Source organism: Aquarana catesbeiana, linkage group LG06 (assembly GCF_042186555.1).
Source record: "Aquarana catesbeiana isolate 2022-GZ linkage group LG06, ASM4218655v1, whole genome shotgun sequence".
Taxonomy (NCBI): Eukaryota; Metazoa; Chordata; class Amphibia; order Anura; family Ranidae; genus Aquarana; species Aquarana catesbeiana.
The window spans coordinates 53,045,557-53,117,645 of record NC_133329.1 but is presented as its reverse complement, the minus strand read 5'-3'; the positions used below and the strand labels follow the sequence as shown (position 1 = coordinate 53,117,645).

At 45.0% G+C, this 72,089-nt stretch overlaps 1 protein-coding gene and 1 pseudogene across 1 annotated transcript; one reads left to right on the top strand and one right to left on the bottom strand.

The window, feature by feature from the left end:
- Positions 1-26,436: 26,436 nt before the first annotated feature.
- On the bottom strand, positions 26,437-59,065 carry LOC141148411 (uncharacterized). Its single transcript, XM_073635896.1, has 7 exons — positions 58,955-59,065; positions 48,986-49,146; positions 42,159-42,261; positions 41,202-41,312; positions 37,805-37,905; positions 29,789-29,926; positions 26,437-27,192 (listed from the first exon to the last, which is right to left on the bottom strand). The coding sequence occupies exons 1-7, from the start codon at positions 59,063-59,065 to the stop codon at positions 27,102-27,104; spliced, it is 816 nt and encodes a 271-aa protein (XP_073491997.1). The 3' UTR covers positions 26,437-27,101.
- On the top strand, positions 31,289-31,816 carry LOC141147562 (nuclear transport factor 2 pseudogene; annotated as a pseudogene).
- Positions 59,066-72,089: the final 13,024 nt, after the last annotated feature.

Sequence of the window (72,089 nt, the reverse complement as noted above, 5' to 3'; positions counted from 1 at the left end):
TAACCTGTAAGATCACCTCACTGTATATAAGAAACAAATGGTTAATCATATGACAAATTAGAAGTTGCAACAGCCAATAACTGATCCAAAGAGGGGTGCGTATGTACATTATCAGGCAGGGTCATATCAAGTTTATGACAGGCCAGTAACAAGTTAGTGGCCCACCCAGTAGTGTCAGCGGGCGGATCAAGGTCATCCTTTACTAAAGTTTCAATAAAGGAGGCAAGTGCTTGACTAGGGCTCTGAGCAGTAGAAATCAGTTCATCTGAATTTTCCCCAAGGGTGTCATACGTCAGTCTTTTCGGGGGGCATATTCTCTGTCTCAATCTGGAGTAGATATTTTCCAGCAGTTCTGAGTCAGGTTCTGATTTCCGGTCTGGTTCAAACTCTAGTTCATGTTCCCGGTTCAAACTCTGGTGCATGTTCTAGTTCAAGCTCTGGTTCAAGAACACTTTCTCTGTTTCGTTGACGAGGGGACTGGAGGTCTCTGGCACATCAATTACTTCAATAGGTTCCATCTTGATGGTCTCGTTTGCTCTTATCGGAGGGGAAATCCATCACTTCAAACTCTGATGGTAGAGGGTGTGTCCCTTGAGTGGCAAGATTGGTTATGGATTTCCCTTCTTGAAGACAATCAAGAGCTAGTTCCTCCTCATCACTCTCTTCTTCAGGTAGCTTGGGTTGGCAGGCTTCCCAGCCCTAGGCCTCAGCGTTCAGGACTTGTAAGTCTCTAGGTAAGGAGATGGAGGTACTCAAACAGCCTGGGATATAGGTAACAGATGATTGCGGTGCCAGGTCTTCAGGGGACCAGTCTTGCCCTCAGGTCGAATTTGGTACACAGGGATCCCAGATAATCGCTTACAGACAATGTAGGGTTGAGAGCGCCACCTATCAGCCAGTTTATGCTTTCCAGGCACTCCTAGATTGCATAGTGCAACACTCAATCCCCGGGTTGGAAGTCCTGAACCCTTACTTTGAGATCAAAGTTTTTCTTGTTCCTCTGTTCTGGTGGTGGAGGCTTCCTCGGCTATCTTCAGGTTCTTCTGAAGCCTGTCGACCCCCAGTAGGAGGCCTAGGAGGTATAGTCTAACCATGTTCCAAAAGCCAAGTTTATTGGTAAACAAGCCTCCCTTCTGAACATTAATCTGTGGGGGAAGAACCCAGTAGAGTCGTAGGAGGTGCCATTATAAGCATGAACTACTGCAGCTATATGGTCTCCCCAATGCTGTTTCTTTTCCGAGGGAAGGGTTCCCAACATATTCAGCAAGGTACGGTTGAAATGTTCAGGTTGCGGATCCCCTTGAGGGTGGTAAGGAGTGGTTGTGGATCTCTTTATACTCAAGAGTTCACACAATCTTCTGATCAACTTGCTCTCAAAATCCCGACCTTGGTCTGAGTGTAGGAGTTGAGGCAGGTCATAGTGAATAAAGAACTTTTCCCACCAGAGTTTTTGCTACAGTGCTGGCTTGCTGATCCCTAGTAGGGAAAGCTTGAGCATAGAGGGTGAAATGATCTGTCACAACCAGGACATTACTTCATCCACTCAAGTCAGGCTCCATACACAAAATATCAATGCACACCAACTCCATTGGCCCTTGACTCTGGGGATGGCCCATTGGGGCTGCCCTGCCTGTATGCACCTGAAGCAAGAGCGACAATAGATTTCCACCTCAGCTCTCATGGATGGCCAATAGAATTGGTCCCTGACTAACTTGAATGTTCTGGCCAGGCCTAAATGACCATGATCATCATGAAGGGTGGTCAATACCTTTAGCCGGTGTTTCTCAGGAGAGGAAAAATTGACGAACACCCTCTGGCTCTTCAGAAGGTGCTCTCCGGTATATAGCTCAATCCTCTAAATCGCATTCGTTCCCGCTCTCTATAGACTACTTTTGCTCCCTCAAGGGAACTATTCAACAGCATCCGTGGGTCTCCAATGGATAGGTAATTCTTCAGAAGCTCTCCCAATGGATCTTCGTTGGTCCCGCCTCACATCTTCTCTTGTCAGTTGAGGCAATTGACGTGTCAAATCACAATAATATTTGGGCACTCCAGCAGGAGTGACTCCCACAGCTTCAGCTTCTACTGCTCCTCTGTGCTTATGCTTGACTCCTTGCCAATACTCCTTCCAGAGTTAAATGGACCCACCTCTTCTGGCCAGCATATGTGGTATGGGGTCTTCAGTAAAGGGCATCATCATCCCGATTTCAAACTGAACCGAAACTCAGACAAAAGCGGCCAACCATCGATGTCCAGTGGCATCCAGCTTGGAGGTGGTTAATAGGCAAGTCAAAGGGTTATTATATGTCTTCACCACAAAGGTGGTCCCTTACAAATAGTCACGTAGCTTATCTACCACTGCCCATTTGAGGGCAATTTGTGTACAGGATAGTTCTTCTCGGGGGGGGTGAGGCTGCGACTCACATAAGCTACCGGATTAAGTCTTTCCTCCAACTCTTGATATAGCACTCCCCCAAGGCCATCTCTGCTGGCAACCACGTGCAACTCATAAGGCTTGGATGGGCCCGCGTAGGCCAGCACTGGTGCTTCCACGAGGCTCCCCTTCAGTCGTTCAAATGCCTTTTCACACTCCACTGTCCATTGTTCCTGGATGGATTCCCATGGTTTCCTGGGGCCTCCCTGTTGGGTTTTCTGCAGATCCCCTTCTGTCTGTGTCTGTAAGAGTTTGTTTAATGGTCTAACAATCTGTGAGGAACTCTTTACGAACCTCCTATAATAGGAGCAGAACCCCAGAAACTACCTCAATTCAGTGACGGTGCTCAGGCAGGTCCAAGAAGTAACAGCCTCCAACTTCTGAGGGTCAGTAGCTATCCCATCATCTGAAACTACTTGCCCAAGATACATGACCGAGGTCTGGTAGAATTGGCATTTTTCTAGCAACAGCTTCAGTCCCTCTGCGTGTATCCACTGGAAAAAACTCTCCAACCGAGCTTCATGCTCCAACGTTCTGCCAAACACCATGATGTCGGCAAGGTACACTAGTACTTCTACCAAGTTCATATCTCCCACAGTGTTCTCCATCAGTCTCTGGAAGTGGCGGGGGCCCCAGCCAATCCTTGTGGCATTCGGTCAATTTTGAAAAATCCTAGGGGGCTGAAGAAGGCCGTTTTTTTCTCTGTCATGTGGATGCATGGGTATCTGGTAATATTCACTCTTTAGATCCTGTACACTGAACCACTTGGCCCCAGATAGACATTCCAGGACCTCTTCTATGCAAGGGGCTGTGTGCTGGTCTGAAATAGTCCTTCAGTTAAAAGTTCGGTAGTCAACACTCATCCAGAGGGACCCATTCTTCTTTCTCACTACCACAATTGGGGGATGCATAAGGCTTCCTGGATTCCTTAATGACCCCAGACTTCTTTAGCTTGGCCAGCTGTTCTCTAAGGTCCTCCAGATCACACAAAGGGATTTGTCTGGCCCTTTTTACAGAAAGGCTTGTCTTCAGTTAGCTGAATTTGATGTTGGGCACTCCTGGCACAGCCCACATCAAAGTCATGTTTGGAGAACATCTTCTCCCATCGGGCCAATTGGGCTTTAATCTTCTCCTCCCGTCCTAAGAGTAGATTTGAGAATTGGACAGGGGTCTCTCTTCCATTTCCCTTCTGGACTAGGTCATCCCCGTCACTGGGGTGTCAGCACTCACTTTCCCTATCACCATCCGAGGTCTCAGACTAATCGGGTGGCTGGTAACGTTCCTCACACTGACAGGGATTCGTGCCCTGCTTCTCAATAAGGCCTTAGTGGGTATGATCTCCGGGACCAATTCTATCCCAACATCCTCTTCTGCTGAATCAGCTTGCATCACCACATAAGGACCCGGCTGATCCCATGATAGTTTGACAGTGGACTTCAAGCAGGCCCTCTCACCCGGCTGCAACACCTTTTCGTGGGCATCCAATCGCCACAGCCTTCCTACTCCTTCCACGGGACCCTTCTCCTGCAACACTCTCAAAAAAGGCATGTCGCAACTGAGGGTGAATCTTCTCTACTGGGGCACCCTCCAGGGTCAGTGGAATGAGTGGCCTCCTCACAAGATTGGTGGAGGCGGAGCACAAGATTGGAGGAGGTTGGGGGCAGACAACAGCCAGCTAGTTGAAAGTCTCTGGTTTTCCAGCCAGGGAAGTATCAAAGGTTATCACGATGGGTATGTACCCGTCGTGTGGGCTTTTCTGGGTCCCCATGCCCCAAATCTCTAACTTCTCAAGTGTGCACAAAGGGATATGCTTCAGGTACACATGATAAAAATCTGGGCTCCCGTATCCAGTAGGGCTTGAGTATAGATGCCCTCGACTTGTATTGAAACTATAGGGGAAGGCCCCACTAGGTTGGTAGGTTCTTTGGTAGACTTCCAGCGGGTGACTCTATAGTTTGGGCCCTGTAATGACACCCCGAGTATGAAAGGAGTTAAAGTCACCTAAGACATTCAATTTCCGAACACAAAGGCAGCTACTTCCGAACACTTCAATCAGCCGAACAAGGAACCCATACATATAATTCTCCCCCAAATATGAGACAAAGCTCTGTCTTGAGGTTCAAGCAGAAATGATTCTTTATTCAAAAACATGTTATACAGATCCCACTTCAACACACTTCCCCCCCTCCAACCTTGGAAAACAGGGCAGGTTAAACTGTCCAATGACAATGGGGGGCACACAGGTCAGGTGTGTTTAACGTCTCATCAGCAGGGAGAGCTGTTGGAGGAATCCCCCCTCCCTCCATAGAGTTACACATCCTGTGATCCAAGGCAGACAGACACAATAGAACATTGGAATACAGCCCCACCCCAAACTAGCACAGCAAATAGTACACAACACAATGAGACAGCACACATATATACATATATACAGCATTGAGTCTGACTAGCACAGATCATAGTGGGGTTCTCACTCACCTTGTGCCCCTATTAGTGACTCCCTTCACAATGGCATATCCAGGGTCCCCAGAGTCTGTGTGTCTTGATGGACATGGACTTGAATCTAAAGTAATGCTACCTCAAGGGTCCCCAGGCATACAGCTCACAAAGAGCACCATTCCCCCAAATGCCAGGGCCCATAATCGGTTAGCAAGAGGCTGGCATTCAGTCCCCTCCAAAATCCTCTGTCCCGGCTAGGTCTGTCACAGGCCCTAATCAGTCTCTTTGGAAGTAGCAGGTTTTGTCTAACTATTCGATCAGTAAGGTGCACATTGTTTTCCGGTCTCCGGCTCTCCTTCCTTGAGGGTTTAGTTTCTCTTGTTTTTCTTGGCAAGGGAAGGGGAGGGGCAACAGGTGGCTTGTGTCCCCTTTTCTTCTCAGATATCTTTGGCCTTGGAGCTTAGTCATCCCTCGGGACTCTCAACTAGCTCCTTCACTGAGGTCCCCTGAAGTTTACCACTAGTTTTGGGAAGAGTAATTTCTGTAAAGCTCTCAGAACATCTGTGAGTAATTGAGGGTTGATACCGGCCTTAGGACACTCTGCGTAAATTGGGCAGGCTTGTAGGGGCCCCATAGCATTACTTTGCCCAGGGGCTCATGATGCTAATAAGATGGCCCTGCCTTCCTATTCACTAGAGATGAGCTTTATGTTTGGGTCGAACATGAATTTGACTCGAACATTGGCTGTTCACCTGTTCGCCGAATAGTGAACAATTTAGGGTGTTCGCGGCAAATTCAAAAGCCGCGGAACACCCTTTAAAAGTCTATGGGAGAAATCAAAAGTTATAATTTTAAAGGCTTATATGCAGGGCCGCTGATAGAAATCATGGGGCCCCGTACAGCCTACTTGATGGGCCCCCCTTCAGCCCCACCCTGGCCCTGCCCCTTCCCCTGCCACTGCCCCTGGGCCCTCCCCAGACCCCGCCTTGAAACAAAGTGCACGTTTGTCTTAAAGGGGTATCTATCTTTCTCCAGCCAGTTATAAGTTTGATAATCCAAAAGAAATACTGTGATGATACAAGAGATGGTAAGAGACTGCAGACATGATACAAGAGATGGTCAGAGACTGCAGACACTGTACAGGAGATGGTCAGAGACTACAGACATGATACAAGAGATGGACAGAGACTGTTTTAAAGGGGTATCTATCTTTCTCCAGCCAGTTATAAGTTTGATTATCCAAAAGAAATACTGTGATTATACAAGAGATGGTAAGAGACTGCAGACATGATACAAGAGATGGTCAGAGACTGCAGACACTGTACAGGAGATGGTCAGAGACTACAGACATGATACAAGAGATGGACAGAGACTGCAGACACTGTACAGGAGATGGTCAGAGACTGTGGACATGATATAAGAGATCAATGCAGCCTCTCTGTGCCCATATGCAACTTCTCTGTGCCCATCTGCAGCCTCACTGTGCCATCAATGCAGCCTCACTGTGCCATCAATGCAGCCTCGTCAGTGCCATCAATGCAGCCTCACTGTGCCCATCTGCAGCCTCGTCAGTGCCATCAATGCAGCCTCATCAGTGCCATCAATGCAGCCTCACTGTGCCATCTGCAGCCTCATCCTTTCCATCAATGAAGCCTCATCTGTGCCTATCTGCAGCCTCACTGTGCCCATCTGCAGCCTCATCAGTGGCATCAATGCAGCCTCACTGTGCCCATCTGCAGCCTCACTGTGCCCATCTGCAACCTCACTCTGCCCAACTGCAGCCTCACTGTGCCCATCTGCAGCCTCACTGTGCCCATCTGCAGCCTCGTCAGCACCCTTATTACTCAGAATGGGTAGCTCCCGCTGTGTAATGGAGCTGGGGTCTGAACTGTTCGGTGGCCGTCCACTCACTGTAGCAAAGCCCTGCCTCCTAGACAGTGATAGACAGAACACTGATCCAATTTCCTGGCTTTGGATCTGTGTTCTGTCTATCACGGTTTAGGAGGCGGGGCTTTGTTACAGTGAGTGGTCGGCTGCCGAACAGTTCAGACTCCAGCTCCATAACACAGCGGGAGATTCTCCATGAATGTGTGGAGAGAGATAATTCACTCCGCCAGGGAAGGCTGGCTGCGACTTGAGCCAGCATTGACATGCGGTCGACCGCCCACCCGAAACATAAGAAATAGTCCACCCCACACACCCACAAGAACCTCTACAGAGGGACCTAGAAAGATAAAAAAAAGCCCACAAATAAGTCGGAGCAGAGGGGGAGGGTGGCCGGACTGGGCGCTGGTTGGAGAATTTTTTTTTATTCTGCATGCATTCTGCTGTCAGATTGCCCGGGCCCCCCTGCTGGCCCGGGCCCGGTACAACAGGGCCAGTTGTACTGGCTTATCAGCGGCCCTGCTTATATGCATGGTATTGTTATAAAAAGTGTTTGGGGACCTGGGTCCTGCTCCAGGGGACATGTATCAATGCAAAGAAAAGTTTTAAAAATGGCCGTTTTTTCAGGAGCAGTGATTTTAATAATGCTTAAAGTGAAACAATAAAAGGGAAATGTTCCTTTAAATTTCGTACCTGGGGGTGTCTATAGTATGTCTGTAAAGTGGCGCATGTTTTCCATGTTTACAACAGTCCGAGAGCAAAATGACATTTCTAAAGGAAAAAAAAGTCATTTAAAAGTACTTGCAGCTATAATGAATTGTCGGTCCCGGCAATACACATAAAAGTTGATTAATAAAAATGGCATGGGATTTCCCCACAGTCCATTACCAGGCCCTTTGGGTCTGGTATGAATATTAAGGGGAACCCCGAACCAAAATGTTAAAAAAAATGCGTGGGTGTCCCTTCAAAATCCATACCAGGCCCTTCAGGTCTGGTAAGGATATTAAGGGGAACCCCGTGCCAAAATTTAAAAAAAAATGGCATGGGGGTCCCCCTCAAAATCCATACCAGACCCTTCAGGTCTGGTATGGATTTGAAGGAGAACCCCGTGCCAAAATTAAAAAAAGTGCAGAACTCTTTTGGCCTTTATATGACATGTATCAAAGTGGTTGTTTCCACACTCTTTTATCAAAACTGTTAGTAGGAGTTTGAGACATAATGACTTTGCATATAATTCTCGCTTTTGGTTAGGAGTTCTGAAAAGGATTTTAGAAGCAGTGTTTATATGCTGCTATTGGGTCACAGTTGCATTCAACATGTCATGTCATTTATTACTGTAAAAATTTCACTGACAGGGAAGGGGTTAACACTAGGGGGTGATCAATGGGTTAATTGTGTTCCCTAGTGTGTGTTCTAACTGAAGGGGGGAGGGGACTGTGTAGGGAATATGACAGATCGCTGTTCATACTCTGTATGAACAGACGATCTATCAGAAAACCGGAAACTGTTTCCACACACAGATCCCAGTTCTCGGTGTGCCCAGAGCAATCGCGGGAGCCCGGCGGTGTTCGTGACTGGCATCGGCTCTTTGGGCGAGCAGGGGGCGCACGCGCCCCTAGTGGCCACAGGGCAAAGCAATATTACATAACCTAGTTTCGCCCAGCCATGCCATTCTGCCGCAGTACAGCTGCGGCCGCTGGTCGGCATGTGGTTAATTTTACAACCTGCCCCATCCATAAGATCACAGCCCTCCCCTTCCCTATTCACACAAGAAAGGAAGCATAGCGGGTCCAGACAAAGGGTGGGACTTTTAAAAGACAGGTGATTGATTACGAGGCAGTTAGACGGTCCCAGCAATCACCTGCTTCTTAACCTGAAAAGTCCCACCCTGTGTCCGGACCTGCCATGCTTCCCATCTTGTGTGAATAAGGTAGGGGAGTGCTGCGATCTTATGGAAGGGACAGACCCGCTGCACCAGGAGGAGGAAAGCTGTACATCTGATCTGGTGATGGCGGAGCACGCTGCGCCCCTCCCCCCCTCCTAGTTGTGGTTCCACGCTCGCCTATTTCAACTCACCAATTGCGAGCAGGCAAGTGGAAATTTTGAAGGCTGCTATAGCGTTCACTTAAACCAGTCAATTTTGTTTACCAAAAACATGTGGCAGAATACATATTGGCCTAAATTTTTGAAGAAATTAGATTTTTTACATTTTTTTTATTGGATATGTTTTATAGCATAAAGTAAGAAATATGTTTGTTTTTTTTCAAAATTGTCTTTTTTTCGTTTATAGCGCAAACAATGAATACCACCAAAAGAGAGCACTATTTGTGGGGAAAAAATTATATAAAATTAAATTGAGTGTAGAGATGCATGACCGCGCAATTGTCAACTAAAGTGACGCAGTGATGAATAGCAAAAAAGTCTGGTCATGAAGGGGGGGTAAATCTTCCGGAGGTCAATTGGTTAAAGGCATAGTTAAAGCGGTAGTAAACCCAGCCATAAAACAGTTTAATTTCCGGCACGTGCTGGAAATGCAGCACTCCCATTGGTTGTGCTCTCAACCAAACTGTCAAACCATCCAATGGCTGGTGTCATAATTGATCACATGTGCAGCATCATGGCAGTTGTAGATTAAACAGAGGCAAAGATGGCAGCTTCCTTGACTGAAAACAATAGGAGGGTTTACTTACACTTTAAATGCACCTACATTGATAAAATATAAAAGTACACGTATGAAATGTTTGCTTTAAAGCCTGCAGAGCATTGCAGCCATGATCAGTGCTCAGGTGCAATGCACAGGATCCTGTATTATGTACATCCCAGACCCAGATCCATACGGAGCAGATAAACTACGGACGACAAGTGCAGTGATATCAGTGAACTTGTGCCAGCGCTAGGATACTACATAATGCTGCCATATTGAAGCTTTTGAACAGTGCTGGCATCCTTTTATAGGGTCTGTACACCTAGGAGATTGGAAGGATCGGTGATCATGTGGCCACTGATTGTCACATTGGTCAGCCATTGGGAGCCATTTGCCACTGATGCACATGTGCGGCGTGTGGGCTTTAAAGTGGTAAACTCTGTACTACCACTTGCAGTGTCGTGACAAGGTCATTTAGCGTCCAGGGCAAAGATGCCAAATTGTGCCCCCCCCTTCCCTTAAGGTTAGGGTCAGTGCATCCCCATCCCTGCATAAAACCATTGTGCCCAGGGCAGATTGCATAGTTTAGGAGATATTCAGTGCATGCAGCCAATGATATAATCAGCGCATGTGCTTTGAAGGTCTGGCTTACAGAGCCGGACCTTCAGAGCCCGTGCCCGAAATGGCGGAGTGACATCATTGTGGCTCCGGCCAGTCAAATATCTGGAGCTCGCGACCCTGGAAGACAAACGGGGGGAAGATGACAGTGTGAGGCGAGAAGAGCCGATTACCAGCACTTCCGTGTTTACATGTGATCGGCTGTGATTGGACACAGCCGATCACAGGGTAAAGATCCATGTCATCAGCTCTTTACAGAGATTGGGGTCGCACTGTGCCTTCACACTGTAACCCTATATATGTACTGTTGATGAATCAAGTAAAGCCTGTACATCGTCAAGGAGCAAGTGGCTGATAATGTGTTCAAATAATTAAGCTGACTCCTCCATGCATGATGCTGGGGCTATGGCAGGAATAGCTGAAAACAAGGAGGCAGCATAAGCTGCTCTGGCAACTGCAGTGGACTGCACACTAGTCTCTGCCTGGGATGAGGAGGATGAGGATGGTTGTCATGGTTATGCAGTAATGTGTGTCTGTCAGCTCACCTTTCCTTCTGTGTTCACCTTTAGAGGCCAGCCACCCTCACCTGACTGTTTAAATAATCTTCCCTCAGCATAGCTCCACCCCAGTCTCTAATTAGGAACATTATATTAACCTGGGCATTGCAAGCCAACCTTGCTGATCAACCATCGTGTATTTATTGTGTGTTTGGCTTCCTGTTTCCTGCTTGCCATGTGCTCTTCGTTTGTCTCTGTTACCGACCTTGGCGTGTTCTGGACTATTCCTGTCTGCTCCTGACCCTGACCTTTTGGAGTGTCCCCGTCTATCCCTGCTTGCCTGTGACCCTGTACCTTTGGCGTGTACTCTGTTGTTCCTGTCTGTTAGTTGCCCTGACCTCTGCCTTATCCCTTTACTATCCTTGTTGTTCTAGCCTGCTGCTTCCTTCTCCTGTAGTCTACCGTGAGCTGTGAGACCCTGGGGGCCACGCCCTGGAGCCAGACTGCAGCATAGTCCATCCTCACCACTCGAGGCTCTGGTGGACAACTGCTGGCTCTTAGACTCCGCACCCTGGGGAATCTATGCTCTAGCTCCCACTGGGATCTGTGTTAGTGATCCAGTAGACCTGCTTCCTGAACCTCCCTGGGTACTATCCACAGCAGTCAGTCCTAGGGTCCACTATCTTAGCGGTGCACTTCCGACTCCTATGGAGTGCATCTGTCACCTGGTCTCAGGTGACCTTACAGTTTGATCAGCCATGGACCCGGCTGACGTGCCGCTTCCTGCAGATGATCCGTTGCAGGGCTTAGTTCGCAGACTTGAGACCCAGGAATCACATCAGACCCAGGTGATGCGATCCCTTCAGGATTTGGCCTCCCGTTTTAAACAGGTTCAGGCCTCATTAGGATCCCTGGTTCAACAACCTCAACTGCTATCTGCTGCTGCACCAGTCGCAGCCACACATTCATTACAACTGCCAGTTCCAGGCCGCTTCTCTGGGGACTCCAAGGTCTGGAGGGGGTTCCTTAGCCAGTGCACAATTCATTTTGAACTCCAGCCCCAAAACTTCCTGCCCGATCGGGCGAAGGTAGCCTATATTATATCCCTCCTGTCCGGCGAGGCGTTAGCCTGGGCTGCTCCTCTGTGGGAACTGAATGATCTAGTGGTTTCTAGCCTGTCTGATTTCTTGAAACTTTTTCGAAATATCTTCGAGGAACCGGGTCGTGTTTCCTCAGCGGCCAGCGCTCTTTTACGTCTCCTTCAAGAGTCCGCTTCTGTGGGACAGTATGCTCTTCAGTTCCGTATCCTCACAGCTGAATTGAGCTGGAATAATGAGGCCCTAGTTGCAACCTTTTTACATGGCCTCTCTGACAGGGTGAAGGATGAATTAGCAGGATTAGGATCCCTCCCTGCTGATCTGGACGGTGTCATCACCTTGTGTAACTAGATCGATATTCGCTTTCAGGATAGGGCCCTGGAAAAAAAGACGCCAGCACTCCCCGTTCTTTAGGCAGCCTGAGCTCCCTGTCCCTTCTCTTTGATCCGAGGAGCACCCCTTGCCTGCTGAGGAACCTATGCAGTTGGGCCGGACCAAGTTATCTCCCGAAAAACACGCTAGGCGCAGAACTCTGGGCCTGTGCCTCTACTATGGGGTCAAAGGTCATTTTCGTGGCACTTGTTCTCTTTGTCCGGTAAAACAATTGTGGCTAATACATCTGGAAGGTGGATTATTAGACCATGAAATATCACCTTCACCTTCTCGTATTCTTCTTTCTGTATTCCTTCATGTCGGCACTTTCTCTCGTTCAGTCTCAGCACATCTAGGTTCCGGAGCCGCTGGCAATTTCATGGATTGGCAAACTGCATCTTCCATGAGACTTACCCTTTTGCCCCTTACAACACCATTGGTGGCCACGGCGATTGATGGCACTGTTCTCCCAGGGTGCCCTATCCGCTTCCAGACCCTCCCTGTTAAGAGGTCGATAGGGACACTCCACCAGGAGTGGATATCCTTCCTTGTCTTACCTAAGGCTTCATCTCCTATCATATTAGGTCTTCCTTGGTCACAGCTCTATTCTCCACACATTGACTGGACTGCTGGACAGATTCTGGCTTGGGGTTCCTCCTGTTCCTCTTCCTGCCTACTCAAGGTTAACCCAAAAGAGAAACTTCCTGTTACCACCATCCCGGTATCTTCTGCTCTTCCCGCTGGGATGTGTCCTGCAATAGTCGGACTGATGCACTCTCTAGATCATGTGGCACATTGGATGAGGAGCCCACCTATGACCCTGAGCCGATCATTCACTCCAGTTTGCATAACCATTTATCTTTGCCTGTCCCTAAACTCCCTTGGACGCACAGCCAGGCTAACTTGTCCGCAAGTTCCACAGTCGCTATGCCCTGTGATGCGATTGAGATAGTCGCTACACCTGGCGATACTATTCAGTCAGCCTCTGCACCAGTTACGCCAGTCCAGCCCATGCCCAGTGAGCTTCCTGCTTCTTGTTCAGGACCTTCTGTAACCTGGCCTCACCCTACTGCTACTACGTCCATTCAAACCTGTTTAGGACTAGGGATTAGCTTAGTGTTCGAGTAGAACCCATGTTCGACTCGAACATCGTCTGTTCGCCCAATTGCGAACGATATGGGCCGTTCGCGCCGAATTCGTGTGGCACGTCATGGCCCATAATTCACTGCGGCATCGCAGTGCATTGCTGGCTGTTGATTGGCCAAGCATGCACTATGACCCGCATGCTTGGCCAATCACAGCGCCGTCTGTACAGAGAGCCGTAATTGGCCAAAGCCAAGGAGGCTTTGGCCAATTATGGCTCATTGGATTTAGCACACGTCCCACACTATATAAGGCCACCTGCACGGCGGCCCTGTGTAGTGTGTGTTCCGGCGTTCATAGATAGATAGATAGAGAGAGAGAGAGAGAGAGAGAGAGACACACAGACAGTGTCATTTGATTTGAGTTAGATAGATTAGGCAGAACAGTCAGTCAGTTAGCTGCACTTACAGTGTATTGTGTATATATATATATGCATCCCAGGTGTTATATATATATATATATATATATATATATATATATATATACACTGTATTCAGTTTAGCTAGATCCGTTCCTGTTATCTTCTTACTGTCAGGCAGGCTTGTCTTGTTACAGTATTTACAGCTACCTGAAGAAAATTGCTGGTGTTCTTTTGATCCTATTACTTCCACAGTCAGGCAGCTAGACTATTTACAGTTAGTGCAGTGCGTCCTGCTCACAGTGTTCAGCTAAAACTACAAGTTAGTGTGGTGCGTCCACCTCACAGTGTTCAGCTAAACCTACAAGTTAGTGCGGTGCGTCCTGGTCACAGTGTTCAGCTAAAACTACAAGTTAGTGCTGTGCGTCCTGCTCACCGTGTTCAGCTAAAACTACAAGTTAGTGCGGTGCGTCCTCCTCACAGTGTTCAGCTAAACCTACAAGTTAGCGTAGTGAGACCTCTGCACAGTGTTCATCTAAAGCTACAAGTTAGTGCAGTGCGTCCTGCTCACAGTGTTCAGCTAGATCCGTTCCTGTTATCTTCTTACTGACAGGCAGGCAGCTAGACTATTTACAGTTAGTGCAGTGCATCCTGCTCACAGTGTTCAGCTAAAACTACAAGTTAGTGCAGTGCGTCCTGCTCACAGTGTTCAGCTAGATCCGTTCCTGTTATCTTCTTACTGACAGGCAGGCTTGTCTTGTTACAGTATTTACAGCTACCTGAAGAAAATTGCTGGTGTTCTTTTGATCCTATTACTACCACAGTCAGGCAGCTAGACTATTTACAGTTAGTGCAGCTAAAACTACAAGTTAGTGAGGTGCGTCCACCTCACAGTGTTCAGCTAAACCTACAAGTTAGCGTAGTGAGACCTCTGCACAGTGTTCATCTAAAGCTACAAGTTAGTGCAGTGTGTCCTGCTCACAGTGTTCAGCTAGATCCGTTCCTGTTATCTTCTTACTGACAGGCAGGCAGCTAGACTATTTACAGTTAGTGCAGTGCATCCTGCTCACAGTGTTCAGCTAAAACTACAAGTTAGTGCAGTGCGTCCTGCTCACAGTGTTCAGCTAGATCCATTCCTGTTATCTTCTTACTGACAGGCAGGCTTGTCTTGTTACAGTATTTACAGCTACCTGAAGAAAATTGCTGGTGTTCTTTTGATCCTATTACTACCACAGTCAGGCAGCTAGACTATTTACAGTTAGTGCAGCTAAAACTACAAGTTAGTGCGGTGTGTCCTGCTCACAGTGTTCAGCTAAAACTACAAGTTAGTGTGGTGCGTCCTCCTCCCAGTGTCCAGCTAAACCTACAAGTTATTTTTCTGCGAGTTCTGCACAGTGTTCAGCTAAAGCTACCTGTAGAAGGTTGGTGGTGTTTTCCTGATCCTATCACTACCGCAGGCAGCTAAAAAAGCTACAAGTTAGTTTTTTGCGAGCTCTGCACAGTGTTCAGCTAAAGCTACCTGTAGAAGGTTGGTGGTGTTCTCATACTACAGGCAGGCAGTTGATTTTGCTAGCTGCAGTATCAGTACATATATATATATATATATATATCCCAGCTTAGTGCAGCTACAGGCCATTAGTATGTCTGGAAGGCCAAGAAGGAGAGGCAGACAGTCACAAGCCAATAAGAGAGGGCAAGCAGGCTCTGTGTCTAGTGCTGGTCGTGGAGACGGTGCATCCTCATCAGCACGTGGCCGTGGGACACGCTTGGCCTTTTTTTCGGCAGCTGGCCGTGTTGAGCCGCAACATGTGGAAGACTTGGTCGAGTGGATGACCAAGCCGTCCTCATCCTCCTCATCCTCTCTCACCCATGCTCAGGGTACTTTGTCTGGCAAAGCAGCGGCCTCTTCCCTTGGCTCAATGTCATCAGTGACTCCTTCCCTAGCCCCACCATGTCCTTCTGAGGAGTCCCTCAAACTGTTTGACCACAGTGTTGGGTACATGCTCCAGGAGGATGCCCAGCGTTTGGAAGGCTCTGATGATGATACTGAGCTCGATGAAGGCAGCAACGTGAGCACGGACAGAGGGGGTGCCCAAGAAGGACGGCAATCTGGCAGTCATGCTCCCCCTGCTGCAGCATACTGCCAGGTTTGCTCCAGTGATGAGGAGGGAAGGGATAATGAGGTCACTGACTCAACGTGGGTGCCTGATAGGAGAGAGGAGGAGGCGGCACATCACCAACAAGGTAGGATGCCCTCCAGGGGCCAGCCTAAGGGCAGCACCTTGACTGCATCACACCCCAAAGCTCCACATGTGCAGGGCGCTGCAGTCTCTGCGCGTTATTCAAAAAGTTCTTTGGTGTGGGCCTTTTTTGAGACGAGTGCATCAGATCGCACCGCTGCTATTTGCAACATATGTCTCAAGCGTATCTCGCGTGGCCAAAACATCTCCCGCTTGGGTACCACATGCTTGACCAGACATATGTTGACCTGCCATGCAGTTCGTTGCCAAGCGTATCTAAAAGACCCACACCAAAGAGCAAAGAGGACCTCTCCTTGCTCCTCATCAGCTGAGATCTCCAACCCCACTATACCTTCAGTTCTCTCTGAGACCTGCACTGAGAGGAATGAAGGTGTAGAATTAGGTGTGTCACAGCCAAGTACTTGTGGGCAATCTGCTTTTGGTACACCAACGTCAGATGGTACCAGGCAAATTTCCCTGCCCCAGCTGCTGCACCGCCGAAAGAAGTTTGCTCCCAGCCATCCACATGCCCAGCGGTTGAATGCTAGCTTGGCAAAATTGCTAGCACTTCAACTGCTGCCTTTTCAGTTGGTAGACTCTGCCCCCTTCCGTGAGTTTGTGGAATGTGCGGTTCCTCAGTGGCAGGTACCCAAACGCCACTTTTTCTCACGGAAGGCGATTCCGGCTCTTTACCGGCATGTGGAAGGCAATGTCCATGCCTCGCTGGACAGGGCGGTCAGCGGTAAGGTGCATATTACCGCTGACTAATGGTCCAGCAGGCATGGACAGGGACGTTACCTAAGTTTCACGGCGCATTGGGTGACTCTGCTGGCAGCTGGGAAGGATGCAGGACAAGGTGCAGTAGTGTTGGAGGTTGTTCCGCTACCACGCTTCCAAAATGCTAATGATTGTGACACACCTCTCTCCTCCACCCCCTCCTCTTCTTCTTCCTCCATGGCCTCTTCCTGTGCTTTGTCCTCGGAACCAGCGGTGCTCCGTAGCCATTCAAGGGGATACGCAAGTATGCAGGCCAAAAGATGTCATGCGGTGCTTGAGCTGGTGTGCTTGGGGGACAGGAGCCACACTGGGGCAGAGGTTCTGTCAGCTCTGCAGGGGCAGGTTCAGAGGTGGTTGACGCCACGCCAACTTAAGGCAGGAATTGTGGTTTGTGACAATGGCACCAACCTCCTCTCTGCCCTCCGACAGGGACAAATGACCCATGTGCCCTGTTTGGCTCACGTCCTTAACTTGGTGGTGCAGTGGTTCTTGGGCAGGTACCCGGGCTTACAGGATGTCCTGAGGCAGGCCAGGAAAGTCTGTGTGCATTTCCGCCGGTCATATAATGCCAGTGCTCGGCTGACGGACCTCCAAAAGGAGTTTAACCTGCCCAAGAACTGCCTAATCTGTGACATGCCCACCAGGTGGAACTCAACGTTGGCCATGCTGCAGCGGCTGCACACGCAGCAGAGGGCCATCAATGAGCACCTGTGTGACTATGGCACCAGGACAGGGTCAGGGGAGCTTGGTTTTTTTTCCCCACGCCAGTGGGCCATGATCAGGGATGCATGCACTGTCCTGTCACCATTTGAGGAGGCCACAAGGATGGTGAGCAGTGACAGTGCATGCATCAGTGACACTGTCCCCCTTGTCCACCTGTTGGAGCACACGCTGCATGGTATAATGGACAGGGCACTTGAGGCAGAACAGAGGCAGGAAGAGGAGGACTTCCTTAGCTCTCAAGGCCCCCTTTATCCAGACAGTGTTCCTGCGTGCCCCCCGATCACACAGGAGGAGGAGGAGGAGGAGGAGGAGGAGGAGGAAGATTGTGTCAGTATGGAGGTGGAGCCTGACACTCAGCATCAGCAGCAGTCTTTAAGGGATCAGTCCCAAGAAACACATGGACTTGTACGTGGCTGGGAGGAGGTGGCTGCGGATCATGTCGTCCTTAGTGACCCAGAGGACTCCAGACCGAATGCCTCAGCAAACCTACGCTGCATGGCCTCCCTGATCCTGCAAAGCCTGCGTAAGGATCCTCGTATTCATGGTATCAAGGAGAAAGACCAATACTGGCTGGCAACCCTCCTTGATCCACGTTACAAGGGTAAGGTTGCGGACCTTATCTTGCCATCGCAGAGGGAGCAGAGGATGAAACATCTTCGGGAGGCCTTGCAGAAAGGTCTGTGCAATGCGTTCCCAGAGAATGGGAGGTTACAAACTCCTGTTTATGGACAACGTGTTGCTGAGGCTTCGGTCAGTCAAAGAAGGAGCGGTGGAGAAGGTGGCCGTCTGACCGATGCGTTTAGACAATTTTTTGGTCCGCAGCCCCAAGGTATGATCGGTTCCAGCAACCATTGCCAGCGTCTGTTTTACATGGTGCAGGAATACCTAGGGGCAAGATCAGACTTGGACACCTTTCCCACCGAAAATCCTCTGGGTTACTGGGTCTTGAGGATGGATCACTAGCCAGAGCTTGCACAGTATGCAATTGAGCTACTGGCCTGTCCTGCATCCAGCGTTCTTTCGGAACGCACATTCAGTGCTGCTGGAGGCTTTGTAACCGATCACAGGGTGCGTCTGTCCACCGACTCGGTCGATCGACTGACCTTCATAAAAATGAATCAGTCTTGGATCACCACCAGCTACCAAGCACCTGATGCTGATGTAACCGAATAATTTTTTTTTTTGATTTTTTGAAATCTCAGATCCCTTCAAAGACTGCCTATGCTGATGCTGAGTGACTATCCCTGAGTAATTATCCTCTTCCTCCTCAATCATCACGCTGATAGCTTGTAAGAACATTTTTGGTTCTGGGCGCCACCACCAGTGCCTAAGGCCCAATTTTTCAGCCCCTGCTTAACAGGGGCGTGTTATTACAATTTTTGATGCAATACTTTGCAGCAGGGCTCATTTCTGCGTTCCAACTAGAGTATCTGTGAGGGGTTGCAGTTGTGGCACCAGCACCAGTGCCTAAGGCCTAATTTTTCAGCCCCTGTTCAACAGGGGCATGTAATTACAATTCTTGATCTAATATTTCACAGCAGGGCCCATTTCTGCACCCACCAAGAGCGAGTGAGGACTTACAGTGTTGTGGCACCACCACCACCAAAGGCCCAATTTTTCTGCCCTTGTTCAACAGGGACATGTAATTACAATTCTTGATCTAATATTTCACAGCAGGGCCCTGTGAGGGTTTACAGTGTTGTGGCCACAACAACACCTAAGGCCCAAATTTCTGCTGAGTATATAGGGCAGGCCCCAAATTTCAAACATCTAACTTACAAACGACTCCTACTTGCAAACGGAAGGAGACAACAGGAAGTGAGATGAAATCTACCCCTAGGAAGGGAAATTCTCTCCTGTAAGAGTTAATATGGGAAAAACATTTCTCCTTTCCACTGATGCTTTCCAATCCTTGTTCCACAAAAAACCCCAAATTTTCAAAAAACATTTGTCATTGGGACAAAAAGTGAGGTGAAATCTTCTGAAGAGGAGGAAAGACAGCAAAACAAATGTCACAGGGGTGATAACCCTTCCCTATGTTTTCCAAAAAGCTTAAAAAAGATTTTTTGGCTGGAGCTAAACACGTTAAAAATGTACCCGTTAAAAATTACAAACAGATTCTACTTAACAAACCTACAGTCCCTGTCTTGTTTGCACCGCCTGTATACTGCTGTTCAGAATATATAGGGCCTGGTGGCCCCTCACCTTTCCTTATTTTAATTTGTGTGCGGGGTTCCCCTTAATATCCATACAAGACCCAAAGGGCCTGGTAATGGTCTGGGGGATACCCATGCCGTTTGTCTCACTGATTTTCATCCATATTGCCAGGACCCGACATTACATTAAACCCGCAAGCAGTTTTAAATGAGATTTTTTCCTTTAAAAATGACATTTTGTGCAGGGACTGTTCTAAACACGGGAAACGTGCGCCACTTTACAGGCATACTATAGACACACCCCAGGTACGATATTTAAAGGAATATTTCACTTTTTTTTTTTTTTTTTTTTACTTTAAGCATCATTAGAATCACTGCTCCCGAAAAAACGGCCGTTTTTAAAAGTTTTTTTTTGCATCGATACAAGTCCCCTGGGGTAGGACCCGGGTCCCCAAACCCTTTTTAGGACAATACCATGCAAATTAGCCTTTAAAATGAGCACTTTTGATTTCGAACGTTCGAGTCCCATAGACGTCAATGGGGTTCTAACATTCGTGCGAATTTTCGGTCCGTTCGCAGGTTCTGGTGCGAACCGAACCGGGGGGTGTTCGACTCATCCCTATTTAGGACGCTCAATCCATCCTTTGGATAGACTGCCTCATTGGGCCAGGTGGGGTTTTCAATCTTTTTCTCAGGGCTCTCTGCATTCTGTTTGTGTTTCAGCTATCCAGCTTGACTCTTGTGACACGTCAACTTCTAACCAACCTAACCTCAGGGATCCACTGACCTCTACCCAGTCTGATGGTCCTGTGTTGGATGTCCAGCTCATCTTTAAGGGTCTGGGGGACCCTGCTCAGACTCCTGATGGTCTTCTCATGCCCTTAGCCATTCCTAAAAAGCCTTTAGTCCTCAATAAGTCCTCTCCCTACCTCGGTTCTGATCTCTGAGGCTAATCTAAAGTACAAGGTTAGCAAAATTTTGGATTTCCAGCTCCGTAAAGGCATTCTTCAGTACCTCGTACATTGGAAAGGGTTTGGTCCTGAGGAGAGGTCTTGGATCACTGCATCTGAGGTCTTTGCTCCTCGTCTGTTGAGGAGGTTCCATCTGGAGTTTCCCTTTAAACCTGGGCCGGGGAGGCCTCGTAAGAGGGGGGGGGTACTGTCATGGTTATGCAGTAATGTGTGTCTGTCAGCTCACCTTTCCTTCTGTGTTCACCTTTAGAGGCCAGCCACCCTCACCTGACTGTTTAAATAATCTTCCCTCAGCACAGCTCCACCCCGGTCTCTAATTAGGAACACTATATTAACCTGGGCATTGCAAGCCAACCTTGCTGATCAACCATTGTGTATTCATTGTGTGTTTGGCTTCCTGTTTCCTATGTACTCTTCGTTTGTCTCCGTTACCGACCTTAGCGTGTTCTCGACTATCCCTGTCTGCTCGTGACCCTGACCTTTTAGCATGTCCCTGCTTGCCTGTGACCCTGAACCTTTGGCATGTACTCTGTTGTTCCTGTCTGATAGTCGCCCTGACCTCTGCCTTATCCCTTTACTATCCTTGTTGTTCTAGCCTGCTGCTTCCTTCTCCTGTAGTCTACCGTGAGCGTGAGCTGTGAGACCCTAGGGGCCACGACCTGGAGCCAGACTGCAGTGCAGTCCATCCTCACCACTCGAGGCTCTGGTGAACACCTGCTAGCTCTTAGACTCCACGCCCTGGGGAATCTTTGCTCTAACTCCCACTGGGATCTGTGTTAGTGATCCAGTAGACCTGCTTCCTGAACCTCCCTGGGTACTATCCGCAGCAGTCAGTCCTAGGGTCCACTATCTTAGTGGTGCACTTCCGACTCCTACAGAGTGCATCTGTCACCTAGGCTCAGGTGACCTGACAGTGGTGGTAGTAAGCCAGTCCAGCACCTCAAAAACACCACTTGAAAATGTGGATAGTGCTCAACTCCCTTTCATTTTAACCTTCTATAGAAAAAAACAAAACTGTAGCATAAATTCAAAAAGCTGATATGTAACTCAAAATATAGAAATATATTGTATCAGAGGAGAAAAACGTACAAAAAATTAATAATCAGCTTTTGATGCAAAAAACATATCACATGACAGATCAAAACATTTTCAGCCAACCTGCTCCTATCATCTGGTTCATTGATGTAAAATAGGTCATCTGAAATCAATCTAGAGATTATATATATATATATATATATATATATATATATATATATATATATATTTATTATGAATTTAAAGAGGGTGGCCACCCCTAAAATGTATATATTGACTGAAAGAGTCCATCAAAAGTCTAAAAGGTGGTAAACATCCACATAAAAAAGGAAAAAAAATGTTTTCTAAGTTTCACTTGTCCATTTTTCACAGGAATTTTCCTTTAAGAGAACTTGGAGAAAATTGCTTTGCTTATTTTGTATGGTCATATATGGGATCCCTGTCAGAAAATGATCACAGTTCATTAAAAGGTAAGAGAAGTGTTCAGTACCATTATGAAGAGTTATGCAATATTGTCCAGTGCTTTAAAGTGGAAGGCCGCCCACCGCTGCAAAAATAAAAAGCCAGCAGCTACACATACTGCAGCTTCTGGCTTTTAATAATAGGACACCTACCTGTCCTGGAGTCCAGCGATGTCAGCAGTGCAGCTGATATTTCCATCAGCTGTCGGGTGCTGCCGCCATTGCGGGTAAAGACTTATGGCTTCATGCCAGGAACCCTACTGCGGATGCACGAGGCTCCACTCCTCTCTCCTACTGGCCCAGTGGCAGGGGAGGAGGAGGGAGCCGAGTAGCGACATCAATATCTGTAGCTCCCAGGAGGTATCCAGTCCCCCCTCCCCCCAAAAGGTGTCAATTGTGGCACCGGAGGGGGGATGAAACAAATGAGCGGAAGTTCTACTTTTTGTTGGAACTCCACTTTAATAAGCCAAATCAGGAGGTCCAAATGGTAATTAGAGAGTCATGGTTCAGAGCACCTGTGGTCCAGGGGAGATAATTGACAAATGAGAGTTGGACCTCACATAGATATGTGTATAACTGTCTCCCTTACACAGGTGTAGGTCACAATTTTTCACAATTCCTGGTCTAAAGGAAGTCACATGCTTAAAAAGATGAAAGATTAAACTGTCTGAAGAACTTCCCTTCCCTCACAGGAATTTGTGCAATGTAGCACACAGTCAGTCAACACTTGCTCTGAGCCAAATTAACTTTTTCAGCAGTGTAGCATGCTGTATACTTGTATACATTTCATTAAGTGTTCTTGCATAGCAAGACTACTTACTGTTATCTCACATATATATTATTATTCTTATTATAGCCAAACCAATACCAGTGTGAATCCGGCCTCAATGTCATTTAATTGTTGTGCTATTACTTTGTGGAACGTTTCGCCGAATGGTTCACGAAATATCGTTGTTTTGCAGTGAAATTGGTCCCATAGGAATGAATGGAGAAATGTTCAAAACTACAGTGGGAGGTGACAAAAGCTGACAACCCCATGATCAGCCAAAACATTATGATCGTCCCATGAAAAAAAAAAAAAAAAAAAAAAAAAAAAAAAAAAACAATTTTTGAAAAAAAGTCATAATTTTTGAAAAAAATGTTCAGCTCTTTCAGCTAATGATGGGACTTCGTCAACTTTTTTACTACTATTTATACTTTTTAAAATATTAAGCTTTTTAACACTTTTCACAGTTACTCCAGCCACTCCACCCACTCCAGTTGTAGAGGCAAGAACACTTTTCACAATTTCCCCAGAAATTGTAGCTTTTCTAGTTATATATGCTGCTCTATAGCTGGCACACTCATTACACAATAGTCCCACATGGTAGCCCTGATCCAAATAAAAGGCAAAGCTCTATACGTAGTAAAATAGTCACTTGTTGTATTCCATGTACATAAGGATAGATGTTGAAAGTCTCTTAAAATGGTATATTGGTACTTATCAATCCTGCAGCAGGTAATATCCTCTCATATCAGTCATCACTTCCTCATAGATGTGTAGAAACCATGGTGCTTTTAGGTAGGGTCATCAGTTTCACCACCTCCTCAGTCCACTACCACCTCTGCATGCTGTGGCTGGACAGCAAAGGCAACATCACTAAACAGAGGAAATGATTCCCTGGTTGACGGATGGACCACATCCACCTTTACACTGCTGGCCCTCCTCACAGTGCCATGGGAACATCTGCCTCTCCTTCTTGGCCTCCCAGACATGACGGGGGGCTTATTACTGAAATGTAATAGAGAAGGGGAAATGTGTACTTGGATGCACTTTAATCAGTGGAAAGTGGGGTTTTGTGCCCTTTAACTTGAGTACTCACTACACCAGCAGAAATATGCAGTCAGGAGAGGCAGAGCCTCATGTGCCATAAACATGGAAAAAAAAAAAAAAAAAACGCATGAGCTTTGAGCATTGTAGCTTGGCGACCTAGGGCACAGAGACCCTAAATTTGGGGGGTAGGTAGCCCAACCCCACCACTGGTCAAAATTTGGGGCTCCCATCACCTAGGGTTTCGGAGATATGGGGTTCTTTGCGCAGCCTGTCAGAAGCTGTATACAGAGTGGCCAGTTTAATTACAAGCTGGCACACTCTTTGCAGCAGACAGAGGATGAGCTCGCAGTGCCTCTCCTCACTTCTTTTCAGAGGCACTGAGCTCAATGGACAGCTTGGAGTTTTGGACCAATAGTAAAGCACCATTGGTCCAAGCTGTCCAATAAAAATGCTGCAGTGGAGGCACACCTCTCACTGCAGTGTCATAGAAGGGGGAATGTGTCTAAAAGACAAATGTTCCCTTCCAGTCCAGCCCTCTTAACTAGAAGGATTTACCCACAATCCCATGTGTTTCTCACACAGTTAAGAGGGAGAATGAGAATCTTCTGCTGCATAGAAGGTTCTGTTATATTCAAGCTAAATCCTATTTTATTAGGCTATATGTTATAACATAATATTTTTTTTTAAATGATCTATTTACTGTGAAATTACTGGTTGGAAGTTAAACTTAAAACTTCAGTAATTTGTCCGTTAAGCCACCTGCTTGAGTACAGTTTTTTGAAAATAGTAAATTACCTTAAAAACAATATATAATAATTATCTGTATATTACTTCATTAACCCCTTGCCACCCAGGCCAATGCCAACACTTCTCTCCTCTCTTTTTTGTAAAGAAACCGTTTCATGAATAAATAAAAAAAATACTAAAAATTAGTCTGATTTTTTTTTGTATAATGTGAAAGATGAAGTTATGCAGAGTAAATAAATACCAAACATGTCACACTTTAAAAATGCGCACACTTGTGGAATGGCGCCAAACTTCAGTACTTAAAAATCTCCATTAGGCAATGCTTTAAAAATTTTTACAGGTTACATGTTTCGAGTTACTGAGGAGTTCTAGTGCTGGAAGTATTGCTCTCGCTCTAACGTTCGCCGCGTATGTAACCTGTGTGTATCTGGCTCTGATACTATCCAATGCGTCACCAGCCACTGACCTCACCGCATGTCCCTGCACTACACAGACACTGCAATATACTGCAGTAAAACTGCATAACCTGCCCTGATAAAATAAACTGCCACTAAAGTAAAGATGAATGGTCACATTACGCTCACACTGAACCATCACTAGATTTGCATGAAACCGATATTCTAAACTGACAATAGAAGCACAATAGCACACTAACACAGCCCTGTTCTCTCTCTCTCCGTGCCGATATCACACTGCAAATGGCCGCTATGAGAAGAATATTTTTATAGTGTGGGGCGGGATTAAGAGCAATGAGCCATGATTGGATAGAGTCATCATTACTTTCTCTAATCATGGTTCTAACAGTGCTCTGTGCTCTTATTGAGCAAAGCTTTCATTGCTTCAGCATGGACTTTTTTCATGTATTTTTCATTCATTTTTTATATCTCCATCAACTTTGTTTCCTATCGCTTGTTTTTTATGTGCACGTTTTGTGTTTATGAATTTTGAACGTTCATTGTTTATTTATTGCACCATATGTCACTTGATTTGTGATCTGTGATCTCTTCATATGTAGTGCAGCTTATTTTTATTATTCCAATGCACTGTGCTGTGACAGTGCATTGTGGTCGTTAGGCGGGCCAAACAAATGATCGAACGCCCTGATAATTCGGGTGTTCAAACAGCCAGTGTTCAGCCCAAACCCATGCTCGGGCCGAACGGGTCGCCCAACTCTAGTAACCAATCAGCTTCCAGGTTTTATTGTCAAAGCATCATTGAACAAGCTGAAGATAGAAGCTGGTTGGTTACTGGTCTGGTTGGTCACCAGATTCTGTGTGCACCAATTTTAGCAGATCTCCCCCTATTGAGGAGGGCCCTGAGCATGCATTTTCACAGAATACCTCCTGACAAAGAAGAAAGCCAGGGGCTACAACATAGTTTAAATTAGTGTGTAAGAGATGCCAAGAGATGGTATCATACCAGGCTCCCAATACTTTTTTTCATCCACTCTTACCTGTCAAGTATGTTTTCTGGAGATGGCCATCTCTTCCATGTTTTTGTAGCCAGCCCTCAAATGATGCGCCAACAGGTCCTCCTGCCAGCCGCTGTGTGTCCCTGCTCCTGCAGCTTCTTAATTTAACCTCTTTTCACTACCAGGTCATAACACCTGAGACTGGTAGGAAGGGTTCCTGATCATCCTGAGCACTGTAATTGGCTGCACATTGATGACATCTTCTGGAGACTGTCCTACCAACTCCCTATCATCAGTAGTTGACCATGAGCAGTCAGTGACAGTTCAGTCACAATTCTAGTGGTGCTAATTGAATCCCCACAGGAATGCATATATGCAGAAGATGGGTTTTAAGTACCACCTGCCACATATGTGCCTAAAGCTGCCGTGAAGAGGTTAATCAAGAACTGTAGACCGCAAGTCATAATAAGGTAAAGGTAAGGTTCTTTGTAGGCACTGGTGTATGGGACTGAGCTATTAGAAAGGATCCTTACACAGTGGTAGTTGAAGATAAATGATCACAAAAAGATACAAATTTATACATTTAGAAATGTTTTTCTTTATTTGGACTTTTTGCTACATTGTCACATTTTGATCATTTTGTCTCATTGTTAACTCTTAGGTGTATACATTTACTTCATGGTTTGATTTTGTACAGAGCAGATTGTGCTAGATTTTTTCATATGTACATCTGATATATTGAAACTGTTAAAGTGGTTGTAAACCCTTACAATCCATTTTTTTGCTACAGGTAAGCCTATAATAAGGCTTACCTGAAGCTACCCCGGATATTTCCTAAACCTGCACATTTTAGGAGATATGCCCTGCATCTGCCAATGCCATTGGTACATGCGCACTGAAGCAATGACATGTACATGCCGTTTGCTTCAGTGAGAATGCCATTACTGGCATCTCCCGTGCGCATGCACAGGAGTAGCGTCATCTCGGCTCCGGCCAATCACAGCACCGGAGCCGCGATATCCGGAAGTAACTCTGGGGAGAAACGTCACCAGCCTGTGCTGTGTACAGGCCTCGCAGCGGGGGCTTCGATCTCAGGTGAGTATTACGTAATGAGCTAGTATGCTATGCATACTAGCTCATTATGCTTTTGTCTTGCAGGTCTTTTTTTCCCCATGTGGGTTTACAACCACTTTAATATAACATTGATATGGTAAAATTCTGATTAGCGGGGTCTCCAGCCATGTCTTGCAGGGTTCAGTATTGGTTTTCAAAAATCTTCCTTCACTGCGGTTTAGAAGCCAATACCAGGACATTTTGTAGCCAAACTTCAACCTCTGTTTCACTGGAGGACGTCCCCATGAGCTGAAGGAACCTGAAACAGGAATCATGTACAGTATAGTCTGAGAACATTCCCAAAGATTAAATCTTTCCAAACCCAACTCCACTAAAAACTTTAGGTAGCTTCCAATGGTGTTAAAGGCTCAGTCAACCTTTTTGGATCATGCTAATATTACATATGCATATATATATATATATATATATATATATATATATATATATATTCATTGATGCATACTCCATCCCCAAAACCCACATCACCATCTTCCTGTGAAGTCCTGTTATTTTTTTATACTTTAGGGGGCTGTCTGTCAGGACTGTGGATAAGGCCATACAGCCGGCCCTCCTGTACCGGGCCCCATCAGTTCAAAAAGGGGGGCCTGAGAACCTGCCGAGCAGGAGAACAGGCTGTACTGCCCTATCGCTGACACTGATCCCCTTGAGGCTCCCCCTGCAGTGCTCCCGGCTTCTACTCCTCTCCCTCTGGCTGCACTGCAGGGGAATCGGTTCTAGTATTTGTGCACCCCCTGCTCTGATCGCCCCCACCTCCCTGTTGTCCAGGGCCCCTTTTGAGCCCCCATATCACCCGTCTTCACCAGGCCCCCCGTATGCCCTTTCCCTCGCAGTGCTGCTGGCTTCCCTTTCCTCCTTCCCTCCGACAGCAGCTGCTGAGGGCCCCGTGGCTGTTCCCCCACAACTGCATCATCAAAGTCCAGAAAGGATGAATGGAAATTACCACATCTGTCTACCACCAGGGCAGAGGGACATAGCCAGCAGCAATTGTAATGTAATTATACTTACCTGCACTTTCTCCTGTCCCATAACAGAGTCTGTACCTCGTACAAACCAGCCCCAAGTTTCTACAGCGGTATGGACCTTTTTATTAAAAATAATCCAAGAAAAAAAAAAAAACAGAAAAAAACTACTATAGCTGTAATAGCTTTAAAAAGGTGTTAGTTGGATTTGGGCTTTAATTTTTTGCTTACTTAGCCCTTTTGCTGACAGAGCCGTTTTTTCATTTTCTGGCACACATGCTAAACCACTTCAGCCCCTGCGATACAACCCTGCATAGCTTTAACTGAAATTTGCGTGGTCGTGCGACGCTGTACCCAAACAAAATTGATGTCCTTTTTTGTAAAAAAAAAAAAAAAAAAAAAAAAAAAAAAAAAACATTCCTTAATCAGTTTAGGTCAATATGTATTCTACATATTCTTGGTTTAAAAAATAATGATATAGATATAGATATGTTTGCGCAAAAGTTATAGAGTCTACAAAATAGGGGATATATGTATGGCATTTTTATTTTTTTACTACTAATGGCAGTGATCTGTGATTTTTAGCGGGACAGCAACATTGCGGACCGACAGACCGGACACTTGACACTTTTTGGGACCATTGGCATTTATACAGCAATCAGAGCTACAAATAGCCACTGATTACTATATAAATGTCACTGGCAAGGGCATTGGTTCTTTTGGTGGCATTTGATCACCTCTGCGGTTTTTATTTTTTGCGCTATAAACAAAATAAAACTGCCAATTTTCCCCATTCTGTCTCTGCAGGGAACGATCGCGGGTGGCCGGCGGACATAGAGTCCTCTGGACCTTCTGATTGGCTCCCCCGCTGGCCTAGCGGCGCACCCACAAAAGTTAGTGCATGGACTGACGTACTGGTCATTCAAACAGCCGAGCCACCTTGCAGCAGTATAACTGTGGCGGGTGGTCGGCAAGTGGTTAAAAAAAATAATTTTAGCCCTGAAGATTACATAAAACCCCCAATTATATATTTTCTGAAAGCAGACACCCTAGAGCAGTAATGGTGAACCTTGGCACCCCAGATGTTTTAGAACTACATTTCCCATAATGCTCTTGCACTCTGCAGTGTAGTGGAGCATCATGGGAAATGTAGTTCTAAAACATCTGGGGTGCCAAGGTTCACCATCACTGGCCTAGAGAATAAAACAATGGTAGTTCCAACTTTTTTGTCACACAATATTACCACAAAGGTCTAGGAAGCGCAAAATTTCAGTAAAGCTAATTTTAGGGAACATGTGTAGGCGCCCCTGCGCGTGCGTTTACATTCATATGGATTATGTGAGGATGGGGACGCTCAAAAAATAGACAGACTGTCTAGTCTGTTTGTATACTATTGTTTTCGGTTCTATTCCATTCAAATTTGAATTGATTCTATTTGAATTTTTTGGGAAATGGTTATATTCTATTCTATTGTTTTTTTAAATTATATTTTCTATTCTATTATAGTCTATTCTTTTTTATTCAAATTTATTCTATTTGAAATTCAAATTTCACATGGTTATATTCTTTGTTATTCTATTTCTTTCTATTATATTCTAGTCTGTTTTTATTTTCTATTTTGTTCTGTTTTACTCATATTCCATTCTTTTATTCTCCCATTATATTCTTTTCTAGTCTATTTTTTTTCTATTCCTTTATTTTCTATTCTATTTAATGCTCTTTGGAAATTGGAAAACTATTTGACATCAAAACGAACCGCATTTGCATAGCTAAGATCACTCTGTCCTCAGGGTGACAACACTGCTGTACAATTTGTTCCTTCCTTGTCCTCTGTTCCCTGCTGCCATTTCCTGTCCCATTCACTTCCATTCTCACCTTTCCTCTGCTGTTCTCATCATTTCCTTCGCTTCCTCAGGCTTAGTCTCAAGATAGATCGGGTACATGGGGTAGGTCTGAATAAAACCCAGTAGCCTTGCTAATGGCATTCGGATCTTGGTCACAATGTTTTCTATCCTGCAAAGACAAACAGCACTGTGAGTTAACGAAGAGGTTAAAACAAATGCAATCTCTACATTTATATTATCAGTTATTTATATAGTGGGATCCTATGCTGTGGCGCTGTACGAGGGATACAAACAAATATAGACAATACCAGTGCATACAAGCCTGACAACTAATTGCAGCTTCTGCAGCACATAAAGTGTACTGTAAGTTAGTAATACATTAAAGCCCAACTCCAGGAAATGTGAAAACCTTTTGCAGTGTTGCGGAGTCTGCACTGCAATGTTAATTGCGCGTTTATTCTAAGGCTGGGTTCACACTATTGCCACATGCAGCTCACAGCAGGGGGTCCGGCGTGTCTCCATTCACCGTTTCAGGTCCAATTTCAGCCAGAATTTTAGGCTAAATTCAGACCTGAAAACTGACCAAATACAAAAAATAAAAGTATGGGACTTTAAGTGAGGCAGGCTGTACACAGTGTAAAAATTAAAGTTACGTACCGGTAACGTCTTTTCCTGTAGTCTTTCAGGACAGCCACAATAGAGAGAGAGATAGTCTCCTCCCCTTCCTCTGGAAACACTGCGCCAGCCCATAAATTCTCTCCTCCCCTGCCGGACCTCAGTTCTTTCAAGAGTACCTCTGGCCAGCTGGGGAGACACAAGAACACATTAATAACATACCAATCAATATCATTACCATATTGCGTTCTGGTCTTTAATAAGACCCCCCCAAGCTTAGGGTGGGTAACTAGGGCTGTCCTGAAAGACTACAGGAAAAGTCGTTACCGGTACGTAACTTTAATTTTCCCTTTTCGTCATTTCAGGACAGCCACAATAGAGAGGATAATCGAGCACTTACCAATTAGGGTGGGACTACAGCTTGCAGAACTTTTCGCCCAAAAGCCTGCTCACCTGCCGCCACCAGGTCCACTCTGTAATGTCTAACGAAAGTGGAGTAGCTGGACCATGTCGCTGCCTTGCATATTTGCTCTGGCGTTGCTCCAGCCTTCTCTGCCTGGGAAGTTGCCACTGCTCTTGTGGAGTGTGCCTTTATGCCTCTAAGGATCTCCTTCCCTGCTAAAGAATATGCCTGCCCAATAGCTAATCTAAGCCACCTGGCAATCGTGCGTCGGGACGCTCTGAGACCCTTTCTGGCCCCAGAAAACAAAATAAATAGAGAATCAGACTTCCTTATTGCTTTAGTCATCTCTAGGTATTAGGTATTGTAGGATACACCTCCTTACATCTAAAAAATTAAATTTTAGTTCCCTTTCACCTGAAGGATTGGGACAAAACGAGGGTAGGACTATTTCCTGGCTTCTGTGAAAGCCTGACGCCACTTTAGGCAAAAAAGCTGGATCAGTCTTAAGGACTATCCTGTCAGTGTTCGCGAGTGGCGGGGGACCTAGCAGAGCTCGGCCGGGTGCTGGATCTGTAAGCATTTACAATGGATGACAAGCGACTTTGGGAACACATTGGGTGCAGCTTTGTTCAACATTATTACCGCCTGTTTGACAGTGATAGGACACAATTAAAATCTATATATACTGATGCTTCGTGTCTGACTTGGGAAGGACAGCAATATCAAGGGAAGGAAGCAATTATTGAAAAATTATCAATGCTTTCCTTTCAGAAGATACAGCATAGCATCACCTCACAAGACCATCAGCCAACACCTGACAACTGTATAATTAGTATGGTTGTAGGTCAGCTTAAGGCAGATGATGACCCTGTTATTGGATTTCATCAGATGTTTTTATTAAAGAATGTTCAAGATGTCTGGGTCTGTACAAACGACATGTTTCGGCTAGCCCTGCACAACTTTGGTTGAATTTTGAAAGCTTGAAGAGAGAAAAATAGAATTCATCTGCCCTTATGTTTTGTTTTTTAAATAAACAATGCTCCTAATCTACACATGATGCAAACTCCAAAATAAAATTTTTATATAATATAAATAGAATACTAAATACCAAATAGTGGCTGATAGAGTCCCAGTACAGTCTTTGGAATTTAAAAGTGACATTTGCATTGAAATCATTTTGCCTTTCAACTGGATTGCTCTTTATGTAACCCCCATTAGGAGGAGGAAGAAAGAAGAAAGAAGAAAGAAGAAAGAAGAAAGAAGAAAGAAGAAAGAAGAAAGAAGAAAGAAGAAAGAAGAAAGAAGAAAGAAGAAAGAAGAAAGAAGAAAGAAGAAAGAAGAAAGAAGAAAGAAGAAAGAAGAAAGAAGAAAGAAGAAGAAAGAAGAAAGAAGAAAGAAGAAAGAAGAAAGAAGAAAGAAGAAAGAAGAAAAAAGAAGAAGAAAGAAGAAAGAAGAAGGAAGAAAGAAGAAAGAAGAAAAAAGAAGAAGAAAGAAGAAAGAAGAAGAAGAACTATCCTGTCTGGCAAAATAACACAAAAAAAGGTCTAATTGATAACGCCTCAATTTCGCTGACCCTCCTGGCAGTTGTCACTGCTACTAAAAATACTGTTTTTAGGGTAAGCTCCCTTAACAGGCACTTGTCCAATGGCTCAAAGGGATTTCCCGTAAGGCTCTGTAAAACCAGAGATAGGTCCCACCCGGGAAAGGGAGGACCCCTGGTAGGTCTCTGTCTTGACAGTGCCTTAAAGAATCTGACCACCCATGGATTGGTAGCCAGAGACTTCTCCAGATAAGCACTGAGTGCTGAAACCTGACTTTTAAGGGTACCTACAGATAAACCCTTGTCCGCTCCACACTGCAGAAACTCCAACACAGCTATGGGACTCTGCACCGAGAAGGAGTTTTCTATGCACCATTTGTTGAAAAGGAGCCAGACCTTTTTGTAAATCCTACGTGTCTTTTTCCTACTGTTGAGGAGGGTAGAGATTAAGCTCTCTGAAAACCCCTTGGATCTTAATATACCCTCCTCAGTAGCCAGGCTGCTAATTTCCACTGCTGCACCTGTGGGCAGAGGACTGGACCCTGCGACAGAAGATCCTTTCGAGGTGGAAGGAAAAGGGGCGGCTCCGCTGCTAACTGACTGAGGATTGAAAACCATGCCCTTTTCGGCCAATGTGGAGCTACTAGAATGAGAGAGGTGCTCTCTAGTTGAAACTTCCTCAGAACCGCCGGTAACAGCACCGGAGGAGGGAAGGCGTAGCATGTCCTGAAATGCCAATTCTGAGTTAATGCGTCCACCCCCAGTGCTCCTTCCCCTGCATTTAGGGAGAAAAACCAGGGGGTTTTCGCGTTGTCTTTTGAAGCGAAAAGATCCACTTCCGGGGGTCCCCATTTCTTGGATATGAGATTGAAGACCTCCTGGTTGAGGGCCCAATCTCCTTCCTTTAGACTCCTCCGGCTGAGGAAATCTGCGATTATATTCCTCTCCCCTCTCAAAAAAAACCGCTGAGAGTGAGAGAGTGTTGGACTCGGCCCAGCTTAGAATATCCTTTGCTAGGGCCAATAGACTTCCGCTCCTGGTGCCTCCCTGCTTGTTTATATAGGCCACGGTGGAGGAGTTGTCCGACCGTACCTGTACATGGTGGCCCTGGAGTTCCTTTTTGAAAAATCTGAGGGCTAGGCCTACTGCCCTCAGCTCTTTCCAGTTGGAAGACCTTTGCAGTTCGTCACCCTTCCATGTGCCCTGCGCTAGAAGGGATCCCAAATGTGCCCCCCAGCCTTTGCCACTTGCGTCCGTGGTTACGATCTGCGGGACTGGGATAAGCCACAGACGTCCCTGTGACAAGTTCACTTCCTTCCTCCACCACCAAAGAGATCTTTTTATTTGATGGGGAACCTGTACTAAGGTGTCTAGATCCCTCTGCCTGTGGTCCCATACTCTTAGTACATATGACTGCAGGGGACGAAAATGTAATCCTGCCCACTGCACCGCTGGAAGAGTAGACGTTAGAAGGCCTAACGTTGACATTATGGACCTTTTTGACACCAGATGGTTGCACTGGAGGGAGAAAACTGCTCTGTCCAGCTTTAGAATCTTTTCCCTTGGAAGGAAAACTCTCAAAAGCGTAGTGTCCAGCAGGTTTTCCCAGGTACACAATGCGCTGTGAGGGAATGAGACTGGACTTTTCTAAGTTCAGCAGCCACCCCAACCCTGTTAGTACCCGCTTTGTTAGATCGAGGTCCTTGATCAACTGTTCTGGGGATACTGCAAATAGGAGCAGGTCGTCCAGATAGGCTATGACTGACACCCCCTGGAGTCGCAAGAAGGCCAACGCCTCTGCCAGTACCTTTGTGAATATGCGGGGCGAGGAGGATAGCCCGAAAGGCAGTGCTTGAAACTGTAGATGCAGTATTGTACCTTTCAGGTCTATTGCTAACCGGAGAAACTTTTGGGAGGTTTCTGCGATAGGGACGTGTAAATATGCGTCTCTGAGGTCCAGAGACACCATGTAACCGTTGTGTGGCAGCAGGGCCCTGACCGTAAAAATTGACTCCATGCGGAATCTTTTGTAGCAAATTGACCTGTTTAAGGGTTTTAAATTCAGAATCAATCTGAATTTCCCTGAGGGTTTTTTCACCACAAATACGTGGGAATAGAACCCCTCTCCTTCCTGCCCCTTTGGTACTCTGAACTACGTTCTGAATCTCCAGTTCCTTCAGGGCGTCTACCAAAGCTTCGGCCCTTGCTGTGCAGGTGGAAAGCTGCGTAACAAGGAACCTTTGCGGGGGGGGCTTTGAGAATTCCAAGAGATACCCCCTTCTTATGACCCCCAGGATAAATCGATTGGGTGAGAAGGTCTCCCACTGTGGAAGGAAGGCCCCTAATCTTCCTCCCACTGTGCCTAGAGAGTCATTGCGGGCTTTCTCAGGAGGGCGAAAAATCGCCCCTCCTCTGCCCTTGCCTCTTTGGCCCCAAGTTTTCTTCCCTCGTTTGGGAGATTCCTTGCCTTTTTTCGGACGAAACCCCTTCCTTGCCTGAGCTGGGGCTTTCCGTTTAAGCGGAAAGGACTTCTTTTTGTCCGCTGTACGGTCTAAGACCGTCTCTAACCCAGGGCCAAAGAGTAGATCACCTGTCAGGGGTATCCCGCACAATTTGACTTTAGAGGCGGTGTCCCCCGGCCAAGTTTTCAGCCAGAGCGCTCTTCTGGCCGAATTTGCCAGCGCCGCTGATCTGGCCGACATACGGACTGACTCTGCCGAGGCGTCTGCAATGTATGCGATTCCTCGCAGAATCGTGGGGAACGAAGCTAGGATAATTTCCTTGGCTGTGCCAGCTTCAATATGCTCCTGAATCTGGAAAAGCCAATGTTCTAAATTGCGGGCTACCACAGTAACAGCCATTTCTGGCTTTAAATTACCCACAGTTGAATCCCACGTCTTTTTTTAGAAGTGAGTCTATCCTCTTGTCCATGACATCCGACAAGGCCCCCATATCCTCGAATGCCAGGTCTGTGTGTCTAGAGACCTGAGAAGGCGGCGTCCAATTTGGGATTTTTATTCCAAATGGACCCTGGATCCTCTGAAAATGGGAACCTTCTTTTAAGGGAGCTAGAAAAAAAAGGGTTTCCTCTCAGGATCCTGCCACTCCTTTTTAATCGTTTCCACCAGAACTTCATGTACTGGAAAAACTTTTTTTTTGATCTCCCAAGCCCTTATACATAAGGTCATGGAGGGATAGGGGTTTCTTATCCTCGTGTATACCGAGGGTTGTATATATTGCCCCTAAGAGGTCTTCCACCTCATCCAGGAACAATTTATACCTGGAGATTTTTCTGGACTCCCCGTCCTGGTCTTCCCCTTCTGACTCCTCATGGGAGTCAGACGTGCCACTGTCCGGTTGCCTCAGCTCCACCCCGGAAGGGCCTGACATTTCCTCTGCCATAACTAAATTAGAAGATCTGGCAGGTGCAGAGCCCTGAGCATGAGGCGGGGTTGTATCCTGCTGAATGGGTTTAGAGGGAAGCTGAAACGTCTCAAAAAACGTTTTAAAGGATGAAGAGGTGGATGACAGCTCCTTCACAGAAGCTGCCAAACCAGACTGCTGTTCAGATTCCCTTTCCTTAACCAGGGAGTCTATGCATTCTTTACACAAAACCTTAGTCCATGCTTCCCCTAAACTGTCTCTGCAAGAGGCACACTTCCTTTTAGAGACATGAGTGGACTTTGTTTTTTCTGTAGATTTCTGAAATTACATACAAAAACCACATATTACATTCAGCATGTTTAAGTGGAAACAACCCTGGGAGTGTACCAGAACCACCTTAAGGGAACTGCGCACACCCCCCCACCCCCTGACCACCCAGGGAGACTGCCCCCCCTCTAAGTAAGGAACCATACATGAGGGGGAGCAATCCTTAGATAGAGAGGACCCTTCCCCAGGGAACTCTTACCTTTGGAAGGCTGGAGATAGCGTCCGTATGAGTTGCAACATCTGCCTCAGACATGACTGCAGGTGGTTGCCTGTGTAGAGTCTCACACTGTCTCCACGTGTAGCGACTCACTCCAGCCTGAGCCCGGCCCCCTATCAGCACCGCGACCTGGAACCGGAAGTCACGGGTCAAAGGGAAAGCGTCCGCCCCCCCCCGCCGGAAATGACGTCACCCGTCGTCCGGCCCGCTGGTTCCAAATTTTGCGGCCTGTGCAGAGTACAGGGAGAGCGGACAGTCTCCATGCTGCGGCCCTGTGGACGCGATAGGGGTCCCCCACGACCTGATGCCACGCTCAGCAAGGAAGGGGTGGCTTCAGCTGCGGTAAGCACCGCCACTCTTTATCCTGGAAGCCCCCGCTTCCCTAGGGATGTTTCTTTAAAAAGAAAGGCCACAATCTCCCTGACTGCACACGGCCTGGTTCCTCTGCACAGTGTCTCCCCACCGGAGGAAACACTAATAACTGAGGTCCGGCAGGGGAGGAGAGAATTTATGGGCTGGCGCAGTGTTTCCAGAGGAAGGGGAGGAGACTATCTCTCTCTATTGTGGCTGTCCTGAAATGACGAAAAGGGAAAGTATCCATTTATTGACATGAGTAAAAGGATATATAACAATTTACATGAGGGGTGAATGCTCAAAGCATGAAAAAAAAAAAAAAAAAAAAAAAAAAAAAACACTACTACTATGTTTCAAGTTTAGTTTACTTGATACTCATGTTTGGCATGCTTTGAGCATTCACCCCTCATATACATTGTTATACATCCTTTTACTCATGTCAATAAATAGATACTTTTACTCTGTGTACAGCCTGCCTCACTTAAAGTCCCATACTTTTATTTTTTTTGTATCCAGATTAGGGATGGAGGTGCACCCCCTCCCCCCACCCCCACCTTGTGCACCTCATTCAAAGTCCCAGTATATGTAGTGTAGAGGGTCAGAAATATCTGAGAGAAAAACGGACCTGGATGCTCAACAGAACATAAGATGCATATAATCCAAAAGAGAAGGTGACACTCCCGAAGCTTGAAAGGTGAGGTGAAAGTCTATTTTGAAATATCAATAAGCTACAAGCTTGTTGAAATGTCCTGAGGAAGGGGAGCTTCAGCATGAGCTTTTTGAGTGTTCACCTTCCAATCCCCCTTATCTTTTCAATTATAAAGTGTGTCTTGTCAGATAGTGGAGGAGGAAGCAGTGCTGGATCTATAGACTTTCCATTAGAGAGACGTGAAATGAAAGGTTAAAGTTGAGAGTTCTGAGTTCTATACATCCAGTGCATTGTGCACATAGTTCTATTTATAAAATAATGTTAAAATTAAAATAGCAAAAAAAAAAAAAAAAAAAAAAAAAAAAAAAAAAAAAAAAAGCAGATTATATTCTTGTAATCCTGGACAGAAAAAAAATGGACCCTTTAAGCCATTTTCTGAAAAAAATTGGCAGTAGGACATTGTAAATTCCCAATGTTCAGAACCCCTTAAAGGGCCGGGTGACCCAGTGACCAGAGGTTACCACTTATTAGATGATTGATATACAGATGCAGTCGGACCTTCTTTTGTCAGTGTATGGGATGGATTCATACAGTTCCTTGTATCCATTTTTGAGATGTTGAGCCTTCTCATGCTCATATGGGGCCAGACTAGCTTCCATCTGAAAAATAAGTGAAATCTGTTTTTTTTTTTTTTTTTACACATGGAGACAATAATTCTTTCATGACTGACCTACATTTAGGATAGGTTTACATCTATGAGACTGCACAAAAAAATAAGTGATTAAAAAAACCCCAAACAAAAAAAAAACAAAAAAAAAACCCACAAAAAATACACACACACACGGTGTGGGGTCCCCCGGGGCCATACCAGTCCCTTCAGGTCCAATATGGATTTGGAGGGGATACATCCCCCACAGCAAAATAAAGGAAAAAATGGCGTGGGGTCCCCCCTAAATCTATACCAGACCCTTATCCGAGCATGCAGCCCGGCAGGTCAGGAAAGGGACAAGTAAGCACCCCCCAAAACATACCAGGCAGCATGCCCTCAACACCCCAAAGCACCTTGCCCCCATGTTGATGGGGACAAGGGCCTCTTCTTGACAACCCTGGGCTGTGGTTGACGGGGTCTGCAGGCAAAAGGCTTATTGGAATCTGAAAGCCCCCTTTAAAAAAAAGGGGGCCCCCAGATCCTGCCCCCCCCATGTGAATTGGTATCAGGTACATCGTACCCCTACCCATTCACTCCAAAAAGCAGTGATATGTTAAATAAAAAGTCAAACCCCCAAGAGCCGGTTTTGACAAGCTCCTTATTGAAAAGAAAGAAGACCACTCCGGGCTTCTTTTTCAATAAAGGACTTGTCAAAATCAGCTCTTGTTTTTTTAACATTTCACTGCTTTTTGGGGTGGATGTACCCCTACCCATTCACATAGGGGGGCTGGGATCTGGGGGGCCCCCCTTGGTAAAGGGGGCTTCCAGATTCCAATAAGAGCCACCCGCAGACCACAACAACCACAGCCCAGGGTTGTTGGGAAGAGGCCCTTGGCAGAGCCCCCCCCAAATCACTGATTCTCTCTCCCCCCCCCCCCCCATGTTGAGGGCATGCAGCCTGGTATGGTTCAGGAGGGGCTCACTCATCCCCTCCCTTTCCTGACCTGCCGTGCTGTATGCTTGGATAAGGGTCTGGTATGGATTTTGGGGGGACCCCACGCCAATTTTTTTTACAAAATTGCTGAGACATTATGGCTGTGCATTGAGTTATTTTGAGGGGACAGCAAGGTGGTTATGACTAAGGCCTTATAGGCTGAAACGCGTCAACTGTTCTTATTTGCGTTTGGTCACTGTGGCTTGTCAATAAATATTATACTTCTTAAGAGCAAATCACCGGAGTGCGGATCATCTTTTCCTCATCGACAGCAAGTTTACACTGTTATACAAGCTGTAAACTCACTACTTTACATTGTAGCAAAGTGTCATTTCTTCAGTGTTGTCACATGAAAAGATATAATAAAATATTTAGAAAAATGTGGGGGTGTACTCACTTTTGTGAGATATTGTATAAGTATGGATGTCACACCACTTCCTCAAACTCAATCTTTCTAAAACTGAGCTTGTAATATTTCCTCCTCCCCAATCCCCTACCCATGACTTTACCATTGAGCTCAACGGCACTACCATTGGTCCTTCCACACATGCCAAGGTACTGGGTGTAATCCTAGAGTCTGACTTCTCCTTTAACCCCCACATCCAATCAGTGGCCAAATCTTTCCGCCTTACCCTCCACAACATTTCCAGAATTTGTCCCTTCCCGACTACCACCACCACAAAGCAACTTATTCACTCCTTGGTTATTTCCAGCCTTGACTACTGCAACTCCCTCATTGGTCTACCTTTACACAGGATACCCTCCCCCTTCAGTCTATTATGATTGCTGCTGCCAGGCTTATACACCTTACTAACCGATCCATGGCTGCTGCCCCTCTGTCAATCCTTCGCTTTCACTAACCCAAGGTATGAAATTCAAAATACTAAACCACAACATCGCTCCCAGCTACATCACCAACCTCATCTGCAGATATTGCCCTCTCCACTCTAGTTACCTTCTCCCACTCTCACCTCCAGGACTTCTCCAGAGCCTCTCCCATCCTCTGGAACTTCTTCCTCAGGATGTCCGGTCAGTTCCTCCCCTGTTCGCCATTTGGCGATCCCTGAAAACTCACTCATTCAGGGAAGCCTACCCCACCTCCACCTAAGAACTGTACCCAAGTCACCTCCATTAGATCTTCCCTGCAGCTATTCCCTTTTGTACCTCCTTCCCCTCCCTTTAGACTAAACTCCACCAGCAGGAAGAGCTCCTCCCTCTGGGAAGGCGTCATGTTATGTCCACCTGTTAGCCACTCCTGCGCGCCCCAGGATGAATACCAAAAGAAAGCTCTTTATCTGTGAGAAAAAAATAAATAAATAAATAGTTTAGCTTGGGTACAATGTAGCATGACTGAGTAATTGTCATTCAACGTGTGAGAGCGCTGAAAGCTGAAAATTGGTCTGGGCAGGAAGGGGGTACCTGTGTCTCCCTGTATTGAAGTGGTTAAACACTGACTGGGGCTCCTTTCTTGGCGTTGGCTGTTAAGCATTAATGGGTTTGATTTACTAAAGGAAAACAGACTGTGCACTTTGCAAGTGCAGTTTCTCCAGAGTTTAGTAAAAGAGGTGAAGCTTCACTTTGCAAAGAATACCCAATCACATAGAAGGAAAAAAAAAAAAAAAAAGTTTTTGCTTGCACATGATTGGATGATGGAAGTCAGCAGAGCCTCCCCTCTATTAACTGAGCTCTGGAGCAACTGCACTTGCAAAGTGCACAGTTTATTTGCCTTTAATAAATCAACCCCAATGTGTCTATATATGCACAACTATTAGTTTATTTAATGCATACTGTGCCCTGAGTAATCCATTTGGAGTCAACACTGGACTCACTAAGTGAAAAAAATTATTTACAAGTACCTACTGAATAATATTGTATTTAAAGCAAACATCTTAACACATAGGATCACTGAAGCTGACCAAATCAGACCACACAAAAGGTACCAACATATACTATATTCATGCTGAGGGGCCCCGGAACCCCCAGATTATGTGTATGAGGGCTACCAGCACACCCCCCCAGTACAATGCACTGCCACTTTCTGATCAATGGAAGTATTGTACATGGAGTAGGCGGGGCATAGCTCTGACTTTGGAGTCAGTCAGTATTTGCATATTGAGCATCCCAGACTTGGAAGTCTCCAGAGGGTGCGGCACAGTGAAGAAAGGGAAGTGCAGGTGCCCGGTGCTCATTTTCAAATTCATAAATCAGACTTATGCCAGGTTTTCTTCTCACTCACAAAGACAACAGTGATCTCAGACAAGGCAGTATATAAGACAAGGGACACTGAAAACACAAAGCTATTCCGTACTTACCTCTGCAAAGACTTGAGTCATCTGTTCTGAGCAGTCCTTGTAGTGGACTTCTATACTGGGCAAGAAGGTGAAGATAGCAAGGCAGCCTCCTGGCTTTAAGATCCGATTGACCTGAAATAACATCTACATTAATTAAAAAAGTTAAAAATGTATATTTTAGCATTTAGAGTTCAGCAATTTGGGGAAAAGAATGTATAGCATGCAGACGTTTGGTGTATAAATATAAAGCACAGGGTATAGAGTGTAGCAGTTCAGTGTATGTAGGTGTGTAGCCTAGGGGCAGAGGGGACGTGGCCTCGGGTGCAACATTTAGGGGGGCTCATTCTGTGCCCACCATCCAGAGTCAGCCCTTCGTTCGTTTGTATGTTCAATGATCCCAACGTACATAATTGCTCACAAGCAACCCATATACTCCTTCACCTCCTCTATACCAGCCGGGTGCTCAAGCCTAGAAGTCCACTCTTGATCCACTGACAGCACACTGAAAACTCCTGCCAGAAGCCACGCCCCTAAAATGGTACACTCATCATTAAGCCCTGTGATGGGTGAAAAGCATTAGAGCATGGCTTCCAGTAGAGATTTTCAGTGTGTGCTGTCAATCGCTTAAACAGCAGTGGAACAGAGCGTTTTAGTGTGTGGCCTGTCTTATTGGAGTTTAGTTTGGTGTATGTATTGCACAGCACAGTAAACAGATTGCAGTTATCCACTGTATGCAACATACAGCATACATATAGCAGTTTAGGCTATGTGAGCAAATCATAATGTACACAGTACAGAACGTAGCACACAAAATGAATAAATTGTACAGCCGTCTGCAGTTCAACATGCAGCACATTGCTCAGGAGTCCAGATTATGTCAACATGCAGCACAGTGTACAGAATCCACGGTCAGGTGTATGTAACAAAAAGCATATTTTACAAGGGGCAGCAAATAAAATGAAACAAGACTGTTTTTACCTCTTTTAGAAATGGCTCAATGGTAAAATAATGGGCAGCAATACTTGATGTTAGGAGATCGACAGAAGCGTCAGGAACCGGCACCTCTTCAGCTGGACAGATACTGCAGAAAATGACAGATTAGATTTTAAGTAGTGACACCATCTGGTTGGATTGAAAGCCCAACCCTGGACTCTGTGCTTCTGACTTTTCTGCCTCATCCCTTCCCAGATGACACAAAAGGGGTTGGTCTGTTTATAAAGAATTCACAGAAAAATCACCCAATGAATCCTTCACTGACATGCTCCAGTCACATTCACCCTGTTTACACTAGAATTAATGTGTACCAGGCCAATGCAGCAGCCAGTAAACCACCAATTTCACATTTACAGCTAAAGTTCCACCCTAGTGGTGAACTGTGTTCATTACACACTAGAATGGTCATATTTATTTATTTTTACAAATGTAAACAAACAGCATGCCCCCCCCCCCCCTCATTCCCTACAATATAATTTAGGAATACTCACCAATCACCCTAACAATGTCCGTTAGGAATACCCACCAGTTATTGCAGCACTTTGTCACACTTTGCATGGTAAAATGCCAAATGTCCCCCTGTTGGGTTCGCCGCAAAACTTTTCGAACATTGCAAGAGTTCAGAACCGAATAGCGAACCCCATTGAAGTATATGGGACCCAAACTGGAAAAATCAAAAGTGACTCTTTTGAAGGCTTATATGCAAGTAATTGGGCATACAATGGTTATGGGGGGTCCGGGTATTGCCCTGGGGGGACATGCATCAATGAAAAAATAAAAAGTTTGTAAAAAAACATTTTTAAATTAGCAGTGATTTACTGATGCTTAAAGTGAAACCATCAAAATGAGAAAAAAAAAAAAATGAAAATTTCCTTTAAATATATTGCCTCGTGTGGTCCCCTTAGTCTGCCTGTAATGTGTCACATCTGTACCATGTATAAAGCCTGCTGCAGCAATGACATTTATAAAGCTAAAAAGGGACTTTCCATTCAAGCTCTCTTTATTTTATAAACAACGCCTCAGGGAGTCAGTCTGTATGATGGAGGCCATAATTTAGTGCACTCGGGATTAGAGATTATTTGGAAAAAATTCTTGTGTCTTTCGTAGACTTTGGATAGAAATAACAAGTGTGAAAAAATTGGTCTCAGGGTTACAGTGTGAAGGCATCACCAACACCCAATGGAGGTACTCTTGATTAAAGCAAGAATCGGACTTGCTGTCCAAAATTGCAATGATATGCACCTGTCAAACAGGTGCGGAAAAATAGGTCTTTGGGTGTTAATAATGCCCATGAAACCTACACCAAAAAAATTTCTTCCAGATGAAAAACACCCACAATGCTAGGCAGTCTAGAAGTCCTGCAGAGATTCCACATCCCAAAAACACTTAAAATTGGCAACATTGGCATCAGGGGCTTCCTAGCTGCTGGTAATCCAGGACTGATTCATTTTGATAAAAGTAAGACGGTCCACAGAGTTTGTGGACAGACACGTTCTATTATCAGTAACAAAAGCTCCAGCACAACTAAATGCCATTAGGGAAGCATGCTGGCTGCAGGACAGCCCAGCAGCTCAATTTCACACGGGGCAAGTTCTGGCCAGTGGTCTATTCTCATGTCCCAGTAAGCCAGTGGATCGTCGACTGGAAAGCTCTCCATCTGTTTTCGCCCCTAGATAATCGCCCACCATGTGATGCAGAAGCGGATAGCCCTGGACAACGAGGACTTAAAAAAAAAAAAAACCTACCAGAGTCAGGAAAAGCATTATATAAACTCCTCTTTAAAAGTCATCCAAGAGATTATCGTCTGCACTCTGTGGGGACGGGATAATTTCTGAGACTTTCCCCTTGTAATGGTGGTCAAGGAGGGTCACCTACCAATAGTAATCCTTTATGCCACGTATGCTTGGGACATGTTTCAAAGCCTGCGACATGAGGGAGCCCATGCACTGCAAATTTGCATGGGAGGCAGACTCCTTGGGGTCACTCAGGATTACAGTATCTGGAACTGCCCCCTCCCAGCCACATACTACTCCCAAGGGTTCTGGGAATGGAAAACACTCTTACTGTTTGACGTATGTCTTCATCTGCTTCAATGACTCCAAAACTGGAGGGGGTAGAGCTGACAAATCTCGCATCATCACTAGCTGTATGGAGACATGGGGGCACAACAAGCTGCAGCACTGAGCCCTGTCCTGCATCCTTCCGAGTTGCTAGCAGAGTTACCCAGTGTGCTGTGAATGAAATATATTGTCCCTGCCCATGCTTGCTGGACCATGTGTCATCAGTAATGTGGACTTTGCGGCTGACTGCCTTGCCCAACGATGCCACAACATTGCCTTCCACGTGATGGTAGAGAGCTGGAATGGCCTAACATGGAGAAATTGTGACTGGGAACCGGTCATTGTGGAACAGCACATTCTGCAAATTCTCGGGAGGGGGCAGAATCCACTAGATGGAAAGGCAGAAGTTTTAGAGCCAGCAGCTTTGACAAGCCTGCATTTAGATGCTGGGCATGTGGGTGGCAGTGACTTTTTCCGCTGCAGCAGATAGGGCGGAGAAATTTGCCATAGGGCAGAGAAATTTGCCAGCTATAGTCTACAGCTGGGGGTGTGCTGTAAAGACCTGGGACACCCTGCACTATACCATCATCCCTGTCAGTGGAAGCTGATGAGAGGTCATGAGGTATAGCAGGGGCATACTGAGGTGAGTAAGGAGGGACAGATTTGTGCTCCTTGTGTGGCTTTTAGGTGCTCTTGTCAATGGGCTGAGTGGTGGGAGGTTAAATGCCTGGACAAGCATGTGGTACCCAAATGACTGGTGTTTTTGCCACGCTTGAGACAAAGTTTGCAAATAGCAACAGTGCGATCGGCTGCACATGTACTATAAAAGACCCAGACATCTGAGCTGTGGGAAGTGGGCCAGGAGATAACAGCTTCACAATGTGATGGAATATGGTGGCTGCTCCCCACTCTTCCATGGTGGCTGCCTCCTTGGGGTTGTGCTTCACCCTCACTTTCCTCCTCTGCTCTATCTGGCACCCAAGTCATGTCAGTGACCTCATCATCTCCTCCATCCTCATTACCTCTGGAGACAACTTGGCAATACGCTGCAGCTGGGGGAACATGAATGCTAATTTGCGTACCAGTGTTCTCCCCTCTGTAGGCTCATGTTCCTGCCTTCAACCTCAGAACCCACATCTGAATCAACATCTGAATCAAGTAATGGCTGTGCATCATCAAGGAACAAGTGGCTGAACCGGTGTTCAAATAACTCAGCTGACTCCTCCATGCTGGGGCTATGGCAGGTATAGCTGTGGATAAAGAGGCAGGTTTAGCCACTATGGCAGCTGCAGTGGACCGCACACTAGCCTCTGCTTGGGTGACGGAGGACGATGGTTTAGTAAGCCAGTCCACCACCTCCTCTGCATGCTGTGGCTGGAAGGCACAGGCAACATCACTAAACAGAGGGAATTATGCCCTGCTTGAGGACTGACCATGTCCACCTTTTCCTGTGGACACATACGCTGCTGGCCCCCTCAGTGCCATGGGAACATTTGCCTCTTTGTTGGCCTCCCAGACATGATGGGGGAGAGGGGCGCTTATTAACAAAACGTATTAAAGATGTGGAAAGATGTACGTGGATGCACTTTAACTTGAGTACTCACTACACAGAAACACTCCACTGACACCACAATATACTTCAGTAAAACGGCACTGAAGCACTACAATCTACTGCATTAAACATGCAATAACGCATTCAAATATACTGCGTTAAATGTGCAGTAATGCACTGTTATATACTGCAGGAAACCTGCCCTGACAAAATAAACTGACACTAAAGTAAAAATGAATGGTCACACTACACGCACACTAAACTATCACTAGATTCACACTAAACTGATATTCTACACCAGGGGTCTCAAACTGGTGGCCCTCCAGCTGTTGCGGAACTACAAGTCCCATCATGCCCCTGCCTGAGGGAGTCATGCTTGTAACTGTCAGCCTTATGCAAAGTAATAGTATATATAAACAATACAGGAAAACACACTACAAACAGCGCTATTGTTGAGCAAGAAAATATAAAAAACATGCGGCCAACTACACACAAAAGTAATTAAACAGAGAGGTATAGAGTCTGTGAAGTGATCAGGAAAATGTCCATAGGTGATAATAAAGCTGAATCACAGTGTGCGCCTTCCACCGGTCAGTAGGACTTCACCCTGTGTTAACACTCTCCCCCTAGGGGGTCAAACTCACCAAACATGTAAGTTAAAAAGGCCTCCAAGAAAAAAAAGGATCTCCTTAACACATCTCACTCAGTACCACTCCAGGGGGTTCAGGGGGGGGGGGGTCGCAACTCCAAACAGATAGATGACAAAGAAAAAAAGTATGCACATAGCGTAATTCTGTTTATTAAGATGAACCCCACAATCTTCACAAAACACCCCTCAACCAATATACGTACAAAATAAAAAGCAGTCAATCAAGCAAAAAGGAGTAATGCGTGTCACCATTCAGGAGATCAGCCGGCTCGGTTTCCAGGGGAACAGATCACTTCCTGGTTTGTGGATCAGGCTGAGCTGGAACGCATACCTCACTTCCGGCGTCGTGTAAGCCACGCCCTAAGGGGCCCTATAGGTTGCAAGCGTTTATTGCACGATTAAGATTTTATTATGTTTTTACAGTGTATGTAACTTTGTGTATTTTAATTAATTGCAGCGGCATCCGTTTGTTGAATATCATGTATGCCGGCTGATAACCCTAAAGGCGTGTGCTTTGTGTGGGATTGTGGGACGAGTGATCGCTCATAGATCCTGACACATTGGCACTGTCATTTGATATGTGCAGTGAGGTCGAGTACGCCCCCCTCTTCTTCTTGTGCTGAGCCGCTACTTAGTTTCCTGTCTGACGTCGTGCGCCTGACGTCGGGCTGCACGCTCTGTGATTGGTGGCTTGGAGCGGGGTGGACGATATAAACCTCTCACTACGCCGTGTAGCCACGCCCTCTGTCGAAGTCAGGATATGACGAAACGCGTCAAAAGGGCGTGGCTTACATGACGCCGGAAGTGAGGTATGCGTTCCAGCTCAGCCTGATCCACAAACCAGGAAGTGATCTGTTCCCCTGGAAACCGAGCCGGCTGATCTCCTGAATGGTGACACGCATTACTCCTTTTTGCTTGATTGACTGCTTTTTATTTTGTACGTATATTGGTTGAGGGGTGTTTTGTGAAGATTGTGGGGTTCATCTTAATAAACAGAATTACGCTATGTGCATACTTTTTTTCTTTGTCATCTATCTGTTTGGAGTTGCGACCCCCCCCCCTGAACCCCCTGGAGTGGTACTGAGTGAGATGTGTTAAGGAGATCCTTTTTTTCTTGGAGGCCTTTTTAACTTACATGTTTGGTGAGTTTGACCCCCTAGGGGGAGAGTGTTAACACAGGGTGAAGTCCTACTGACCGGTGGAAGGCGCACACTGTGATTCAGCTTTATTATCACCTATGGACATTTTCCTGATCACTTCACAGACTCTATACCTCTCTGTTTAATTACTTTTGTGCGTAGTTGGCCGCATGTTTTTTATATTTTCTTGCTCAACAATAGCGCTGTTTGTAGTGTATGTTTTCCTGTATTGTTTATATATACTATTACTTTGCAATTTTATTTGTTTTTAAAACGGCTGCTGCTTTTTGGAACATTTGGTGTAGAAACTAAGTGTTTATACCTCCTTCATTCTCTAGTTCTACTCTTACCTTTGGACATTAATTTATCCATCTGGCGCTGAGCGGTGTGCTGCAGGCCTGAGCAAACCTTCCTTTATATCTATGTCAGCCTTATGCCCCGTACACACGGTCGGACTTTGTTCGGACATTCCGACAACAAAATCCTAGGATTTTTTCTGACGGATGTTGGCTCAAACTTGTCTTGCATACACATGGTCACACAAAGTTGTCGGAAAATCCGATCGTTCTAAACGCGGTGACGTAAAACACGTACGTCGGGACTATAAACAGGGCAGTGGCCAATAGCTTTCATCTCTTTATTTATTCTGAGCATGCGTGGCACTTTGTCCGTCGGATTTGTGTACACACGATCGGAATTTCCGACAACGGATTTTGTTGTCGGAAAATTTTATCTCCTGCTCTCCAACTTTGTGTGTCGGAAAATCCGATGGAAAATGTCCGATGGAGCCCACACACGGTCGGAATTTCCGACAACGCGCTCCGATCGGACATTTTCCATCGGAAAATCCGACCGTGTGTACGGGGCATTACAATGCCTCATGGGACTTGTAGTTTCACAACAGCTGGAGGGCCGCCAGTTTGAGACCCCTGTTCTACACTGACAATAGAATCACAATAGCACACCAACGCTTGTAGCACTGAACAGAGCCCTGTTCTCTCTCTCTCCACGCCAATATCACACTGCAAATGGCCGCTATGGAGGAGAATATTTTTATAGTGTGGGGTGGGACTAAGAGCAATGAGCCATGATTGGATAGAGTCATTACTTTCTCCAATCATGGCTTGGACAGTGCTCTGAGCCCTGATTGGGCAAAGCTTTCATTGCTTCAGCCAATCAGGGCTTCCAATGCACTGTTCTGAACAAAAGGTTGATAATTTGGGTGTTCCTCAAAACGGGCAAACAGCCAATGTTTGGCTTGAAATCATCCTCGGGCCAAACTGTTCGCCCAACTCTAATCAGGAAAGGGGCTACTTGGTTGGATGTGTTCCCCCCCCCCCCCCCCCCCAGGCCAAATGTTCCTAGTCCTCCCCTGAATGTAACTAATGAAAACAGGTTTAGAATGTCCCCACCTGTATGTGACATTGGGTGACACTGTGGCTTTCTTGGCCTCTTCTGCCTGAGCCTCACTGATGTCAATTCCGAGAACTTTCTTGAAGTATGGAGCGAGAATTCTTGTGTTCTGCCCCGTTCCACAGCCAACGTCCACAGCAAATCCATATGGTTTGGAAAACTAGGAAGACAGAAACATATATAATAATACATCACAATGACACTGGTGTTTTCAGTTTAATCTCTTGCTGCCCACATCATGCATATGTGTGGTTGCAAAGAGGGTGGGCTTTAAAGCTCTTACACTGCACAAAGGAGTCCATGGAAAGCCAAGATTTGTGCCGAGAACTCACTAACTGCATGCCCCCAGCACAGTCATAGCCACAGCATAGCCAGCTCTCCAGTCCCAATCGGAAGCTGGTGGGAAAGGCTTCCAATCAGGTGTCCATGAGTGAAAGACAATCACAGTGGTCATGTGATTATCCTCGGCATAAAGACCCATTTAAAGGGATGCTGAAGCTGGGTGGATTACATTTATAAAAGTGTCATAACAATGATTTTTTTTTTTTCTATATTAGGTTGAAAATGATTCCCATCCTCCACCTCACTCCCTACTTTACCAGAATTTGTGTTTATTTTTTTCTTTCTTGGGAGCGGTGCCATTTTCTGACAGGCCTAGGTGAGAACTATGCAACTTGGCATCACACGTCCCAGGAGGCTGCGGGACCAGTTTTTAAGCGCCGCACAATTTTTCACATGAGCAGTGGGAGCTGGCTGTGATTTCCTGAGAAAAAGTAAGTCAGCTCCCAGGTTCAAGTTGGTGGCAACTGAGAACTGGCTGTGGTAGGAAAGTGCTGGACTCCAGGGACTGTTAAGCATCTTGGCCGTGCTACAAAAATATAAAAAATAAAAAAAAAATAAACCCCACACACATACCTAACTTTTATTAAAAAACACTGCTCAGTTGGGAATATACAAAGATACAAATTAACATTGTTAATTTTAGATCACTCTGTTCATTCATCTGCAGATCAAAGGGATAAAACCTCAATCTGTAGATGTCAGTTAAAGCAATCCGACAGGTAAAAATGTTCCTTTGTTTAAACTCTTTTAACCCTTAGTTTATTCTAATCAGCCCTCATTAACTCCTTAGTATCCTTTCTTCAACTATTTTCCTTCTGATTTTTTTTTTGTTTTATTTTATTAAAAAGACCCAGCCCTTTTATGAAATTTTTGTTTACAAGTTAAAATCAGTATTTTTTTTTACTAGACAATTACCTATAACCCCCAAACAGTTTTTGTTTTTTTAGCAGAGACCCAAGAGAAAAAAAAATAAAAATATAAAAATAAATAAAATACAGTAAAAGTTAGCCCAATTTTTTTATACAATGTGAAAGATGTTACACCGAGTAAATGGATACCCAACATAGCATGCTTTAAAATTCTGTGCGCTCGTGGAAATGTCCACAAACTATGGTGCTTAAAAATCTCTATAGGCCACACTTTAAAATCCTTTAGGAATTTGAATGGAATGGACATAAAGCAGCAGCTAAGGTCTGCCCCCAAAGCAAGCTGCTTGCTGTAGGGGCACTCGGCAGGAGGGAGGGGCCAGGAGCACCGGCAAGGGACCCGAGCAGAGGAGGTTCTGCACAAAACCATTAAACAGAGCAGGGAAGTGTGAAAAAAAAAAATAATATGTTGCAAGTAATATGTAACAAAGCTAAAAACAAACTACCTTCTTTCCACGTTAACCACTTCAGCTCCGGAAGATTTAACCCCCTTCATGACCAGACCATTTGTGATACATCACTGCTTTACTTTAACCGGTTGGTGTCGTGCGGCACTGTACCCAAATAAAATATAGGTATTTGACAACCCAGCGGCACTTAACCAGCACCAATCCCCCCCCTCCGGGTGGCAAGCAGCAGTTAACTGGCCCCCCCGCCCACCTACTGTCTGCCTGGCACTTACACCATCTTGGTGGTGGGTTACGTGCTGCAGGTCAGGCAGCAAGCTGTGGGTCAGGTAGCTGGTGACGAGCCGTGGGTCAGGTAGCGGGTGACGAGCCGTGGGTCAGTGGGTTTGTCGTCTTCTTAGATCATGGCGTATCCCACCAGGCGTCTTCTCTTCTCCTGCTAGGCATCCAATAGGATTGCCTGTCCTTTCAGCCAATCCTGTGTCGGGTCTCAGACCCACTTCCTCATTGGCTAGGAGGATTAGTGTGGTGATAACGAATATTCATTAGTTATCACACAACTGGGTGAGCTTCATGCGCAGTGCTCTGTGCCCGGAGCCCATCCTTTTTTTGAAGCATGTGATTAGAGCCAGAGGCTCTAATAGGCTTCAAAACACCCCCCCCCCCCCTCATTGGAATCCATGCATCCGGCATCCCTGTATAGGAATCAGGGGGCCAGATGCATGGATGGGGGGGCAGCTCCCGTGTGCCCCCTATGGATGGGCTGCAACTGAAGCAGAAAGTACTGTGAGTGTGTACATTACAGGGCTCCCTCAGACCACCATTCCCCCCCAGAGCACTATGTGCATGCATTACAGGCCTCTCATAGTCAGACCACCATCCAGAGCACTGCTCATTACAGGCCTCTCATAGTCAGACCACCATCCAGAACACTGTGTGCATTATAGGCCACCCTGAGTCAGACCACTGAAGTAGTCTATGAAGCTCTTCTGAAAGGTCTGCTGAAAAACATTTAATGGGAAGAGTTTCCTTTTTTAATGGACTGCGCTGAGTATTATACATAGCTGATAAGCAGGGCACATATTATGCAATTTTCTCTCCTTAAATTGCTTGACACAGGGGGCGTGGTGGGCAGTGGAGGAAGATGGCTGCTATCTAGCTGCGCTCTGCAGCACTGACTTTCCCTGAAGCGACACTCGGCAACTAAAAGAGGTATTGAGGGCACAAAAAGATACTGGAATATCTGGAGTAATAGCGTGTCACAATGGGGAAGAGGAAAGACCACGGAGGACCCAGGAAATTGGGGTCATTTAAGAATCACTATAGTGATTCTGTGAGGGAAAATGGCACAGCTTTACCTCAGCACTCAAGGGCTGAACAGCAGCCAGCACGCCTCAGTGACAGAGACGGTGAGCTTGGTAACACTGAAAAACAGCAGATATGTGTCTGATCCTGACATGGGGAAAAAAATTATTGGACCTCAGAGACAAAGAAGGAGGATTTCCCCCTCAGGTGAACATGCCAGTAGTTGACTGCCTGATTATGACCAGCCACCTGTTAATAATCCCTGTGCTGATAAACTGCTTGCCTTCCCCACATCTGGGCAGCCTATACTTGATACAGATATCAAAGCAATGCTTCTGTCCCTGAGAGGAGCGATTCAACAAGATGTGCAGTCATATATGCACAAAACTAATGTGGCAATAGAAGGTCTAGGAGTAAGAATTGATGACATGGAAAATAAAATGGAGGATGTCACTGACACGCATAATGAATTGGTAGACTCCCATTTTGAGCTAATAGAAGAATTGAGGCAACTTAAAGTTGAAAGTGTCAGAAATCTAGAACAGATCCAGGCGCAATAATATAAAATTCAGAGGGATCCCAGAAACCGTCAAAAATACTGAATTACAGGGATTTTTGAAATAAAAAAGATGTCTGACCTACGCCCCAAAATCCCGCATCAGGAGCTGACAATTGACAAGGCTCATCGATTGGCAAAACCTTCGCATATACCAGAAAAACTCCCGAGAGATGTTATTGCGAGAATTCATTTCTATCATGTTAAAGATCTCCTGATGCAAAGCGCACGACATGTCCCACTACCTGATCCATATGCAGGTATTTTTTTTTTCTACTCAGACCTTTCACAAGCAACTTTATTGGCACGGAAAAACCTGAATTCCATTACGAAGCTACTCCGTACTCATGATATCAAATATAGATGAGGTTTCCCAACCAGATTGATCGTTGATCGTAATGTTTCCTACAATATCCATACACTGGATGATGTCCTGAATTTGTTGGGGAAATGGGGGTTGCTCCCTATGGATGAAGATAACTCTCAGAGCAAATAATTTGCAGTATAAAATCGCACAAGAAAAGCAACTTGGTCATGCTTAAACTCACTGGATTACTACGGTTCACTGCTTATATTGCTAAACCCTCAAACCTATCTGTTCTCAGGGAAACTTTTACCCCAGAAGGAAATGGTAAAATTTCCCCCTATCTATAAGTGCACCCTACAGTTGCATGGCGACTCAAAGTTTTTCTTCAACGTTTTGAATTTTTTTTATCTCCTTATATTTTTTTCTAACAGGATTTCAAAATTACTCATACATTCTATGAGAATCTATCTTTTTTCCTTCAAGGTTGGTCTCTCCACTCAGGAACATGATCTATCTATCTATCTATCTATCTCTCTCTATCTTGGCTTATCCACAATAGGATGTCGCTGCTACTTAACACCTTAAAAAAATGTTGCAACTTAAAATTTTCTCTGAACACCAATGGGCTTAACAGTCCCCATAAAAGAAAAGCTCTCTGGACTGATGCTATTAAACTTCAGAGTGACATTATATGTGTACAAGAGTCGCATTTTGCGAAAGATAAAGCACCTACATTTTCGCATCCTCTTTTCCCACATATCTTCTGCTCTAACAACCTCAAAAAGAAGAAAGGTGTTATAATGGCAATCAAAGGGACAGTCTCATTCCACCTTTTGGACTCAGCAATAGACGACCATGGTCGGTATATAATTCTAGTTGCTATTATAGACAGACAATGTTACTTACACAATAGTCAACATTTACGTGCACCGATGACGACAGGTGGCATCATTAGCTGGTAGTAACCTGTTAGTGCCCAGCACAGGGAAGCATATCAGCAGTGCAGAGCTGAGCCTTAGCACAGTCATGTCTGCTTTGTCTTCGCCTTTTACAAAAGGGGGATTTATGATGTCCCCCCCTAGCAAAACAGAGCTGTTCCTGGAATCACAGGCAGCCAGCAGCAAAGAGGAGCCGGGATCACATTGTGAACCGCAGCTGGCCAATATGGTTGCTTCACCTCACGGCCAATCGGGTTTCAAGACTCGCTTCCTAATTGTGCTCTGCGCCCCAAGCCCGCCCTTTCTTTAACCCTTTCATGACTAAGCCTATTTTTGAAATTTGGTGTTTACAAGTTAAAATCCGTATTTTTTGCTAGAAAATTACTTAGAACCCCCAAACATTATATATATATTTTTTTTAGAAGAGAATCTAGAGAATAAAATGGCGATTGTTGCAATATTTTTTATCACACAGTATTTGTGCAGCGGTGTTTTAAACGCAAATTTTTGGAAAAGTGACACTTTCATGAATTTTAAAAAATCCAAACAGTAAAGTTACCCCAATTTTTTTGTATAATGTGAAAGATGATGTTACGTCGAGTAAATAGATACCAAACATGTCACCCTTTATAATTGCACGCACTCGTGGAATGGCGACGAACTACGGTACCTTTGAATTTCCATAGGCGACGCTTTAAAAAATTTTTACGGTTACCAGGTTTGAGCTACAGAGGAGGTCTAGGGCTAGAATTATTGCTCTCGCTCTGACGATCGCGGCGATACCTCACATGTGTGGTTTGAACACCGTTTACATATGCGGGCGCGACTTCCGTACGCGTTTTCTTCGCTGCGCGAGCTCGCGGGGACAGGGGCACTTTATAAATTTTTTTTTTTTTTTAATTTAATTTATTTATTTTTGTACTTTATAAATTGTGTTTAATTTTTTTTTTTTTTTTTTACTTTTATTGCTGTCACAAGCAATGTAAACATCCCTTGTGACAGTAATATGTGGTGACAGGTACTCTTTATGGAGGGATGGGGGGTCTAAAAGACCCCCCATCCCTCCTTTACACTTCAAAGTATTCAGATCGCCGAAAACGGCGATTCTGAATACTGTGTACTTTTTTAAATTCGGCGCCATTGGCAGTCGAGTAAACGGGAAGTGACGTCATGACATCGCTTCCGCGTTTACAACAAGAAGGCTGGAACGAAGCCGCTCGCAGCTTCGTTCCAGCCCGCCCACAGCCGCCGAAGGCAGCCGAATGGACACCGGGCCTCCCGATCGCACGGGAGGCCCGGTAACAGCGGCGGGAGGCGGCGGGAGGGGGGGGGGGGATGTCCCCTCCCGCTCCTCCGGTATAACAGCCGAGCGGCTTTTAGCCGCATCGGTTGTTATACAGGGGTAGCCGATCGCCCGCTGTAAACAACGGTACTGGGATGATGCCTGCAGCTGCGGGCATCATCCCGGTATAACCCCGGAAAGCCGAGTACGCATATCTGCGTACGGTCGGCCGGAAGGGCAATTAGAGCCTCAGAAAAAAAAAAATCCCATTGAAATACATGCGTCAGGCCAGGGCCGCTGATAGAAATCATGGGGCCCCATACAGCCTACCTGACGGGGCCCCCTTCAGCTTCACCCCTGGTCCCGCCCCTGGCCCCTCCCCAAACCCCACCTCGAAACAAAGTGCAGGTTTGTCTACAAGTGATATTTATTTTCTTTTGGTGGCTTTTACTTTTTGCATTTCTAAACAAAAAAAAAAAAAAAATATATGAATTTCTTCAATAGTTTAGGCCAATATGTATTCTGCAACATTTTTTGTAAAAAAAAAAAAAAAAATCCCAAAAAGCGTTTGATTGGTTTGCACAAAATTTATAGCATCTACAAACTATGTGATGTATTTATGTATTTTTTTTTTTTTTTTCACTAGTAATGGTGGCGATCAGCGACTTGACAGCGGGACATGCCAATGCCATAATGTACTGCAGAGACAGTGCTACCCATGCTGCCAATGCCATATTGTGCTGCAGGGTGGCACTGTTTGCAGCACATGTTACTTTGTATCTTTCTATACTGTGGTCCATTTTTTGACAGCATCATCTATTACAGCATCTGTATTTACACAGTAACTAATTTTCACAGCTAGGAATTTTTGGGCAAGTGCAAAAGGAGGAATACAGTAGAAGGACAGGACATACTACAAACCCCCAATATGTTTAATTGAATTTGTTTTTGTTTGATTTTTGGGTGTGTGCAGCACACTAAGGCATCTATTAATTAAACAATCATTGGCTGAATGTCAAACACATTAGTGCAATTTTGCTGTAATTTCTCCATATACAGTAATCCCTGTGATAGTTAGCACCATCTAGTGGCCAAAATGTGGTGTATTTTCTCATTGAGGTATTTCAGAAAGCTATACCACATTAGCCACTAGATGGAGCTGATGATCATAGAGATTGATTAGAGAATGTGAAAGTGGAAACTCCTGCGCTGTCGGGGGGGGGGGGGGGGGCTACGCTAAAAGGACACTGCTGCAACATCTAAATACTGATCCAAAGCAGGACAAATGAGACAAAAGTGGGGGAAGATGGTAGTTGCGCTGTGATGAAGGGGGGGGGGGGGGGGCTACAAAGATGACTAAAGTGGCAAAGTGAACTAAAAAAGAAACGGGCCAATGCATGAATAAATCGTACATGCTAAAAGAACATGGTGGGGATGCAGTGCAGTGCAACGTAGCTGATCAACATGACTATAATGTTACGGGCAGACAAAGCCTAATATATAAAGGTAATTGTGAAACAGTGACTGCTTGAATATAGCAAAGCAAAAATGCATATACTAACACAAATAGGATGAATAATGACACAATGCAAATAAAAATATAATGCAAGAAAAATACATGTGGGCTAGTGCCCCATTAGCAAAAACGTGCCAAATCCTGGTGAACTACAAGTGACAAATCCCTAGGACAAACATGAATAATAGTTCTATCATCCAGTCCAAAAAGTAAAAACACGTGATGAGAAACACAAAACAAGTCCAATCGTGAAGGGAGGGGGGGATCTTCAGTGAGGACACCTCCGTGTTTGCAAGCCGCTTACCTTACAGCTGTAAGGTGTACAGCCTGTGTTGCAAATGACCCGCAGGTGTAGACGTTCCGTGTATACAGGTAGTGACAATGATGAACATGCCAAGCAAAATATAAAAAATAAAAAGTATACAGCATGTAAAATAACTCTGCGACAACCACAGTGGAGGGGGGGCAAGACACACACGGGGGGAGGTTGCACTCACTTTCATGAAGTGAGTGTGGGCATCAATCCACGAGCGCCGAGCTCGTATGCCTCCAGGAGTGTCACCAATCTGGAATATGTCCCCGTGCCTGGAAACTGGAATATGTCCCCGTGCCTGGAAACTGGAATATGTCCCCGTGCCTCTCTCCTCAGTGTTCATCAGGTAGAGTAGTGATGTACAGTGTGAGGGGGAAAGAGACGCACATAGCCTGATCCCATATAAAAGGTATATTTATTTAATAAAACAAGTCCAATCAACTTACATTTAAAACAATGCTGCAGTGTGTAGTAACTACGAGCGTCGAGCTCGTTTCCCGTTTGTCTGTGGCAGCGTCCCGTGCTCCAATCCTAATGCATATCATCACATCATGTGACTTCTTCAGATGTGACGATATGCATTAGGATTGGAGCACGGGACGCTGCCACGGACAAACAGGAGACGAGCTTGGCGCTCGTAGTTACTACACACTGCAGCATTGTTTTATATGTAAGTTGATTGGACTTGTTTTATCAAATATACCTTTTATATGGGATCACGCTATGTGCGTCTCTTTCCCCCTCACACTGTACATCACTACTCTACCTGACGAACACTGAGGAGAGAGGCACGGGGACATATTCCAGTTTCCAGGCACGGGGACATATTCCAGTTTCCAGGCACGGGGACAGATTCCAGATTGGTGACACTCCTGGAGGCATACGAGCTCGGCGCTCGTGGATTGATGCCCACACTCACTTCATGAAAGTGAGTGCAACCTCCCCCCGTGTGTGTCTTGCCCCCCCTCCACTGTGGTCGTCGCAGAGTAATTTTACATGCTGTATACTTTTTATTTTTCATATTTCGCTTGGCATGTTAATCATTGTCACTACCTTATACACGGAACGTCTACACCTGCGGGTCATTTGCAACACAGGCTGTACACCTTACAGCTGTAAGGTAAGCGGCTTGCAAACACGGAGGTGTCCTCACTGAAGATCCCCCCCTCCCTTCACGATTGGACTTGTTTTGTGTTTCTCATCACGAGTTTTTGTTTTTTAGACTGGATGATAGATCTAATATTCATGTTTGTCCTAGGGATTTGTCACTTGTAGTTCACCAGGATTTGGCACGTTTTTGCTAATGGGGCACTAGCCCACATGTATTTTTCTTGCATTATATATTTTTTTGCATTGTGTCATTATTTATCCTATTTGTGTTAGTATATGCATTTTTGCTTTGCTATATTCAAGCAGTCACTGTTTCACAATTACCTTTATATATTAGGCTTTGTCTGCCCGTAACATTATAGTCATGTTGATCAGCTACGTTGCACTGCACTGCATCCTCACCATGTTCTTTTAGCATGTAGGATCTATTCATGCTTTGGCCCGTTTCTTTTTTAGTTCACTTTGCCACTTTAGTCATCTTTGTAGCCCCCCCCCCCCCCCCTTCATCACAGCGCAACTACCATCTTCCCCCCCACTTGATTTATTAGAGAAATTACAGCCAAAATGTGTGTGACGTGCACAATTGTGTGCGACATTCGTCCAAAGAATTTTTGATAAATAGATCCCCAGTGCCCACAACTATAGTTATTTAGGAAAATTTAAAAACATTTTTTTGGAAGAATTAGACCCTCTGTCATGTTCTTATATTTTTACTTGGCACCATTAATTGGGAAAGGAAGTTGGGGGAAATCTCCCTATTGGGTCACAGACAGCAGTAAGAACTGGACAGCACCCTTCCCTGATCTGTCTAATAGAAAAAAAAAAAAAATAAGTGTTGGCTGGACAACTCCTTTAAAAAAATAACTGGAGTGGCTCTTCTAATCTAAGCAAAGTAATTCTGGTTTGAATTTTACAAGTGGCCTATTGTTTTTAGCTGGGCATATACCAGGCAGAAGCGTCACTCACCCTTTCATCCACGTAACTGAAGATGAGGTCTATTATTTCTTGTGATGGCTCAAATCTGAATTTCTGATAATCAGATGCTTGCTCCTTTCCTTCAAACTGTCGTGTCAACATTTTAGACTCAGATTATCACCTATATTGATAGAACAGAAGAAAAATATAAAAAAAAAAAAAAAAAATTAAAAAAGAAGGACCCTCTGGGGGTGGGGGTCCTGTGACTTTCTATCACTTTAACCTGTATGGGAAAGATGAAACTGTCTCTCTTCAAAATAGACCTGTACGAATTTCAATAATTCGGACTGAAAATATGAAAAAAATATAAATGCATAAGCAGAGGTTACTATGTAGAAAAGTAATCATTAGATTCTGAGTCATTGACAGCTGAAGTTTTAAGCAAATTTCAAATTTTTTGGCCCCACCCCTCAATACCTCCAGATCCTCCCTATTGGTCAGTGAGGCTGTCCCTTACATTGGTATAGAAAATCCTGGGAGGGGCCCCAGCCAATCTAGACTTTTACAGAAAAAGGTGAGATTTGCATGTGACTTTAGCTGCCTGTATATCTAGAGGTTATCTTGCCATGTGACCTCGGCTTATGTGTATTTCAGACTGAATTGCCCAGATTTATAAAAGCCTTACTATGAGAAGTGATGGATCTGCACTTTTTAATATGAGGCTTTTAAAGCGGATCTTCACCATTCCCATCACTTACTATCATCACTCGTGCTCCTCCCCTTCCTCTCTTACAATTAGAACTTTATTTTATTATTTTTTACCTTTTTGAGGTAATACACCCCCTTCCTGTATTCTTGCCTAAGAGAGAATGGCTTATAAAGTACCCACAGCCCCCTGGGATACCCATCACCTAGGAGGGAGCAGGGTATTCTATTGCACATATGCCGCGTCATCAGGGGGCTGAGGGTCTTCCTTTTGCAGACGCCCCCTGAGGACACATCTGTGTGCAATGTGCATCATCAGGGGACTGGCCTACTGATGACATAGTTGTTGGTTGAGACATATGTCATCTAGCCATTACCTTCCCAACCCATTCATTGGATTTCAGTTATTTTAAATCATAGAGTATCGGCATCACATGTGGGTGTTACCCAGGGTGGTCTACATGCAAATACAGCCTACCTACATACCCCCTCACCTCCTTTCTCCATCAACGCACTTTTAGATTTGCATAACTCCTCCCAAGAGCCCACCCAATGTTTGCATCAGGGCTGAGGGCCCCTCAGAGGAGTAATGAGGCCAGGTGATGTGATATTTTCAGGAAGCCATGTACAGCACCCTGCTGGCCCCTCCCACCAGCCATGATCTGCCTGCATTAGAGAAGCAAAATGAATGAATGCTAAAAGTTTTTTTTTAAATAAATGTCATTAGCAGGTATGAGAGGGGAAAGCAGGAGCAGCCAGAGAAGGAAAAATATCAGCAGATTTTAGCAATTTTAGAGAAGCTCTGCAAGCCATGAAAACCACATGCAATCAAATAATGGTGAATGTCAGCAAAATACTACAAACATGCATGTTTTTCTGGTTTTATTTTCTTAAAACACCATTGTACCTTACCCGGGTTAGCCCCCCCCCCCCCCCAAAAAAAAAAAAAAAAAAAAAAAAAAAAAAAAAAAAAAAAAAAAAAAGTATGCAGTCTGAGATCAGGCTAGATCAATTGTTGGTTAAACTAAACAGCGCTTGCCTCACCCCACCTCTAATGAGAACTATAAGCTTAATCAATAAGTTAGACTGGTGAATATCAATACAATTGTAACTGAGTGACAAATGTAAATGAATGGCTCTAATATTACATACATTTTTAGTAATAGTGACTTGATTTATATAATGTAAAGGGATTTGTGATAATATGTGCAGATACAGCAAAAAAAAAAAAAAAAAAAGCTTGGTGCTCCAAAGGTGAATAATTCCACCACTGTGTGGTTCTGCACTCACCAGATGGGTTGGACTCCTCTGCCTTGTGGCAGAAAGTCAACTGTGCTTTAGGTCTCTTGGGGGGGGACCTATCACTCCGCGGTTAACACCGGGCACTTCCGCTATGTGGGTTGGCCTCCTACATTGCCACTCAAAATCCAGGGTGTGCAGGCATGGAATATACAAACCTTTATTCAGCATAGGCATCTTATAATAAAAGTTCCTTTAAAAAGATGTTGACATCTCTAGTAAAAATGTCCCCGTGCAGCTATCGGTGTCTGTTGAATAACGCTGTCTGCAGACCAGCATGTTTTCCATTGTCCGTGTTGGATATGACGTATTGGGACTTCAGGCTTGATGCGTTTTGTCATCAAGGTGCAACGTTATCAAAAGCAGGTCTACTTTTGATAATACAGGCCTGTTTTTGATAATGTCACATCTTGATGACGAAACGCGTCAAGCCTGAAGTCCCGATACGCAATATCCGGCATGGACATTGGAACACACACTCATCTGCAGACAGCGTTACTCAGACACTGATAGCTGCACAGAAGTTTTTTTTTACCAGAGCTGTATAAAAGGTTTTTAAAGGATCTTACACTATGAGGAGACCTCTGTATATTCAATGCCTGCACACCCTCGATTTTGAGTGGCAATGTAGGACGGCAACCCACATAGTGGAAGTGCCGGTGGAAACCGCAGAGGGATAGGTTTCTCCCCCCCCCCCCCCCCCAAGAGACCTAAAAGCACAGTTGACTCTTTCTGCCATAAGGCAGAGGAGTCCAACCCATCTGGTGAGTGTGGAACCACACAGTGGTGGAATTAGTCACCTTTGGAGCACGGAGCACCAAGCACTTTGTTTTTGCTGTATCTGCACATATTATCACAAGTCACTTTACATTGTATAAATCAAGTCACTATTACCAAAAATATATGTAATATTAGAGTCATTAATTTACATTTGTCACGCAGTCACAATTGTTTTGATATTCACCAGTGTAACATATTGATTAAGCTGATAGTTCTCATTAGACAGAGGTGGGGTGAGGCAAGGGCTGTTTTGTTTAGCCAATCACAACATCTGTTCCCCCTTGTAAGGTGACAGTATACACAACAGTGGCCAGATATAGTCACACCACATAACCAGGGCTCGAGTGCCACACAATTTATAGATCAATTGTTTGCGTTAGATCTCACACAGAACAATATCTGACATACATTATGCACTAGATATATAGCTTGACATGTTCAAGAATGCCACTATGTGTCCTATTGTAAAAGGAAAAATAAAGTGTGGGAGTATTAGAATGATATGAACTACTCTGTAAAAATGGTTGAGCCCAACAAAGTATGTGGACTATCAGAGGTCGTTATATACAGTGCCTTGAAAAAGTATTCATACCTCTTGAAATTTTCCACATTTTGTCATGTTGTAACCAAAAATGTTAATGTAGTTTATTGGGATTTTATGTGATAGACTCACACAAAGTGGTACATAATTGTGAAGTGGAAGGAAAATGATAAATGGTTTTCAAATTTTTTTACAAATAAATATGTGAAACATGTGACGTGCATTTGTATTCAGCCCCCTTTACTCTGATACCCCTAACTAAAATCTAGTGGAACCAATTGCCTTCAGAAGGCACCTAATTAGTAAATAGAGTCCACCTACATGTAATTTAATCTCAGTATTAATACAGCTGTTCTGTGAAGCTTTCAGAGGTTTGTTAGAGAACTTTAGTAAACAAACAGCATTATAAAAAGGCCAAGGAACACACCAGACAGGTCAGGGATAAAAGTTGTGGAGAAGTTTAAAGCAGGGTTAGGTTATAAAAAAAAAATATCCCAAGCTTTGAACATCTCACGGAGCACTTTTCAATCCATCATCCGAAAATGGAAAGGAATATGGCACAACTGCAAACCTACCAAGACATGGCTGTTCACCTCTCAGGTGGGAGAATCTGTCCACAGGACAACTATTAATCATGCACTCCACAAATCTGGCCTTTATGGAAGAGTGGCAAGAAGAAAGCCATTGGTGAAAAAAAGCCATAAGAAGTCCCATTTGCAGTCTGTGGGAAGCCATGTGGGGGACACTGCAAACATGTGGAAGAAGGTGCTCTGGTCAGATGAGACCAAAATGTAACTTTTTGGCCTAAAAGCAAAACGCTAGATGTGACGGAAAACTAACACTGCACATCACCCTGAACACACCACCACCCCAGCATGAAACATGGTGGTGGCAGCATCATGTTGTGGTGATGCTTTTCTTCAGCAGGGACAGGGAAGCTGGTCAGAGTTGATGGGAACATGGATGGATCCAAATACAGGGCAATCTTAGAAGAAAACCTGTTAGAGTCTGCTAAAGGCTTTAGACTGGGGCAGAGGTTCACCTTCCAGCAGGACAACGACCCTAAACATACAGCCAGAGCTACAATGGAATAGTTTAGATCAAAGCATAGTCATGTGTTAGAACGGCCCAGTCAAAGTCCAGACCTAAATCCAATTGAGAATCTGTGGCAAGACATGAAAATTGCTGTTCACAGACGCTCTCCATTCAATCGGACAGAGCATGAGATATTTTGCAAAGAAGAATGGGCAAAAAAAGTCACTCTAGATGTGCAAAGCTGGTAGAGACATCCCCAAAAAAAACTTGCAGCTGTATTTGTAGTGAAAGGTAGTTCTACAAAGTATTGACTCAGGGGGCCGCTATACAGATGTACACCACACTTTTCACAGATTTATTTGTAAAAAATGTTGAAAACCATTTATCTTCCACTTCACAATTAAGAGCCACTTTGTGTTGGTCTATCACATAAAATCCCAATAAAATACATTTACAGTTTTGGTTGTAACATGACAAAATGTGGAAAATTTCAAGGGGTACAGTATGAATACTTTTTCAAGGCACTGTATACCAATGAGTGCTCAATCCTAAAAATATAAAAAATATTTGACAAACAATCCAACAAATCCACATTAATATTCAAAAAATTATTCATAAAATGAGTCCATAAGTTCCCTTATGTAGATTCATGAACATCCATGCTTTTTCTACGGTATGTTCTCTCACAATAAATGACAAATAAAGCCTCTTACCAGAAGTGATGGATCTCAGATTATCCTGGTGGCCCCTCCCACCTATGCCCCCAGCTCCATGGAGCTGGGGGCATAGGTGGGAGGGGCCACCAGGATTCGCTCTGATTGATTGAAGAAGCATATAGATACACATTTAGAAGGGGACTGCTGAAGGAGGATTCACTGCTGTGCTCTGAGGAAGAGGGGATGTTCCCCTCGAAACGCGTCAGTAGCAGTGATCCCTGTGAGTCCCTCTGACCCTTGGTGGGCTCCGCTGATCTTAGATTGCATGCTGTCATTGGAAGATTGTTTACATTATGAGATCTTCTACAACTGTTTGTAAATAATTCCTTTTTATCATTGGTTTTAATACATTTACATCCAAAGGATAATGCACATGGCTGGTGCGCCCTTTCTTTCTTTTTTCTCGTTGTTTGTTAGGATTCCCCATCCTTGAGGGCAGCAAGGCCTGTGTCTATACACTACTTGTCTGGTTATCTACTTGTGCGCAGGACCGTTTTTTCTTTGTTATCAGTACTCAGACTCCCATATCCCTTTTATGGCCAATTACTTGCATATAAGCCTCCAAAATGGGCACTTTTGATTTTGCCTGTTTGGCTCCCATAGATTTCAATGGGGTTCGCTGTTTGGGGTGTTCGGCCCATCCCTATTAGGGAGATTCACCCCCTCTATTTGCCCTGCTTTCTATTATCATTGAAAGTAAAAAATAAAAAAATAAAAATTTTAGGTTGTCCCCAGAAAAGTAATAGTGTGGAAATCTTTCACTGGGTACATTAGTTATGGTAACCTGGGGGTTTCCAAGGAATTCCCTTGATTTACAGGGATTTCCTCTCACTTTGTTTGCCTATGAGACAGGAAATAAAGCTAAATCTCCACAATGGGACACAGATGAAGGGGAAAAAAAAAATACATAAAATCTGACAGGGGTCTTAACCCTTCCTTGCGCTATCCAAAACGAAAAAAAAAATTTTAAAAAGTTTTGCCTAAAGTTGTACTTTTAGTCTAGATGACTTTAATGGTTCTCTCCACACGAATGTGATATTTTAGTCATAGATGGAGTCTGGCCAGCAGTCAGCCCCTGACGTCATGTTTTGTTACACCAAGAATATGATCTCCTGACTATAAACATCCTTCCCAAGTGGCTTTCCCTGTCTACTGGGGAGTCTTGCATGTTCCTGCCCACCCTTGTGTGTTTTAGCTTTTCTTGTTACATTCTCAAAATATAAAATAAATATAAATCCCACAGGGATGGTGGGAACCCTTCATAATGGGCACAGCAGGTGTACAGACCTGGGAATTCAGTGCAGATTAGATCCCCTGTTATGTTTTTACTGCTTTCAAGGCCTCAATTCAGAAGCTTTCCTCATACTTCCTGACCCAGGGACAACCCATCACCGGACCAGGAATATGAATCATCTCCCACTCCATCCAAAACTAGAAGTAATGTTTATGGCTTACATACATTTCTATAGGAAGTGGAAGTTAGAATCAGACAAATGAATGTGAACTTACCTGGCGATGGCTATATTCAGAGCTCACTCACTGTCTCAGTCTGAGGTACAACAAATACTTATTACATTTTTTATTATTAATCTTTCCTTTGGCAGACCTCTGTCCTTCTTCCACCCAAGCATGGGCGTCTGCAAGAGGGGGCAAGGGGGGGTCAAGTGCCCCCCCTGGAATCAGCAAGGTGACAGTGTGGGCAGTGCCGGCTAAACAGTGCTCGATGGCAGATGAACATGCACATCAGTACACAGTCACAGATCACTGTCCGAGTCAGACCTAAAGTGTCCTTGCAGAGCTGCAGCGGGGTGCCGAGTGCTGGAACGCTCCCTGCACTCCTACACTCAGCTGAGAAGACATCAGTTATACCTCTGTCAGGAGGAGTTAACTCCGCCCCACAGATCATTTCTAGTCCCCGCCTCTGACATCACGTCAATGATAAGCCGGGACAGGAAGAGAGGCACCGCGAGGGAGCGTGCATGTTGCTGGAATTAGACAAGTGAACAATGGCAGACAGAGGGGAATATACTGTATGTTGCTTAACAGTGAAATGTTGTGACTCTTTTCCAGTGCACTGGACTGGTTAATGTCTTGGGAACTGTGGTGGGTTTTGTGATTGGCGGTTAAATTAAGCCATTAGCCAGTAATATGCAGCATGAAGGGGTTAATGTACTGACACTGGCCACTAATTCAGCACAAGGCGTTAATGAACACTGTCATTGATCTCTAATGCATTACACTAATGCAGCACACTAATGCTGCAATACAAAGGCCGCTACCGCATTAGTAATCAATAGCACGTTCATTAACCCCTTGAGCTGAATTAGTGGCCAATGTCAGAGTTAATTCGCTCCTTCATGCTGCATGGTTTTAAATTAGTATATCACCACTGACCATCTATGCCGGAGCGAATATTGCAGCTACTGCACCAACACTGGGGATTATTATTGCAGAAACTAAATGTGCAAAATGTGGCAGTGGAAGGGGGGAGGGTTATTACATTTTATGCGAGAATGACTTAGCCTCTCCCCTTCATAAAATTATCAAAAAGGGCGGAGCATGTGTGACCTTAAAATGATGCCCCCCCCTGAAAAAAATTCTGCGGATGCCCATGCACCCAAGGCTGCTGTTAGAATTCATGGGGCCCCATATAGCCTTCCTGATGGGGCCCTTCAATCCCACTGCCACCCCCCGGAAGTGCAGCAGTACAAGGGCACTGACTTTATCCGCCTGCACCCAGAAAATGAAATAAAAGTCTGTCCTCTGCGCCCATCTCCTGGGCCCCCCTGTTGACATAATGGGTCCCAGGGAAATGTAATTCAAGTTATTGTAAGCATGTAGAAGCCGGGGTGTGGTCTAGTAAAATCAATTTATTGATTGAGGCAGAATGAACAATAAAGCTGCTTAGAGCCCCCCTGTTTAGCTGATGAGGCCTGGGTCCAGTACATCAGGACCATTTGTACTGTCTTATCAGTGGCTCCACTTCCATCTATATAAAACTTTGGTGAACTTGGGAACAGACTAGCACAAAATAATGAGACCCGGCATTGCCTTTGCCAAATACATCATCACTTACCACAGATCAGTGGTCTGAACCCAATAATGTACAATTATCATTGGGTCTTGTACTAAAAAAAAAAAAAAAAGGGAAGGAAGAACGAAGGTTAATAAAATGATGTCCAGTCACACAGAGGACAGAGTCACACTCCTGTGGACACTCCCTCACCTTATTAAAGCGGAGTTGCACACAAAAATGGAACTTCCGCTTTTCAGTACCCTCCCCCCCTCCAGTGTCACATTTGGCACCTTTCAGGGGGGAGGGGGGGTGCAGATACCTGTCTAAGACAGGTATTTGCACCCACTTCTGGCATAGACTCCCATGGGAGTCTGTCACTTCCTGTCCCTCCGCGCTGTCTCCTGGGAAACACACAGGTCCCAGGAGATAGCGGGGACCAGTTACGATGCGCAGCGCGACTTGCGCATGCGCAGTAGGGAACCGGGAAGTGAAGCCGCAACGCTTCACTTCCTGATTCCCTCACCTAGGATGGCGGCGGCAGCTGCCGAGAACCGAGCGGGTTATCAGCATCGGCTGCCGACATCGCTGGACCCTGGGACAGGTAAGTGGCCATTTATTAAAAGTCAGCAGCTCCAGTATTTGTAGCTGCTGGCTTTTAATATTTTTTTTTTTTGGGTTGATGTAGGTGGACTCCCTCTTTAATAATCCCCAAGTATTTGAAAATCTAAACTATAGCAACTTAACTATTACTAGCTATTAAATTATAGGTAATGGAATTTCCTTTCAAATTTGGCTGTTAGTGAACGTAACGAATACATCCGACATTACGAATTATCCGAAATAACAAATGCCGTATCTAAACGAATGGAATGTAATGAATTAATAATAAATTACAATAGTAATAAAAACATTTTATTATATTATTTAGTTTTGTTCCATTTGTTTAGATGAGGCATTCGTTATTTCGGATCATTCGTAACGTCGGATAAATTTGTAATCGTTACGTTTACTAACAGCCAAATTTTACAGGAAATTCCAATAACTAATACTAACTAATAAATGATAGTTATTTCAGATTTTTGTGTTTTAGAATTTCTGCATTTCCGATTCTTTCGCATTTCCAAATTTCTGATTTCAACATTTCCGTTTTTTTTTTTGTTTTGTTTTTTTTTAAACAAATTCCTGATTTTTTTTGGAATTTCTGAATTTCCGTTTTTTTTTGTTTTTTTTTTTTTTTCAGAATTCCCAATTTTTTTTTTGGAATTTACGAATTGTGATCAGAATGAATGACTTGGAAAAAGAAAAAACGAAAAAACAAAATACAAATGAATTTTTCGGCAGTGCACAGGCCTAGTCTTGTTTGATTCAAAACTACTTGTTTTTTTCTGCCATCACTGTATGTTTCTATGATCTGTATACAAGTGTGTGTAATTACTTTGTAGTAATAAATACTTTATTATGGAGAGCACTATGTTTTTTTCTTCCTTTGTGTTTTTGAGCATTGGTTATGATGACGCCGAGTTTGAGCAGCTTGTATCCACCAGTGGGAAGACAGCCGTGTCCTGAATAGTTGATTGTTAAGGATAACAGCGGGTGCCGGCTCTGCTATTCACTGGTTGTTAAGTAGCCGCCACCAACGCACTTAACCAGTGATTGGCTGGTTCCATCTTCAAATGGGTGATTGGCTGGTTAAGGCGGTGGGTGCCAGCTGTGTCCTCAACAACCAGCATCTTTTTTTTTTTTTTAATTGTTATGTGACCCCCAAAAATGCACCCACGGCACGCCTACATTCCACATCTAATTTCCTGACTACCCATCACATTTTCGGAGAACCAGGACAATGAAAACATCCACAAAATATTTTGGAAAGCAGACACTCCAAGGTATTTTCTGAGAGGCATAATGAGCAGGGGCGGCCCGTCCATTGTGTGCTCATGGGCGCTACCTCCCCTATCCACCGCCCTCCTTATCCATGCGCCTGGCCCCTTTCAGAATGCCGGGCACATGAATTTCTATAGAGGGGGTGGGTTTTTTTGAAGCACCCGATTAGAGCCAGGGGATCTAATAGGCTTCAAAAAAGGGTGGGCTTGGGGTGCAGAGCATTGCGTCTGGAGCCCACCCAGGTGTGTTGCAACAGCGATTGGACATTACCGGCACAGTGGAAGCAAGGAGGAAAAGACATCGGAGCTGCTGCCCGATGCCCGCCACAGCCTGATAACCGTCGATGCCCCCGCTGATGCCTGATCCCCATGGCCTAGATGGGGCAAGTGCCAGTGGACCGGCAGACAGTGAAGGGGGGGGCTGCCACCACTGATATTGGGTCTTAAGAAAAAAATTTTTTGGAAAATGCCGAAAAGAAATTTTTTACTTTTTTTTTCTTCCACAAAGTTGTCAATAAGATATTTCTAACAAACATCATAGGCATAATTAGAATTACACCCCAAAACACATTCTGCTATTCCTCATCTGGCAGGAGAAGAGAGAGGAGACACACGGCTTGATCAAAGAGGACACAGGGGCAGCTGCCTGAGCTACAGCTTGCCACCCGTCACCCACCACCAGGGCCGCCATCAGGGGGGGTACAGCTGTTACAACTGTAAGGGGCCCGCAGAAAGCAGGACATGTGAAGGGGATCCGTGCTGTGCATTACAGAAACTATCTCACAGTTTCTGCAGTTCGTGTCACTGATTTTAGACATCGAGCCCTTTACTGCCACCCCTGGCTACCATGTGCACGTGCACCCCTCGTGTGACAGTGATCTGCCTGTACTATGCTTCTCAGCAATATGTCAGCTCTTTGTAAAAACGAGCTGGGACCAGGTAGGAAGTTACAAGTATGGGCTGTGAAGGAAAGGGAGGGGTGCTGTTTGTGTACAGGGAGGAGCCAGAGGCTTGTGTGTGTACAGATTTGTGTATGTGGACCTGACATATACAGGTGTGTGTATATATATATATATATATATATATATATATATATATATATATATATATATATATATATATATATATATATATATATATATATACATATACATATATACACATACATACACACACACACACACACAGGTGGGGGGGGGCTGCCATATATACAGGTGTTTGTTTGGGGGGCTGCCATAAATAATAATATTATTATTATTATTAACTACATCTGCAGGACAGCTTGTTGAAAAACCAAAAAAGATTTATTGGCCAGGTCACCAGGTGAAAATAAAAGAAAAAAAAAAAAAAAGCCTTAAAAAGAAAAAACAAAAATTGCATCTAAGAATTGGTAAGCTGCATAATTCTAAATGTTTGCTTTAATGCCTCAATGCCTGACACATCACAATATACAGAAACAGCATCATTAACCAGAAGGTTTTCCCCCTTAATGACCGGGCCATTTTTTGCGATACGGCACTGCATCACTTTAACTGACAAATTGCACGGTTGTGCGATGCTGCACAAAACAAAATTGACTTCCTCCTCCCCCCCCCCCCCCCCCCCCAACAAATAGAGCTTTTTGGTGGTATTTGATCACCTCAGCGATTTTAAATTTTTGCTATATACATACACTTTTTTTTACTTTTAGTTATAATAAACATCCCCCAAATTTTTTTTTCAAAATTCTTCCTCAGTTTAGGCCAATATGTATTCTACATATTTTTGGTAAAAGCTCAGCTGAATGACCACTTAAGAAATGTCAGTTGAGACAGAATGCAACAGAATATTATATACACCTATCTACATTAGAATGCCACTCGGGCATAACCTGAAGGGATAAAACAAGTTAAGCAGCAATACTGACAATACTTCTTGAAAGAGAAACCCAGGCCAGCCTGTCTAACCTCTGATCCTAATGAGAGATGCAGCTAAACATGAATGGTGTAAAGGCCCTTTAAGTAGCAATGACAGAATGTCGGTCTAATGCCCCGTACACACGGTCGGATTTTCCGATGGAAAATGTCCGATCGGAGCGTATTGTCGGAAATTCCGACCGTGTGTGGGCTCCATTTGACATTTTCCATCGGATTTTCCGACACACAAAGTTGGACAGCAGGAGATAAAATTTTCCGACAACAAAATCCGTTGTCGGAAATTCCGATCGTGTGTACACAAATCCGACCGACAAAGTGCCATGCATGCTCAGAATAAATAAAGAGATGAAAGCTATTGGGCACTGCCCCGTTTATAGTCCCGACGTACGTGTTTTACGTCACCACGTTCAGAACGATCGGATTTTCCGACAACTTTGTGTGACCGTGTGTATGCAAGACAAGTTTGAGCCAACATCCGTCGGAAAAAAATCCTAGGATTTTGTTGTCGGAATGTCCGAACAAAGTCCGACCGTGTGTACACCCTATAACACTATGGGAAAAATCTATGAATAAAAACCTTCACATCATGTGACACCACTCATGTCACCTATCTTTTGGAGTGTAGCTGTGGCCTGCAGTACATTGGAAGAACGACTAGACAACTAAAGATGAGATTAAGAGAAGAACACATTAACAATATAAGAAAAGGATTTTGTCATCATGGTCCAGAGGAAGCTACACAATCTTGTCTTGTGAAACGCGTTGACGTCACTCCGTCCGGACGTCACGCCCGCTGTCATCCCCCGTTGGGGCTAGCCGGCTCACGTACTGAGGGAGTGTTCCGACTGTGTATGGAACCGCCGTGTGGGAGGAAAAAGGCACACCTGGATGGCCGGCCATTCATTCAGTTAAGGAGTATTCTCTGGAGCATGGAAATTCCGCGGCAAATACCCGATACCATACACAGTGGCGAGTGGTGCAGATTACAGCATAGGTGACACACACTCCGGCAGTACCTGAGGACTTCCATACAGGACCCGGGAGTGGTAATGTACATGACTACCAGAACTGCATATATTCTTCTGCTCAGCATACAACATGCCAGCCACCTCTCCACTTATCGCATCAGTTCATATCTGGTTACATCTAGAACATAATCCTGCTTATTGAAGCATTTCTTGCCATATTTACACCGGGACTTCCTACCATTCCAGCTCTATTCTCATATATTCATGGCTACATACCTTCCATCCATAGGTTGATTGAGGTCTATTGTTGGACCCACAATAGTGCCCCAC

Excerpts from the sequence above, each read along its gene's own strand:
- LOC141148411 (XM_073635896.1), bottom strand. The coding sequence starts at position 59,065 with ATGTTGACACGACAGTTTGAAGGAAAGGAGCAAGCATCTGATTATCAG. Across the intron at positions 42,262-48,985 it reads TCACCCAATGTCACATACAG|TATCTGTCCAGCTGAAGAGG; the intron begins GTGGGGACATTC and ends CATTTTCTGCAG. Across the intron at positions 27,193-29,788 it reads ATGAGAACAGCAGAGGAAAG|GTTCCTTCAGCTCATGGGGA; the intron begins GTGAGAATGGAA and ends TTCCTGTTTCAG.